This window comes from Mirounga angustirostris, unplaced genomic scaffold (assembly GCF_029215605.1).
Source record: "Mirounga angustirostris isolate CCGP_5_RB_7025 unplaced genomic scaffold, mMirAng1.0.hap1 SCAF_4, whole genome shotgun sequence".
NCBI lineage: Eukaryota > Metazoa > Chordata > Mammalia > Carnivora > Phocidae > Mirounga > Mirounga angustirostris.
In genome coordinates, this window is record NW_026991712.1 from 153,379,792 (window position 1) to 153,451,880 (window position 72,089).

At 41.9% G+C, this 72,089-nt stretch overlaps 3 protein-coding genes and 1 pseudogene across 3 annotated transcripts in view; 3 read left to right on the forward strand and 1 right to left on the reverse strand.

The window, feature by feature from the left end:
- Positions 1–3,013: 3,013 nt before the first annotated feature.
- On the reverse strand, positions 3,014–44,338 carry LOC123860380 (cytochrome P450 4X1). Its single transcript, XM_064589197.1, is given in 12 exon segments — positions 3,014–3,292; positions 4,089–4,171; positions 6,736–6,800; positions 8,087–8,220; positions 11,213–11,403; positions 11,970–12,076; positions 25,261–25,415; positions 25,500–25,627; positions 28,277–28,404; positions 29,788–29,832; positions 36,170–36,311; positions 44,162–44,338. Coding segments are annotated over 12 exon segments (1,524 nt in total). The 3' UTR covers positions 3,014–3,123.
- LOC123859641 (cytochrome c oxidase subunit NDUFA4-like) lies at positions 13,931–14,176 on the forward strand (annotated as a pseudogene).
- A 7,296-nt stretch (positions 44,339–51,634) lies between the features above and the next one.
- Positions 51,635–59,902, forward strand: LOC135364043 (cytochrome P450 4A11-like). The gene is made up of 11 exons (XM_064587546.1): positions 51,635–51,866; positions 52,757–52,801; positions 53,249–53,376; positions 54,380–54,504; positions 54,857–55,011; positions 55,455–55,561; positions 55,652–55,842; positions 55,939–56,072; positions 56,950–57,014; positions 57,160–57,236; positions 59,724–59,902. The coding sequence occupies exons 1-11, from the start codon at positions 51,635–51,637 to the stop codon at positions 59,890–59,892; spliced, it is 1,428 nt and encodes a 475-aa protein (XP_064443616.1). The 3' UTR covers positions 59,893–59,902.
- An 8,002-nt stretch (positions 59,903–67,904) lies between these two features.
- The window catches only part of LOC135364184 (cytochrome P450 4A11-like), an 11,990-nt gene continuing 7,805 nt past the window's right edge, over positions 67,905–72,089 (forward strand). Inside the window, 3 exon segments of the mRNA XM_064589196.1 lie at positions 67,905–68,101; positions 70,820–70,961; positions 71,800–71,844. Coding sequence (XP_064445266.1) covers positions 67,907–68,101; positions 70,820–70,961; positions 71,800–71,844 — 382 coding nt within the window. The 5' untranslated portion in view covers positions 67,905–67,906.

Here is a 72,089-nt window from a genome sequence, read left to right on the forward strand (position 1 = left end):
AAAGAATTGCCAAAGCTCCAGAGTTCTAGGTCTGCTACTTATTGACTGAGAGACCTTGGATATGCCACCTGATCTTGCTGGACCTCCTTTTCCTCATTGGGAAAATGAATATGATAAAATTCCATGCATATGTCACAAAGGAGGTGGTATAGATCTAATTACATAATGGTGGTAAACGGACTCTGAAAACTATAAATTGATAAAGAAATTTTGAGCTGTATCTATGGGTGAAAGTTATAAGAGGGAAGGTTTTGGTTCAGTATTCTGAAACACTATTGTCAGAGATAGTTGCCTAGGGTTGCAATGACTTGCCTCCTGAACTACTGGGAACCTCCATGACTAGACACAGCCATCTGCTAAGGTCCTTAAGGATATGAAGGCAGAGGAAGGGCTATCAACTGGGTCCAGGCATGGGCTCGTGGAGTCCACCGACGTCATGAAATCACAGACAAGCTCTGTTGGTGCTTGGGGTACATACGCATTTCTGGAGAAGACCCACAATTTTCTTTAGATTTGTAAAAAGGCCAATGATTCACAAAAGGTAAAGAATAAAAACATGATACTTGATATTACTTACAACTCTGTTGAGTGTACTATCCTTTCTAGACTTGAAACTGAGCACATTTTTTTTTTCTTATGTGCTAGCTTCCAGTTGAGGGGAAGAGAAGAGGAAGTCAGAGTATTTTGTCCAGGACTATGTGGCTCCTTCAAGATACTGACCCACCCCATCCATTTCTGGCTTGGGACTGAGTATTTATAAATTTACCTGTATGGCCTGTTTGAATGCTGGCTCTCGATTACTATCCTCTGAATGCCATGACACCTTCCTGGTCAGTACTATCCCTGATACTATTTCTATTTTAAAAGACCTGTTCCAGTCCATGCTTAAATGATAGACTGTTGGTGGCAGAGGTGACTCGGTGTCCCTTCAGCGTCTTTTCTCCACTCCTACAGAAATAGAAGATCTGGCTGACCACATGATTGCCAGCTAAAGACCACATTTCCCAGTTTCCCGTTCAGCTATAAGAGGGACTGGGTTTTCCGCAGATCTGTGAGCAGAGCGCTGAGTACAACTTCCGCCTAATAGCTTAAAAAGGAAAGGCACCTGCCTTCCCATTCCCTTTCATCTCTTCCCACTTGCTTGAAGGTCGATGTGGTGGTAGGAGCTATAGCAACTTAGCTTTGATCATTCATTGATCATTCATTGACAGCTGTTTGTTGAAGACAGAGAACAAGATACACAGAGCCTAGCTATCTGATGACCTTGTAGAGCAAACTACCCTACTAGTTCTGCACCATCTACCTCCTTAAGACTTTTATATGAGAGAAAAAGACATTGTTATCTTGTTTAAGCTCCTCTATTTGGGGATTTTTTTGTTATAGTAAGCTGTTACAGATGCGACCAGGACTTTATTTTCTTTTCTTATCCATCCAGATAGTCAAGATCAGTTTGCTTTTACTTGGCAAGGACAATATACTTCTACTATTTGTTTCAGGCCTATCAAAAACAAATTTTTTTTGAGTATAGCTGATACACAAGTTTACATTAGTTTCAGGTGTACAACATAGTGATTCGACTTCTCTCCAGGTTATGCTATGCTCACCACAGGTGTAATTACCACCTGTCACCAGACTATGCTGTGCCTTTTATTCCCATGATTTATTCATTCTATAACTCAAAGTGTTTCAGGGCTATTTAAATTGTCCAGCGAATTGCCATAATTTTGCCTCTAGGGGGCATCTGAGAAAGAGAAGGTGTAGCTTCTCTCCTTTGAGGTCTCAACTTACATATCCTTTTCTTAAAGAGGATTTTCTAGACGACCCAATCTAAAGTAAGTTCCCCTTCATTACTGTCTGGCTCAGCCCATTCACTTCCTTCACGGCACTTAGTGAAATTTGTAATTATTTGTCTGTTATCCATCTTCCACTTTAGGATACAAGCTCCATGAGGGCAGGGGTCATGTCTGTTTATTCACTGAATGCTTATCACAATATCTGACATGTAGCGGACACATAAACATCAAATGAGTGATGAATCTGGAAATAATGATAATTATTATTCCTAATATTTGGAAATTATTAAAAAATTCCTGCTTAGGCTTCACAAGCATTGTTAGCACCAGGAAATTATGTAGACTATCTAGATAATATTCCAAACGGAGGTTTTCTTATCCAAGATTAAAACCCAGAAACCATAAAGAAAAGTTTATTTATCTTATTTCATGAAAATTTAGAAGCTCTGTATGCCAGCAGCCACCATAAAGTTTTATAAAAGTAAAAGAATGGGGAAAATATAAAGAAAAGTTACAATCAAGGACTGTTATCCACAATATTAAAAAACTCATATAGAACTCCATAGGAAAAGAAGCATAAATGATGTATGAGTCACAAACAACAAAATAAACACAAATGGCCAAGAAGCAAACATTTTAAATATCCAATAATAAGAAAATAGTTCAATAAATTATAATACATCCATATTATAGAACATTATGAATCCATGATTAGGAATAAGATATATTTTTTATTAAGTGAAAAAAAGCAGGAATAATATGGATATGATCCCATCTGTAAGAATACAAACATACATACCAACATATGTATATATAACATGTATAGGAAAAGTTCTGAAAGAATGAACACCAAACCATTCTGTTTTTCGGAAAATGAGTAGGATTGGTCAGGGCAGAGAGGTGTACGGTCTTTGAAGTGGGATTTTTACTTTTTACTCTACGTGCCTTTCGAATGTTGATATGTTTTGCTGTGAGCATACACGCACCTATTACTTGTGTAATTCCAAAAACTATTTTAAAAAGCAACAAAAATATATGGAAGTCACCTAACAAAATTCTTGGTATATAGCATTAATAGCAACAAGAATCAAACAGAAATGATTGGAAAATCTCCCCAAATCATACAGAAACAGATCTAGGTGACACAGGATATCACCTAGAAATGGTTTTAGATAATGTGCAGTTACACAGAGACCCCCATCCCACCTACCCCTACCCCTCCCACCATATTTTGATTCCTCTTCATTTTCTTGGCCCAGTAGCTGTAATTTAACTTTAAAACTATATATATAGTATGGATGGAAGGATTGCTGTACCATGAGCTATAACGTTAGGAGAGTTTCTTTAGGTGCAAGTGGACCCCGTTCTTGGCTTTGAGGACAATCTGGTACAAGAAGACGAGAGGTCTGGTGGGGTCTGGAGCCACCTTGAAGCGGAGTAGAATCAAGGCAATGGCCACCTTTAGCTCAATCATGGCAAAATGCTGCCCGATACAGTTCCTGCAGACACCAAGGGAAAGAAAGAGATACCTGAGGAAATGGAGCTGTTGTTGACTCTTTCGTTAAGATGCTAGAATAATGAATCTACTATTCACGGTAAAGCAGCATTTTCACAGTAAATGCCGTGGAAACTTTTGAACTTCTATTATTCCCTGCAGGAACATGAACTGAGAGGCTGTAAGGTGATGCCGTCCCTAAAGAAGGTGGCACTTGAAGTTGCTTATAGAATTGTTTCTCCTGTGAGGATGTAGTGTAAGACATGGTGACTATAGTTGGTAACACTGCATTGTGCAACTGAAATTTGCTAATAAAGTAGAACTTAAATGTCCTCAGGCATACACAAAGAGAGAAAATGGTGAGGTGGAGGATGTGGTAATTAACTAGAGAGGGAAAAACCCTTTCACAATGTATGCAGATAGCGAATCACCATGATGTATGTTTTAAATATCTTACAATTGCATATGTCAACTGTACCTCAATAAATCTGAAACTAAGGGAAAAAAAAAAAGAATCATTTCTCCTGCATTGGGAGTGGGCTGCATGGCTTACGAGCAAGTTTTCATCGTAGGATAACTTTTTGAGGCATGGCTGTATAGGATGTGACAGAGAAGGACTTTGTCCTTTGCGAAACTAACTGGTCTTTTAGGGGGCTCAAATAGGTACCAATATCTACCTCATAATCTGGTGAGATGATGGGGCTCCATGGAAGAATATATAGAGCTGAGTTACCAAAGGGAGAGTGCTGTTTCCAAGTAAACATTTCTGTGCATTTTCAACAACTTCAAATTGTCCTTACCTTGGTCCAGCTGAGAATGGTAAGAAGGAGTAGGGGTGTCTCTGATCAGAATTCTCCTGGGAGAACCTCAAGGGGTCAAACACCTAAAATGACAGGGCAATCCCACCACCATCCCCAAAACACCATTAGCACATTTCTTAAGCCTACTTAGCACTAGTCAATGGATATATACAATGAGCCACATATGTAATTTCAACATTCTGGTAGCCACATTTTTGTTATTTTATTTTATTTATTTGTCAGAGAGAGAGAGAGAGAGCACAAGCAGGGGCAAGCAGCAGGCAGAGGGAGAAGCAGGCTCCTCGCTGAGCAAGGGAGTCTGATGCAGGACTGGATCCCAGCACCCTGACACTTAACTGACTGAGCCACCTTGGCATCCCAGGCAGTCACATTTTTAAAACGTGAAAGTAATTTTAATAATAGAATTTATTTTGCAGAAAATATTATCATTCCAACATGTACTCAATATAAATAATTATTAAGGAAATATTTCACATTTTTGTACTATGTCCTCAAATTCCAGTGTGTATTTTACATTTCCAGCACGTCTCATTTCCGACTAGCCACATTTTAAGTGCTCAATAACCACTTGTGACGGATAGCTACCACACTGGACGGGGCAATTCTAGATCTGCAGCCCTTGTTTGGCCTCCCAATGGACTAGTATGCTACCCAGACTAAGTATGGAGAAAGCAGAAATGCTAGGGCCAGTGATATTATTTTCACTTTGGAGGTAAGAACGCACCCACTTAATTTATCCAAAGAGAACGAAAACACTAATTTGAAAAGATATATGTATCCCTATGTTTATTGCAGCATTTACTTATAATAACTAAGATATGGAAGCAACCTAAGTGTCCATCAATAAATGAATGGATAAGGAAAATGTGGTGGATAAAATGGAATATTACACAGCCATAAAGAAGTTGAGATCATGCCATTTGAGAAAACATGGATCACCTAGAGGGTATTATGCTAAGTGAAATAAGTTAGACTGAAAAGGACAAATACTCTACGATTCCAATCATAAGTCAAATCTAAAAAAAAACAAACAAGCAAACCAAGTGCATAAACAAACAAGAAGCAGAATTAGACCTATAAATACCGAGAACAAACTGATGGTTGTGGGGGGTTGGACAAAGTGGGTGAAGGGGAGAGGGAGATACAGGCTTCCAGTTATGGAATGAATAAGTCACAGAAGTAAAAGGCACAGCATAAGGAATATAGTCAATAATACTGTTATAGTGATGTAACAGACAGATGGTAGCTACACTTGTGGTGAGCATAGCATCAGGTATCAACTTGTCAGATCACCAAGTTGATCCTGAAACTAATGGAACATTGCGTGTCAACTATACTCAAATAAAATTAATTTTAACATTAAAAAAAAAGAATTCACCCACTTAGAAGTCTAGCCAAAGTGATCATGTGATTAATTGTTGCTGAGATATGCAGTCCACCTCCCGTTATACATAAGAGATCTTAAACCTTAGCCACTTAGGTGAAAGGAAATATCTATGGGTGTTGTGAGTGTTTAGAGTTTAAGAACATTGAATCAAGCACTATGGTTAGCTATGTGTCTTCTTTTGCCTCTCCAGATCCTCTGTCCTCCCTTTCCTGCTCTGCTCTAGGCTCCAAGAAGTGGATCCATGTAGTTAAAAGATACTGATTGGTGGACATTTGTCAACAGTTTGTTCTCTGTATTTATAGATCTAATTCTGCTTTTTGTTTGTTTATGCACTTGGTTTGTTTGTTTGTTTTTTAGATTCAGCTTATGAGTGGAATCATATAGTATTATTTGTCTTTTTCAGTCTAACTTATTTCATTTAGCATAATACCCTCTAGGTCCATCCATGTTATCTCAAATGGCATGATCTCATCCTTTTTATGGCTGTGTAATATTCCATTCTAGCCACCACATTTTCCCTATCCATTCATTTATTGATGGACACTTAGGTTGTCATTTTATTGATGGACACTGATAAAAGACATTGACTGGTGATCTGGAGGGTGGATGGAGAGAGCTTTTGGGTTATTTATTCCCTGGACCTCACCCTACCAAGCTGCCTCAGGCTGACTGCGCTACTGAAGGCCCAGGACCCTTCCCAGCACAGCAATCTCTTCCAGTCTTTGTAACCCTCTCCCCCACCAGGCCCAGAGGCAGGAAGCCCTTCAACGGTTCTGAGCTCCATGTTGCTTTTCTAAACCCTACCAAATCTTTGTAAATAGTTCCTTTACGAAACTCTCCTCAAAGAGCCCAACTTGAGTGTGCCATTGGTTTTATGCCAGAATTCTGATTGTTCCATCCAGCAGAAGAGAGCTCGAGTTGCCTGCCTGACTACATGGATAGTCTACACTCCTGCAGATGTCTGGGTGAGTGCTTGGTGGAGCTCGCTTAGTAAATGACTGCCGTACAGATTGCAATTTGGAGGAGATTGTGTGGCATTATGTCAATCTGTTCATTCAAAGCAAACATAAAGTAGGAATAGGGGAAAGGGACAGTTTTCCTTTAGGAGAAAAGTTGAACATTTTTGGTCTTTATGTTTATTTTATTTGCTTTGTGTCATTTGCCACTTCCACATTGTGCTAACAAAGTTATTTGCACAGCATTCGTTTCTTGAAGTATTTACATGTAAGACTGTCATACCTCTGGATTTTCTCAGATGGCAGGGTTACGGTGAAGGCCCCAAATACTGAGAACCACAGCAATTCCTGTGACAAGAAAGAAATAAAAGAGATTACAGGAGACAGAGCAAGGTGTGGCTACTGTTACAGCACTTTTCAACAAGAATTTTCTTCTTGAAGGGAGTGATCTAGCTCCTGGCAGAGTTCTGTATGCCGTAGCTGATGTCAGCGGTCAAGGACCCATTGGAAGATGAGGCTTGAGTGACACCTTAGTTTTCAAAGCAATGACTTATTTAATACCTGATTCTATCTTAAGGAGCTGTTGGTATCATGTCAGAATGATATCTGTTAATGGACAATACAGCACCCACCAGAAATAATTTGGGTCCAGAAGAACAGAACCACAATTCCATCATGCAGGTCCAATGACAAGTTTCTATTGGTTCTGTTCATAAGTGGAAGGGAGGAAATTTTGGCAAATATCCACATGGTTTGGGGATTAAAAATAGACGAGGAGAGAGATTTTGAAGATTATTTGATTACCATAAAAAATTCTGGTAAATTAATTCTGGATCTGTCAACAAAGTCACAGTGACAGGCTGTTGGTATTTGCTACAAGCTATCCTGTCAGCTTGTTTCCAAGGGCAAGAGTTAACAGAACACTGAAGCAAACAAGTGAAGTGTCTCTCACGTGACACCCTTCTGCTTCCTACTTGCCCTGCTCAGAGACCTGTGCTCTGAAGAGCACTGGGCTCCAGATGTGGGGCCTCTATGCAAGTTTTAGTTCTGCTCATCTGCACATTGGGGTCTCCAGTGGGTTTTTGGCTACACCACAAGTATTTGAAAGTGCTCTGTAAACTGAGAAGCACCATCTAAGTGTCTGTTAAGATCATATCTCAAGGGCGGGAAAATGAGATAATGTGCTTGAAAGCTCTATGTTAACTATTAAGTGCTGCATACTTACAAGAGTGATATTACGATGATGAAGCCAAAGACCCTACCTTGGGTCTTCTAGATATAGATAATGATGCTCATCTCCCATGAAGTCTCACCTCAGTCTCAAACTAAGCCCAATAAGGATTATTTTAGAAACAATGTCCTGCAAATGAAGAAACCTTGGATTGGGATTCTGGCCACCCAGGTTCTGGGCAGAGCTTCTCTACAAATGGCTACGTGCTTTTGGGAAAGTCTGGAAACCATATCTGATCAAAGAGTTACCCACTGAGTTCTTAATAGGCACCCAACCCTAAGCCAGACTTCCTTAGATTTGTCTTTTGACTCTTCTAAGAGTTGAGAAAAAAGCCAGTCTTTGTCACTGTGGTGGCCAGGATCCCCAGGTCTCTAGGAACTGCTTAAGAAAAGAATGCAAAGACCTGCAGGCAGAGAGCGTCCATCTGGGAAGGTAATGGGCTTGCTGAGCTCTCTGGAAATAGATGGGACTGGAGGCACCAGTCAGAGTGACTCCTTGATGCACATTGTGGTGTATGACATCTCACCCACCTGGTCCCTGTGAGCACAAGGGAAGGAGGGGAGGGAACTCAGTGTCCATATCTAGTTTGTAAATATTGATGTTTTTCCTCTTTGGTGTTTATTCCTGGTAATTATCATCTCTAGGTTAAAGTTATTTTGTAATTGGTGTATGTAACAGAATGTGAGACTCTTTCTGCCTCAGGATCAACTGAGGTTCCAGGGGAAGAGAAACTAAACAAGTGCCAAATATCCTCATTATAAAGTGAACTGCTAATCTACCAGTAAAGGATTTGCTAGGGAGATTTCTGAAACCAGTTTTGCAACTCTTCACTTACCATATAAATCAAGAATGTAGAAGGAATGACTAAGGACTGAAGAGAGAGGGCTTAAGAGTTTTGAGAGGGAAAAAAAAAGATCCTTTAAAGAGAGTTGTTGGAATGCTAGAATGCTGTGGAGAATGGAGGAGGGCCCCCCAACCATGTTAGGCAAAGAGGGGCTTCTTGGGTCACTTAGATGATCTGGCATGTGCCCCCTGGAGTTTGGGGAACGGAGGACTGAGAGGAAAGTCTGTGATTCAGAACAGACAGGGAGTTGGGGGGAGAACCACAGGGACAAGCAAGTCAGGAGTGCTTGAGTGTGCCCTATGGGCCAATGAACTGGCAAGAGGGAGAGCTTCAGAACCAGCTTGAAAGGAATTCTGAGGACAAGAATTCCCTTGCCCCATGAATCACCATGGCAAAACTCCAGTGAGGGAATCTCCAAGAAACTCACAGATGTACCCATTGAGAGTGAAAGGAAGCACAGAATAACCACCACGCTCAGAGAGCAAAATCATCATAGTACCAACCCCTTTCTCCTCCTCGCTTCCTCCTGGGACCACTTATGGAAGGGTCAGAAACAGAAGCTACTGGGTTGGGGAGGAACTGGTCAGTAAAAAGAAGCCAACCACAACCCCCTCACCCACCACTGGCTTCCAGACCCAAAGAAATGTTGAGCTGGGATGGAGGGAGAGGATCCAAGTGGATATGAATTTGCACTTTTTATTATTCCACTGGACCAGACAGTTTCATTACTGAAATGAGACTGCTCTTGTGACTTAAATGGATGGGAACTCTATGAGATTCACTCAAGATTTCACCCCAGAGATGAAAAGAACTTGCCCCATACAAGTGTGAAATATCAGAGGGAGAGGAATAAAGGGTTTTTTTTGCATCCTAGCCAGTCAGCTAGTCACAAAATGACTGCATATATTCAGTCTATTTGCTTTATTGTATTTCTGTTTGCTTTTCTGATTACTTATTTTGAATGCAGGCTCTGGCCATTTGGTAGTGTGAAATTTTCATTTTGTGCTCTTTTCTCCTCAAGCCCAGAATAAAAAGGGTAATTCTGCTTAGCCTGGCACTTTGCATATTTTAGAAACACAATGTTGTCCATCTTAGCCCTGGTGCAAGAAGAAGAGAGGAATTTTAACCCAATGCAGAAATGGCTGACAAGTCAAATGGAGGTGTTGAACAACTTGCCAGTTTTTTCAGAAATTGCTCTTTGCAATGTGGTTTTATTATCTGTCTAAAAGAATTATAAATTTTCAGCATGCTACGTACAAATTTCATTAAATGTGAGTATAAGGCCATATGATGGAATAAAAACATATTTTATTTTTTATAAAATTATTTTCATTTCTCTCATTAAAATAAATGGTAGTTAACAGATCCTTTGGACTTTGTTTTCTCACCTGGCAAAGATTTCTTTATTGTTTTCACATTTCACATAAGCCAGACAAGAATGAGAAAGGCCAATATTGGGATTGTATATATATATCCACCCTAAACAGGTTAAAATATTCAATTAATGTTGATGAATGAATAAAAAATGACTAAGCAACACTGTATTTTGTGCTATATAAATTAAACCTTTAATTTATGGTAAGAAATAACTATTATTTCCTTATAAAAAGTAGGAGCTCTACCATACCTATACAAATCCAAATTTTCCCTTACAAATGTTCTAACTGAGCTGACCTTTGCATTTGAAATATGGTGCATTCCCCTTAGTCCTGGGGCTGAGTAGCCCTTAGCATTTCTATCTCTTTGCCCCTTTGGCCAGCAAAACAATGGTAAGTGAAATATCTAGCTAGGGTGAAGAATGTGGTTTAAATCAGAGACATATGTTGGTTTTTCTTTAAGACAGCATGTCTCAGGGGCAAATCCATAACCTGGGCATTGTTGAATAACCAGATAAGCTCGAAATCTTGCAAAATGGTGTTGACATTTTCCACCTGGCTAACCCAACCTGTAAGAGGCAGCTTGGGTGTCAGATCTCCCAAGAAGTCCTCTTGAGCCCCTGTACCAGGTTAGGTGCCTGTCTTCTGAGTTTCTATAGTAGTTAGCACATCTCTTTCTCGCTACCCTTACCAGGTTATATGGCAATTATCCATACGGAGGCCTGTCTCCTGTCCCAGGGTGTGAGCTCATTGAGGGCAGGATCCACACCAAATCTTGCACATTTCTTAAGTGCCTCAGTACTTAGAATGTTCTCAATCCATAATCGCTAGACTTAACTACAGTGTATATCATATTAGTACTATGTTCAAAGTCTAAGCCAGTTCTGAGGAGTGAACAAGGAGATGGGAGGGAATGACTACAATGGGGGCTTAAATGATATGGCTGCTTGCTGGGGTCTCAGAGAGGAGACCCACTTGAGTCTTACCATTCAAACTCTCAGTGCAAGTCTAGGGATCAAGTCCCCATTTCCAGTGCACTGAGCCAGGTGAAAGAAAGAAAAGGGACATTACATACCACTGATTAAGAAAAACAATGAAGCAGATAACTTGTGGACGAGTGAACTTCTTTTGCAAAGATATAGGGATAATTTTGGTCTGTCTAGAAAAAAAAGCAGAATAGTAGCCTGCCTGTTCTGTTTCTACAGGCACATATCTTGAAGCACAATGGTCACCAAGGTACCAGAGGAGAAAATAAAGCAAAAGCCATGGAGAGGAAGAAAGATGAAATGTTTAAGAATGCAGATCTTACCAGGTGATAGAAGACCTGTCCCCCAGGATGCCCCTGATCTCCTCCCGGCATCTCTCCTGATGCTCAGGGTTCAGAGCCAGGTAGTAGAGGAGCCAGAAAATGCTCCCTGCCATGGTGTCATGCCCTGCCAACATGAATGTGTTCACCTCAGACCTTAGGTCAGTATTTGAGAAGCTGTTGCCATTTTCAGCCTGGAAGGTATAGTAGGGATATGTTTATGCAATGTCAGTTTATAGATGTCTATAGCCCCAGTCAAGATAATGGCTTTAGGGGAAAAAATTAGAGTTTCATATGAGAGTTTTAATTTTAATTCAGTTCAACAAATACATAGTAGGAGCCACACTTTGACCAGAGCATAAAGGAGAACCAACATTAGATAAGGAAAGCAGGACTTGCAAACAGTTCCTTCATTCATCCTGCCAGATTCCTGCAGATTTCCCAGCACCTCCTCCTCCTCCTTTTACCAGCTTACACTATGACCCATTTTCCTGTGCTTCCCTAAACTGCCATGTATCTTTGCAATAATCACCAAATTCTGTCCAATTAGGAAAAAATTTAGTCTTATCTGACTCCCTCTAGTGACAGAATTACAGACTTCTATCTTTACCTCAAACTGTATGGAGCCAACCCATTAATTCAAAAGTATTGTTAAATTTAGTTGATCAATTTTCCTCGTGTCTCCCCTCCTCCTCACTCATCCATTTACCCACACAATTAACTACATATATGAGCAGCCTCAGACATTTGAAAGATTTACCTGGGCAGAAAGGATAATATCCAGAAAATCCTGGTACTTCTGCTTCTGAGTGTTACCATGCTTCTTCTCATCTTTGAGGAATTTCTTTCTATCCTGGATTACCTTTTCTGGGACAGAATAACAATTCCCCATTACCAAAGTGACAGCAAAGTTAATCAAAGTAAAATTATTACAGAGCAAGAACAAAGTAAGTCAAACAGAGAAAGACATCTATCATATGACCTCACTGATATGAGGAATTCTTAATCTCAGGAAACAAACTGAGGATTGCTGGAGTAGGGGGTGGGGTGGGAAGGATGGGGTGACTGCGTGATAGACACTGGGGAGGGTATGTGCTCTGGTAAGCGCTGTGAATTGTGCAAGACTGTTGAATCTCAGATCTGCACCTCTGAAACAAATAATGCAATATATGTCAAGGAAAAAAAAAAAGAAGAAGAAGAAGGTAGCAGGAGGGGAAGAATGAAGGGGGGGGAATCAGAGGGGGAGATGAGCCATGAGAGACGATGGACTCTGAAAAACAAACTGAGGGTTCTAGAGGGGAGGGGGGTGGGAGGATGGGTTAGCCTGGTGATGGATATTGAGGAGGCCACGTTCTGCATGGAGCACTGGGTGTTATGCACAAACAATGAATCATGGAACACTTCATCTAAAACTAATGATGTAATGTATGGGGATTAACATAACAATAAAAAAATTTTTAAAAAAGGAACTAGAAAAAAATAATGATCCTTATGGCCTTTACAAGTAATAAGTAAACTTTTAATTTAAATTAAAAAAAAATTATTACAGAGCAAGCCATGGCCCATGAATAGCTTCAAATCTTACCTAATTTCCTAATCTCAGACTGGGTACATTGTATTTAAATAGATTTAATTTTTGAGGATGTTTGTTCTCCCATCAAATGACAAACTTTGATCAAAGTTCCAAAGAAACACAGTATAGCTAAAATAGACTTTATATAACTAGGGAGGCAATATAATAAAGATGGTTTCAAATGCAGGGGCAAGTGGCCAATCATTCTTTTCTTTCTTAGTCTAATATCTCATTTTCATGGAAAAGTTATCAAACGAAATGGAAGACAGGCAAAGAAACACCAACATCTGTATAACTGATGGGGCTTAAAAAAGAACCCCACAAAAATATGAAACAGAATATCTAAAACTATAATCCAAGAAAACTGTGGAAGTGAGACAAAATTTAAATGTACATATTAAGAGGCCCACCTTATCCCTGGAAAAGTTGGGACAGAATAACCAATACCAAATATACCCTAATAAAACTAGTCAACATTGAAGACAGAGAAAAGAAAATCCTCAGAGACTCCAAACAAAAAGACCAAATGACTTTTAAGGGGACGAAAATTAAGGCAGCATCATACTTCTCAAGAACAATAAAGAAATCAAAACAAGATTAGAGCATTTTCAGGGTGCCTGGGTGGCTCAGTCAGTTAAGCATCAGACTCTCAATTTCAGCTCAGGTCTTGATATCAGGGTCGTGAGTTCAAGCCCTGTGTTGGGCAAAAGATTAGAGCATTTTCAAGAAACTCAAGGAAACAAAGTAGCAGTAAAGTACTTTTATCCTACCTTTATATCCAGGAAATTTGTCATTCAAACAAGTATCAAATCTACCAAAAAACAGGTATAAACTTGCATGAACTCAGAAAATACTACGCTCATGAGCCCATCCTGAGGAATCTGGAGTGGTTGAGCTTCATCCAACTAGGAAAACTTCATTAAAGAACTGAGGTGCACATTTCATAGATGTAATTTTAGATCTCATACTAAAATAAGGATTGGCACATGGGCAGAAGGATATCGCATAAACACTAAAAGTGAAAATAATTCAACTAAAAATAGGAGGAGATGGGAGGGAGAAAGGGGAAAGTAGAATAATCACTAATTGTTGGGAGACTGGCACGTTTGATCTTTTCTCCCTCTGGACCTGAGGCCTCTGCTGCAACCATGTTATGCCAGATCCTCAGTCAGGCCAAGAAGCATCTGAGCTTGATCTTCCTCCTCATATTTGTTGGAGTGGGATGTACTGGAGCAGCACTGTATGTCTTGCACCTGGCATTGCTTAATCCAGATGTCAGTGGGGATAGGAATAATCCAGAATCTTGGAGCAAACTGGGCTCCCATGGTTAATACAAGTTCTGCTCAGTGAATTTAGATTACAGCAAACTGAAGAAAGAAGATCCAGACTTCTAAATGAAATGTTTCAATATAAAGCTGCTCAGAATGAAGGCCTTCCAGACGCCATCCTCACAATTTTCTACTTATCCAGGAAATATGTCCCCTCTAAATGCATGAAATCATGTTGGTGTATTGTGTTGGGGTTTACACTGATTAATAAATATCTGAAGCTTGAAAAAAACAATCATTAATAATTGTATAGGTAATAAATGAAAATCAAAGGATATTATTAAAAACTGACAAACCGTCAAATAACCAGTCACAAAATACAAATACTATAGGATTCCTCATATATGTATATAAGGTACCTAGAATACCTAGTCAAATTTGTAGAGGCAGAAAGTAGAATAGTGGTTTCCAAGAGAAAGGAGTATAAAGAGGAATTATAATTTAATATGTATGGAATTTCAATTTTGCAAGGTGAAATGATTCTGGAGATGGATGGTGGTGGTGATGGCACAATAACATGAATGTAATTAATAGCACTAAGCTGTATACTTTAAAAAGATTAAGATGGCAAATGTTATCTATATTTACTACAGTTAAAATGACAAGCCAGGTAGCAAAAGTTTAAATAAGGGAAAGGGGAGTTAAGGATTTATGGAAGGACTAAACACTATGGTAGCCAGAGAAAAAATATAAACCTTCTTAAATATCAAAAGATATATTTTAAAAGAGCAAAGAAGACATACCACATAGAGAAAGGAACACAGTGTACTGAATTGAATAATGTCCCCCCCAAATTCATGTTCACCCAGAACCAGTGAGTAGTTATTTGTTAGGGAAGCCTTTAGGAAACTAATAAACACAGTAACTATAATACAATACACATAGTAAAGCATAATAATGTGCAGGGTTGAGTCCAAACGTATCAGTCATTTCAACAAATAAGAATGGGAATGACTTGTTTACTAAAATAAAAACATTTTCAAATGGACTCATAAAGCAAAACTGAACTATGTGCTGCATGTAAGAAAAACGCATAAAACAAAGCAATTCAAAATGTCTATAAATAAAGGGATGGACAAGGATGTACGAGACAAATGAAAATAATAAGAAAATTGGGGTTGCAATCCTGATATCAAACAAAGTAGAATTTGAACAAAAACTCATTAAAAGGGCGCCTGGGTGGCTCAGTTGGTTAAGCGACTGCCTTCGGCTCAGGTCATGATCCTGGAGTCCCTGGATCGAGTCCCGCATCGGGCTCCCTGCTCGGCAGGGAGTCTGCTTCTCCCTCTGACCCTCCCCCCTCTCATGTACTCCCTCTCTCTCATTCTCTCTCTCTCAAATAAAAATAAATAAAATCTTAAAAAAAAACTAATTAAAAGCCAGTTTTTATTTTTTATTTATTTATTTATTTTTAAATATTTTATTTATTTATTTGTCAGAGAGAGAGAGAGAGCACAAGCAGGCAGAACGGCAGGCAGAGGGAGAAGCAGGCTCCCCGCTGAGCAAGGAGCCCGATGCAGGACTGGATCCCAGGACCCTGTGACCATGACCTGAGCTGAAGGCAGATGCTTAACTGACTGAGTCACCTAGGCATTCCAAGAAGGTCAGTTTTTAATGTTAAAAGTCAGGATATCACAGGGCACTTGGCTGGCTGGGTTGGTGGAACATGTGACTCTTGATCTCAGGGTTATAAGTTCGAGCCCCACGTTGAGTGTAGAGATTACTTAAAAATAAAATCTTAAAGTCATGATACCACAAGATATAATACTTATGAGCATATACACACACCAAATAACACAGCAGTACCTATTTAAAGCAGAAAACTATAGGAAATGCAAGGAAAGATAGGCAGGATCATACTAATAATAGGAGTCTTCAACATACTACTCCCAGTACAGGACAGGTCAAATGGACAAAAATAAGATATAGAAGATCCAAACAAAATAATAAGGCAGAACATATGGGGGAAACTATCAGACACCATACCTAATAATAGAGAATTTATCTTCTTCATAAGAGTGCATGGAAAATTTATAAAAAGTGATCACATATTAGACCAAAGAAAACATTAGTAAGTTCTGTAAAATGGAAATACTACAAACAATGCTTTCTAATTGCAATACAACAAAATTAGAAATTTTTAAAAATAAAAAAATAAGAAAGCTTTTCACCCAGAAATTTATAAACCTTCTATTAAACACCTTTTGAGTGAAAGGGATATACAAACAGAAATTAAAGCATTTCTGAAAAAATAATGATAATAAAAACATTACTAATCAAAATACATAGGATATATTTAATCAATGAACAAAAAAAAATTCATAACCTTAAAAACACATAGCAATAAGAAATATAAAAATCCATCCTAAAATTCATATGGAATCTCAAGGGACTACAAAGACTCAAAACCATCTTGAAAAAGAACAAAACTGAAGGACTCACACTTCTTCCTAACTTCAAAATTTACTACAAAGCTATGGTAATCAAAAACAGGGTGGTAACAGCATAAAGACAGACATATACCATGTATGAATGGCATACAGAGCGCAGAAATAAACTCTCACATATATGGTCAAAGAATTTTTGACAAGGATACTAAGACCATTCAAGGGGGGAAGGGACAGTCTTTTCAACAAATTGTTGCTGGGAAAACTGGACATCTACATGCAAAAGAGTGAAATTAGACCTTACCTATACCGTATTTGAAAATTAACTCAAAATAGGTCAAGGACCTAATTGTAAGACCTAGAACAATAAAATTCTTGAAAGAAAAATAGGATTAAAAGCCACTGGATTTAGTAAGGATTTCTTGCACTGACACCCAGGTAACACAAGAAAGGCGCAGGTAACACAAGAAAAGGTAGACCAATAAGACTTCATAAAAATTTAAAAACAGTATCCATAGAGTAAAAAGGCAACCCAAAGAATGAGAGAAAATATTTGCAAATCATCTATCTGATAAGGGATTCAGATCCAGAATATATAGAGAACTCCTAAAACACAGTACCAGAAAACAACCTGATTCAAAAATGGGTAAAGATCTTAAGTGGACGTTTTTCTAAAGACGATATATGAATGGACAATTAGCACATGAAAAGAAAAGATGTTCAACATCACTGATCGTTAGGGAAATGCAAATCAAAACTATAATGAGATACCACCTCAGACTTATTAGGATTGCTACTATCAAAAACCCCAGAAAAAACCCTCAGACTTATTAGGATTGCTACTATCTAAAACCCCAGATCCCAGGGTCCTGGGATCTAGTCCTGCATCAGCTATTGGTAAGAATCTGGAGAAATCAGAACCCCTTGTGCACTATGGGTAGGAATGCAAAATGCTACAGCTGCTGTGGAAAACAATATGGCAGCTCCTCAAATAATAAAAAAAATAGAATTATCATATGATCCAGCAATTCCATTTCTGGGGAAACCTTCAAAAGAATTGAAAGCAGAGTCTTGAAGAGATATTTGTACACCCATGTTTCTAACAGCATTATTCACAAAAGCTAAAATATGGAAGCAACCCAAATGTCCATTGATGGATGATTGCATAAACAAAATGTGATGGAATATTTTCAGTCTTAAAAACGTAGGAAATTCTGACATATGCTACAACATGGATAAACCTTGAGGACATGCTAAGTGAAATAAGCCAGTGACAAAAAGATAAATACACATAGTTTCCATTTATAGGGTACTTAGAATAGCCCAAATCATAAAGACAGAAAGTACAATGGTGGTTGCCAGGGACTGAAGGGAGGGGAGAATAGGGAGTTACTGTTTAATAGGTATAGAATTTTAGCTTTACAAGATAAATAGGTTTATGGGGATGGATGGTGATGGCTGCACAACAATGTAAGTGTATTTAATACCACTGAACTGTACATTTAAAATATGGTTGGGGCACCTGAGTGGCTCAGTCAGTTAAACATCTGCCTTTGGCTCAGGTCATGATCCCAGGGTCCTGGGATTGAGCCCACATTGGGCTCTCTGCTTAGTGGGGAGCCAGCTTCTCCTTTTCCCTCTCCCTGCTACTCTGCCTGCTTGTGCTCTCTCTCTGTCTGTCAAATAAATAAATAAAATCTTTACAAAAATAAAAAAATAATTAAAAAAATAAAATATGGTTAAGATGGTAAAGTTTACGTTATGGGTATTTTACCACAATAAAAAAAGAAAAAACCTACTAATACGTGTGCGTGCACGCGTGTGCACACACACACACACAGACCCACAAAGCAAATAGAAATAGGAAAAAGGATGAAAGAATAAAATACAGTAATCCTCTCTTATCTGCAGGGATATGTACCAAGATCACCAATGGATACCTGAAGCCACAGATAGTACCAAGCCCTATATAATCTGTTCTTTTCTTATACACACATACTTATGATAAAGTTTAACTTATAAATTAGGCACAGTAAGAGATTAGCAACAATAATGATATAAAACAATTATAAAAATATGCTGTAATAAAATTTTGTGAATGTGGTCTCTTGCTCTTTCTCAAAATAACTCATTGTACTATACTCTCACCCTGCTTCTTGTGATGATGTGAGATGATAAAATAGCTGTGATGAAATGAAGTGAGAAGAATGACACAAGCTCTGTGACATAGAGTTAGGTTACTACTGACTTTCTGATGATACATCAGAAGGATCATCTGCTTCCAGATCACGATTGCCCATGGGTAACTGAAACCATGGAAAGCAAAACCATGGATGAGGGAGAACTACTATAAATATATTAAATCCTAACTTAAAAACTAGAAAAAGAATAACAAAATAAACCAACACAGAGTATAAAAAAATAAAGAAAATTGCAGAAGTTAGTATGGTAAAGAACAGAAAAACAGTAGACCAAATTAATAAATCAAAAGTTTGGCTCTTTCAGGACGCCTGGGTGCCTCAGTCAGTTGAGCATCTGCCTTTGGCTCAGGGCATGATCCCAGGGTCCTGGGATCTAGTCCTGCATCGGGCTCCCTGCTCAGCGGGGAGCCTGCTTCTCCTTCTGCCTGCCGCTCCTGCCACTTGTGCTCTCTCTCCCCCACTCTCTCTCTCTGACAAATAAATAAATAAAAATCTTTAAAAAAATTTTTTGGCTCTTTCAAAAAAATCCATAACAGACATATATTAGCTAATTTAATCAGGAAAAGAGGGAGAATGCACAACTATATGAAGTAAGAAATGACAAAGGGAAAATAAAAATTAATACAGAGAAATTTTTTTTAATTTAAATTTTTTATTTTATTTTATTTATTTATTTTTTAAGATTTTATTTTTAAGTGATCTCTACACCCAACATCGGGCTTGAACTTCCAACCCTGAGGTCAAGAGTTGCATCCTCTACTGACTGAGCCAGCCAGGAGCCCCCAGAGAAATTTTTTTTTAAAGATCAGAGAAATTTTTTAAAATCATGAGATTACTGCTTCTATCCAAATAAATTTTAAAACCTACATGAAATGGAATATTCAGTGTACCAGAGTTGACTCCAGTAGAGATAGAAAACTTAGACTAATTTCCACAGAAGAAATAGAGAAAGTCATCAAGGAACAATCCCCACCAGAAAAATGAAAAATAAAGGACCAAAGAGAAGAAAAAAAAGAAAGGAACAGAAGAAGTATTTGAAACAATAAACGACTGAGAACTTTCCAAAATTAATGATAGACACCAAACCACAGATACAAGAGATGCAGAGAATACCAAGCAGGAAAACATAAAAAATCTACACCAAAAAGTCAATATGCACATTCTATTCAAACTACAGAAGATCAAAGACAAAAAGAAAATCTTAAAAGAAACCACAGGAAAAAAACACTACCTACAGAACAGCAGTGACAAAAATGACATTGGACTTCTCTTCAGAAGCCAGGCAGAGAAGAGAGTGGAGTAAAATATTTAAAGTGCTAAAAAGAAAAACACACCAACCTTGAATTCTTCCAAATTACCCTTAAAAATGAAAGAGAAATAAAGACTTTCTCAGACAAAGATTGAGGAAATTTGTCACCATTAGAACTGCTTTGCAAGATAGTAAAATCTGTTCTTTAGAAAGAGGGAAAATAATATAGTTCAGAAGCTCAGATTTGCATAAAGAAAGAAAAACATTAAGGAATGAATAAATGAAGTTAAAACAAAACCTTTTGTTTCCTTATTTTTAATTGATCTAACAGATAACAATCTGTTCAAAATAATAAAAACAACAATGTATTCAATTTTATAGCTTAGGGAGAAGTAAAATAAATTATAGCAATGTTATAAGGGAATAGGAGAAAAATTGGGAGTTGGGAATACCCTGTTATAGGGTACTTGCAAGTATTATTTGAAAGTGGGCTTGGATTAGTTCTAAATACATATTACAAACTCAAGGACAACCACTAAACAAGGTAAAAAAGAGTATAATTTATATGCTAAGAGAGGAGAAAAATGGAATCATATAAAATGCTCAATTAAAACCAGATAAGGCAGGAAAAAAGTGGAAGACCAAAAAGAAAAAAAAAAGGCAACAAATAGTAAAAAGTAACAAATATGGTAGCTATTAATCCAAATATATCAATAATCATATTAAGCATCGATGGTTTAAATACACCAATTAAAAGATCCCTGTCAGAGGGATTTAAAAATACCCAAACTATATATTGTCTACAAGAAACCCACTTTAAAATATAAAGATACATATAGATTAAGAGTAAAGGAATAGAGAAAGATATGCCATGCTAACTAACCAAAGGAAAACTGGAATAGCTATATTAACTTCAGATAGAACAGATTTCAAAGCAAGGAAAAATATTAGGGAAAATTTATTAGGGATAAAAAAGGGCATTACATAATTATAAAGGGGTCAATTCTCCAAGAAGACAACAATCTTTAATGTGAAATCACCTGGGCGGCTCAGTCAGTTAAGCATCTGCCTTCAGCTCAGGTCGGGATCCCGGGGTCCTGGGATCGAGCCCCACATCAGTCCTGCATCAGGCTTCCTGCTCCAGGGGGAGCCTTCTGCTCCCTCTGCCTCTGCCTGTCTCTGTCTCTCATGAATAAATAAATGAAACCTTTCTAAAAAATGTGAGTGCACCTAACAACAGAGTGTCAAAATATATAAGGCAAAAAATAATAGGACTCCAAAGAGAAATAGATGAATCTACTCTCACAGTTGGAGACTTCAACACTCCCCTGTCAGTAATGGACAGATGCAGCAGTCAGAAAACCAGCAAGGACATAGTTGAACTGAACAATGTCATCAGTCAACTGGATCTATTTCACGTCTATAGAACACATCATCTAACAACAACAGAATACACTTCCTTTACAAGCTCGCAGAGAACATTCTCCAAGATAGGTCACATTTGGGCCATAAAACACACCCTAAATTTTAAAAGAATATAAATCATATGAAGTATGCTCTCAGACCACAATGGAATAGAAATCCATAACAGAGAGGTAGTTGGAAAACTCCAAAATAGTTGGAGAGTAAAACACACATTTCTAAATAACACATGGGCCAAAGAAATTTCAAGAGAAATTTTTTAAATTTTTTAACTAAATGAAAATTAAAATACAACTAATCAAAATTGTGGGACACAGTGAAGGCAGTACTTAGAGGGAACTTTATAGCATTGAATTAATATATTAGAAAAGAAGAAAGATCTAAAATCAACAATCGAATCTTCTGCCTTAGGAAACTAAAAAGAGAACACATTAAATCCGAAGTAGGTAAAAAAAAGGAAATAATAAAAATTAGAACAGAAAGCAGTGAAACTAAAAATAGGAAATCAAGGAATAAAATCAATGAACCAAAAGTTGGTTCTTTGAAAAGATCGATAAAATTGATAAATCTCTAGCTAAGTTAACTAAGAAAAAAAAGAGAGAAGACACAAATTACTAATATCAGAAATAAAAAGGGGACATCACTACTGATTCTATGGGCATTAAAAAGATAATAAAGGAATATTATGAACAACTGTATGCCCATAAATTTGATAACCTACATGAAATGGACCAAATTCTTAAAAGACATAATCTACCAAAACACAAGAGAAACAGATCATCTAAATAGGCCTATATCCATTAAAGAAATTAAATCAGTAATTAATAACCTTCCCAAAACAGGAAGAACCAGGTCTAGATGACTTCACTGGTTTATTCTGTCAAATATTTAAGAAAGAAATCATACCAATTCTTTACAATTTCTTCCAGAGAATAACAGAGGGAATACTCCCTAATTCATTTTATGAGGCCAGACATTATCCTAATACCAAAACCAGACAAAGACATTACAAGAAAGGAAAGCTACAAACCAATATCTCTCATGAAACAGATGCTAAAATCTTCAATGAAATATTAGCAAATAAAATCCAACAATGCATAAAAGCAACTATACACTATGACCAAGTGGGATTTATTCCAGATATGCAAGTCTGGTTCAACATTCAAAAATCATTTAATGTAATCTATCACATCAATAAGTTAAAGAAGAAAAATCATAGGACCCTATCAAAAGATGAGTGAAAAAGATCTAACACAATCTAACACCCATGCATGATTAAAAAAAAACACCTCTCAGAAAACTAGGAATAGAAGGGGATACATATCATAATGTGTTGGTCAAAACCCATACCGTGTACAATATAAATAGTGAACCCTAAAGTAAACTATGGACTTTAGTTAATAATAATGTATCAATATTGCCCCATCAAATATAACAAAGGTACCACACTAGTGCATGATGTGAATAATAGGGGAAACTGTGTAAGTGGGGGCAGGGGAGGAGGTGAGAAAGTATATAAGAACTCTTTGTATTTTCTGCTTAATTTTTCTGTAAACCTAAAACTCTCTGAAAAATAGTTTGTTAATTTTTAGATTTATTTTAGAAGAGAGACAGAATGAGCACAGGGTGGAGGGGCAGAAGGAGAGGGAAAGAGAATCTTAAGCAGACTCCATGCTAGGTGGAGAGCCCTAAGCAGGGCTCGATCTCACAACCCTGAGATCATGACCTGAGCTAAAACCAAGAGTCGGACACTTAACTGACTGTGCTACCCAGGCATCCCTAGTTCTTATTTAAAAAACAAACAAACAAACAAACAACATACTACAAAATCTCTTTAAATAAATCAATGTGATTCCAATACATGAATAAATAGACAGACCAATGGAATAGAAAAGAAAGTTCAGAAATAAGGTCAAATACATATGTCCATTTAGTATATGATAAAGGTGGTTATCTCAAATCACTGGAAAAGATAGAACTTTTAAATTAAATTAAATTAAATTTTTAATTGAAGTGTAATTAACATACAGTATTATATTAGTTTCAGGTGTACTGTTCTCTGTATTTAAGAGCCTGGTTTTCTGTTTGTCTTTTTCTTTGTTTGTTCATTTGTTTTGTTGCTTAAATCAAAACATCTGAGTGAGATCATATAGTATTTGTCTTTGTCTGACTTGCTTCACTTCCATAATGCCCTCTAGGTATGGATGCATGTTGTTGCAAAGGGCAAGATCTCAATCTTTTTATTGCTGAGTAATATTCCATGGTATATATATATCACAGAAAAGATGGAACTTTTAAATATATGGCAATGGGACAACTGGATAACCACTTAGAAAAGTTAGATCAACACTTCGTACCATACATAAGAATAAACTCTAAATGGATCAGAAATCTAAATGCAAAAAGAACAAAATCACACAAGCACTGGAAGAAAAACATGGATGAATGTCTCTAGTTTGGGTATAAGGCAATGGGTCTCAGCTGCAGATAATTTTCTAAAAGGTTTTATTTTTATTTTTTACTTTTTGAGAGAGACAGAGAGAGAGAGAGTGTAAGCAAGCATGAGCAGGGGTTGGGGGGGGGAGTGGAGGGGTAGAGGGAAAGGGAGAGAATCTTAAGCAGGTTCCACACCCAGCACAGAGCCCAAATCGGGGCTCAGTCTCACGACCTTGAGATCATGACCTGAGCCAAAATCAGGAGTTGGATGCTTAACCAACTGAGCCACACAGGCAGCCCAGCTGCAAATAATTTTGACCCCAGGGGACATTCAGCAATGTCTGGAGACATTTTCAGTTGCCACAACTATCAGAGTCCTACTGGCATCAAGAGGGTAGATGTCAGGGATGCAGGGAGTCTCTTTCTCCCTCTCCCTCTGCTTCTCCCCCTGCTTGTGTTCTCTCTGTCTCTCTCAAATGAATAAATTTTTTTTAAAGATTTTATTTATTTATTTGACAGAGAGAGACACAGCGAGAAAGGGAACACAAGCAGGGGGAGTGGGAGAGGGAGAAGCCGGCTTCCTGCCGAGCAGGGAGTCCGATGCGGGGCTCGATCCCAGGACCCTGGGATCATGACCTGAGCCGAAGGCAGACGCTTAACGACTGAGCCACCCAGGCGCCCCTCAAATGAATAAATCTTAAAAAAAAAAAATAGGCTTACTCTATTTCAACTTTTATTTTTATGTTTTGCCAAAGCTATTTTTGAATGGAGCTTCTTTTTCTTTTAAGATTTTATTTTTGAGTAATCTCTACATCTACATCTACATCCAACATGGGCTCGAACTTACAACTCCGAGATCAAGAGTCACATGCTCTACTGACTAAACTAGCCAGGTGCCCTGGATGGAGCTTCTTTTATTTTTTTTATTGTAATAAGAACTCTTAACCTGAGATCTACCCACTTAACACACCTTTACATACCCAATACAGTACTGTTAACTTACAGATCTCTAGAACGTATTCATCTTGTGTAATTGAAACTTTATACCAGCCAAACAACTCCTAATTTTCCCCTTCTTTTGAATGCATGTCCATGCTCACTCTGCTCCTGTATTCATTCCTATGTTGCATGAATGTTTTTAGTTTGTCATTATTCATTCGTTATTACTGCAAACACTGCACTAGAAGTCATATGCATTGTGTGCTTTGGGATATTAAATGTCCCCTTGTTATATTTGTATTAATAACAATTGTGCATAATGAACATGGTATAGAAAACTTCTGACAGGACTACTACTATGGATCTAGCAAACTCTTCTAAAGCAGCACTGTCCCTATAAAAGCTCCATTAAGAACAAGAATGTTTTCTTCTTTCACACTGAGGCCTATTCTTCTAGACAGATACAACACAGTTATGACAGTGCATGGACTTGGGCCACCCAAATACAAGAAATACCTGTGTACTGTTGTAGAATTTTGATCATCTCTTGTAAGCGTTGGCCCTGAGGGCTGAATTTGAAAATGATGTCATGGTGATGTAAGAAGCTGTGTAAGTGATAAAAGATGATTTTTCTGGCTTCAAACTTTGTTTTAACATAAAGATCATGGGTGCTAGAAGAGAAAGCAGGGACAATATGTTAATGAATGACTTAGATGATGGCGAACAAGTGTCTTCCTTGCTTTCCTGTCACTGACCTGCTTATCTGGCAGTTGGTCTCCTGGCTGAAAGCACGTTTCAGAAGTATGCCCAGGGTCATCAGGTTGATGTGCTCATAGACCTCCACCACTGTGTCCTGAGAGCTGCAAATCTTCTCCCACTTACACTGGCACAGGAGGTCAAGATCAACAACATCATCATCATCAAACTGCCTTTATCTGAAAGCTCCTCCCTGACCCTGCCCTTAGGATGTAAGGTTGACAAACCTGACCTAGGAGGGGCCAGAGGTCATGTAGGTAAATTAAGCAAGTGCTTACTTGGCATGAGGAAGGGAAAACTGCACCCATCTGGGTGAGAAAGGGCAAAGAGCAAACCAGGTCTGGTAAATGACTGAGTTAAGTATCTTTGGCCTTTCAGTTATTACCATAACTGCATTACAGCGGATCAGAATCCCAGTAAAACAGACCTATAATTACAAAGGGTCTCCCCAGGACTTCCTCCATCTTCAATCCCCAAATTGCTAGACACCCCACCCCATCATCACTACTGCCAACCACCATAGCCACACTTAAAATAAACTTAGAACATCGTAAAAAACATTTTCAATTCAGGGGCGCCTGGGTGGCTTAATCGGTTAAGCATCTGATATGATTTCGGCTCAGGTCATGATCTCAGGGTTATGAGATCAAGCCCTGCTTAAGATTCTCTCTCTCCCTCTGCCCCTCCACCCTCTCTTTCTAAAAAACACAACACAACAAAAAAGCCAAACACATTTCTTTTTTTTTCCCCCTTGACTCAAGGTGATTTTATTTTTTTAAATTTTTTATTATGTTCAATTAGCCAACGTATAGTACATCATTAGTTTTTGATGTAATGTTCAGTGATTCATTAGTTATGTATAACACCCAGTGCTCATCACCACACGTACCCTCCTTAATACCCATCACCTGGTTACCCCATCCCTCCACTCCCCTCCCTTCTGTAACCCTCAATTTGTTTCAGGGGTCCAGAGTCTCTCATGGTTTGTCTCCCTCTCTGATTTCTTCCCATTCAGTTTTCCGTCCCTTCCCCTGTGGTCCTCTGCGCTATTCCTTATGTTCCACATATGAGTGAAACCATATGATATTTGTCTTTCTCTGCTTGATTTATTTCACTTAGCATAATCCCCTCCAGTTCCATCCATGTTGATGCAAATGATAGGTATTCATCCCTTCTGATGGCTGAGTAATTTTCCATAGCATACATCTTCTTTATCCATTTTCAATTCAGAAGTGGGAGACAGCGAGAAGCCATGAAAGAAGCAGGTTTGGGGAGTGACTCCCAGTTACGTGCTCCCTCTGTCCACTTTACTTCTCCCCCCAAGTGACCTCCTCACACTACTTGAGATGTTTTGTGACTGAAACGGCCATAAAGTTCCCTGTTGAAAATGTATTTGTCATAATAAGCAATCTTTGTGTAAAACACAAATAAATCTGGTTAGAGTCAGATCAACCGACATTTGTTGAGCACCTATGCCATAGCTCGGGCTGTTATGCATTTGGAAATCTCGGGAAAAAAGACAGATTTTTTTTAAAGCTTTTACCCAAATGTCAATTGTTTATTCAATTGCTTTCATCTTGAATTATGTAAGTTTTACTGAGTAAATAAAGTAAATTTAGAAGAAATGAGAACAAAGGGGAGGCTCAAGGCTAGAGGCACTTGGGCACAGTTCAGCAGAGGATAGGGGTTATGAGCTGGGCCTCAGGCACAGGCGGGATAGAGAAACAAGGAAGACAAAAGCGGTTTTATTGAAACAGAGATAAACCCAGTACCACTACTGGCTAATTTGCAATTGTGCACAAAGCTGCACAGCACCAGAATAGAAGGAGCATGCCCCCCACCCCACGCCCCCTAGCCCGTACCTCTGGTTCTCTACCAAGAGTGAGACATGGGTCTTTATACCCCAACCAGGGCGACTGAGGTTAAGTCCGCTTCTGTGAGAACCCAGCCAATCGGCTGGTAACAGTGGTTCTTTCTTGGCAAAAAGAATGGGTTTGTAAATGAAGGTGGAGGGAAACTTTGGCTTTGTTTGTGGGGTTTGAAGTGTTTCTGATAGAACTTGTATTAATGAATTACTTGTCTGATTTTCAAACAAGTACAAATTTAAAAATTTAAAATATACCATGTACAAGTGGAGTTTTGGAATGGACCTCATTTATAAATCAGAGACCACGCATAGGAATATTCCTCTGCCAACATCCTCTTGCCCCTGTGAAAAGCCCAAGTCAGCTTCTAATGATCCGCCACTATCCACAAGAAGAAACTCAATCTGCGAGTTTAATGTAGACACTTATCCTTTGACAGGGTCTTTGTGACCACCAGGCAAGTTCATTCTAACTTCCACACCTTTGTTCATGCTAACGAGAATTCCCTCACCTGTATTATCCACATAATCAAGTCCAGCTCATATTTCCTGGCAAATCTGAGTCTTCTCTGAATCTGAAGCCAATATAGCTTCAGATGTAGCTGGCCTTGGTTCCCTCACCTATCATTTATAGTACTTACCATCTGAATCTCACTACTCGGTACTTGGTTTACTGCCATAGGGTCTCAAAATATATCTAAGTCAGATGACCAAATCCTCATCATTTTTAATCACCCAAAGAACCAAAGCAAAGGTTTACATAGACAACTCTTGCTCAGCTGGTAATTGCACATTGGGTAATTTTTAGGAGCCATCCCCCTTTGACTTTCACTACCCACTACACATGTCGAATACATTCCCTGTTGGAAGCATTCTGCAACACACCAGAGCACTTTTTGTCCCTTCACTTACCAGCATTGTGTTCACAGAATGGGCCATCACCTCAACATATGATTTCAAAATGTTAACATTGAACGCAGGAGTTAGTAGTTCACGGTGCTGGAACCACTTGGGTCTGTCTAGACTCACCAGTCCTTTTCCTTGAGAAATAAAAGGAACGAAACCTCATGCCATTTTATTAGATGAGATGAGGAAGGAGAGGTGAGGAACACAACATCATGGGGTGACCGTGGCACACAGGTAGTCACAATAGAGTGGAAATCAGAGCAGTGCTCATATATTAAGTTGGAAGTCAGTTTGATGCTTACATCTGGGATGGATGTATTTAATATTGTGAGGAAGACCCCAAGTTTTGCAGCCTGATGAGTGTGCTGATCCTGAAATCACCAGCTACTATCTGTGTAGTAACTGAGTAAGTCACTTAATCTTCCTGAGGCTTGGTTTTCTCAATGATAAAATGTGATAATAAGCATCTACTTCACTGTGTTGCTGTGCAGATTAAATGAAGGTGTATACACGAAGCACCTGGACCAGCCTCTAGCTTGTGGTAGAAACATAACAAATATTCGTCTCCTCTTGACTCTAAACCAATCCATAAACCACGCTGTGAGCACAAAATTTATAAGGAACTAGACCCGAGTATTCACTCTGTCCCCAGATGTCTCCTCCTTGAGCCTTAGCCTGTGCTTTACACCTATAAATGATACGAAATGGAAACACTCATCAAGGTCAATGCTTTACAACCTTCTGTTGCAAGAAAGATCATTAAAGATTTGGCTTTAAAATGACCTTAAAGTTTATTAATATGTGATTTCCATCATTCATTGAGAGCTTACAACATGTCAGGCTTGTGATGCATGGTCCGGCGCTGGTCCAATGCCAGCCATTACACCAAGTGTAGAAAATATGTGCTTCACTTAATCCTCACAATGGCCCAGAGATGTAACACTCATTAGATGTTTTCCCCAAAATCACATTCAAATAGTCAGTGGGAGGCAGTATTCAAATCCAAGTAGCTCTGAACCCCAAACCTACAGTTTCTTTCATTTATTTCCTTCTTTGTCTAATATAAATACCAATTACAGGACTAAAAGTCTTTATTCATCTGCTCATGGAATACTGTCAAACTATATTTCAGAGCGAAACTGCACTGGTTTGCAAATGGAAATAAAGGAACTCCAAAAAGAAAGGGGAAGAACCAAGAAAACAAGAGAGAAGAAAGGATAAAATAAAGGATATAGATGTGAGGCTGCAGTTTTAAAGACAGAGATGGGACTGATTCACACACATGTGCCTTGAGAATGAGACTTTGGGGAGAGAAATGGACAAAGAGGGTTCCTAGGAAGTTGTGCTGTGTTGACTTAGCACTCCCTCTTGATCTTCCCCCTAGATAACTTGCAGTATAGATCTACCATCTTCTTAATGTTTTTGAGCATTCTGATTTGTTTCTTTGGAATACTCTACAATAGCAAGGGGATCTCAAGTGAGAGAGTGAGTCACTCCGCTCTCTTGCACATACATACCAAGACATGGAATCAAGAACTTGTACAGGTACTTGGACTTGGCATCTGCAGAGTCAAGTAGAGGAAACAAACAACAGCATTAGAGGGAAATTACCAAAGTTGGAGAAGGTTCTCTTCATTTGCCTTCACTAAGCATAAATAGCAAAAAGGAGCCCAGGGCTCACCCCTTATACCCTTGGCAGGCTTAGGAAAACCACAAGTCTTGGTTGAGGAACCAGAGAACAACAAACCTAGGAGACAGATAGAACACAAACCCAGATTCTTCCCTTGCTTACACTTTCTCCAACGGAAACAGATTGCCTGAGGGTTACCAAGTTTCCAGAACAGGATTTGGGACAATATATTATATCCTTCTTGGAAAGTAGATTAGTAATTATAGCAGGGGCTGGCAAACCACAGAAAAAGGGGGACAAATGCCTCTTGGGGTTCTTGTAAACTCTAACATGGAGATATTTTATAGCTCTTGTCCTTTAAGAGGTGAGCAAGAAATAAATCAGGGCTGGGGTCATGGGAAACATGGAGACTTTCAGGGAGAGTCTGTTTTCCTTTATTAGGTTTTACTAAAAGTAATGGAGACAGTGGACAGGGAAGAAAGATTAGAATATAAGATTTTAGTTAAAACTAAGTTAGTTAAAACAAAGATGATGGAGCAAACACCAGATATTTTAATTTTGTGCTATGAGATGATCCACCACAAATGCCTTGAAAAAGGCTTGGATGGGGGAGTTAGATGACTTGTACCCCAAAAGGAAACAAAGTTGAGAAATATGCAGAAAACAAAAAACAAAATTGGGACCACAATCAAGAGGTTATACTGGTAAATGAATGATCTAGCATTCAGGTTTATGGACTGAACCAGGAGGGGCAGAGCTACTTCTGAATTCCCCTGAAGACTTATGCTCAAGCAGGGGGTTGAGGGGGTAGGGAGTATTGCTGACACTGAAGTCACAAAACCAAGAGGCAAAGGAAGCCCTTGGTGATCCGGTGATGCCAGCTGGGCTTTAAGATATACCCTCAAGGGCCCATGGGAATCTGAGCTGGACAAGGGACTGGGGGGGGATGTGATAATCCCTTTCAGGGTTGGTCAGAAACCTCTCCCCACTTTCTCCAGGTCTTTTTTAATTCCAGGATAGTGAACACAGTGTTATATTAGTTTCAGGTGTACAATGTAGTGATTCAACAAGTCCATACGTTACCCAGTGCTCATCACAGCAAGTGCACTCCTTAATCCCCATCACCTATTTCACCCATCCCCCCCTCTGGTAGCCATCATTGTGTCTCTAGGTCTCTTAAAGGCCCAATTTTTTTTAATTATGTTATGTTAATCACCATACATTACATCATTAGTTTTTGATGTAGTGTTCCATGATTCATTGTTTGCGTATAACACCTAGTGCTCCATTCAGTACGTGCCCTCTTTAATACCCATCACCAGGCTAACCCATCCCCCCACTCCCTCCCCTCTAGAACCCTCAGTTTCTCAGAGTCCATAGTCTCTCATGATTCATCTCCCCCTTCAAATTCCCCCCCTTCATTTTTCCCTTCCTACGATCTTCTTTTTTTTTTCTTAACATATAATGTATTATTTGTTTCAGAGGTACAGATCTGTGATTCAACAGTCTTACACAATTCACAGCACTCACCACAGCACATACCCTCCCCAATGTCCATCACCCAGCCACCCCATCCCTCCCACCACCCCCACTCCAGCAACCCTCAGTTTGTTTCCTGCGATTAAGAATTCCTCATATCAGTGAGATTATATGATACATGTCTTACTCTGACTGACTTATTTTGCTCAGCATAATACCTTCCAGTTCCATCCACGTCGTTGCAAATGGCAAGATTTCATTCCTTTTGATGGCTGCATAATATTCCATTGTATATATATATACCACATCTTCTTTATCCATTCATCTGTCGATGGACATCTTGGCTCTTTCCACAGTTTGGCTATTGTGGACATTGCTGCTATAAACATCGAGGTGCACATACCCCTTTGGATCACTACATTTGTATCTTTGGGGTAAATACCCAGTAGTGCAATTGCTGGGTCATAGGGTAGCTCTATTTTCAACTTTTTGGGGAACCTCCATACTGTTTTCCAGAGTGGCTGCACCAACTTGCCTTCCCACCAACAGTGTAGGAGGGTTCCCCTTTCTCTGCATCTCTGCCAACATCTGTCGTTTCCTGAGTTGTTAATTTTAGCCATTCTGACTGGTGTGAGGTGGTAACTCATTGAGGTTTTGATTTGGATTTCCCTGATGCCGAGCGATGTTGAGCACTTTTTTATGTGTCTGTTGGCCATTTGGATGTCTCCTTTGGAAAAATGTCTGTTCATGTCTTCTGACCATTTCTTGATTAGATCATTTGTTCTTTGGGTGTTGAGTTTGATAAGTTCTTTATAGATTTTGGATACTAGCCCTTTATCTGATATGTCATTTGCAAATATCTTCTCCCATTCTGTCGGTTGTCTTTTGGTTTTGTTGACTGTTTCTTTTGCTGTGCAAAAGCATTTTTATCTTGATGTAGTCCCAATAGTTCATTTTTGCCCTTGCTTCCTTTGCCTTTGGCGATGTTTCTAGGAAGAAGCTGCTGTGGCTGAGGTCGAAGAGGTTGCTGCCTGTGTTCTCCTTTAGGATTTTGAAGGACTCCTGTCTCGCATTTAGATCTTTCATCCATTTTGAGTCTATTTTTGTGTGTGGTGTAATGAAATGGTCCAGTTTCATTCTTCTACATGTGGCTGTCCAATTTCCCAACACCATTTGTTGAAGAGACTGTTTTTTTTTCCATTGGGCATTCTTTCCTGCTTTGTCGAAGATTAGTTGACCATAGAGTTGAGGGTCCATTTCTGGCCTCTCTATTCTGTTCCATTGATCTATGTGTCTGTTTTGTGCCAGTACCATACTGTCTTGATGATGACAGCTTTGTAATAGAGCTTGAAGTCCAGAATTGTGATGTCACCAGCTTTGCTTTTCTTTTTCAACATTCCTCGGGCTATTCAGGGTCTTTTCTGGTTCCATAGAAATTTTAGGATTATTTGTTCCATTTCTTTGAAAAAAGTGGATGGTATTTTGATAGGGATTGTATTAAATATGTAGATTGCTCTAGGTAGCATTGACATCTTCACAATATTTGTTCTTCCAATCCATGAGCATGGAACGTTTTTCCATTTCTTTGTGTCTTCCTCAGTTTCTTTCATGAGTCTTTTATAGTTTTCTGAGTACAGATTCTTTGCCTCTTTGGTTAGATTTTTTCTAGGTATCTTATGGTTTTGGGTGCAATTGTAAATGGGATTGACTCCTTAATTTCTCTTTCTTCTGTCTTGTTGTTGGTATATAGGAATGCCACTGATTTCTGTGCATTGATTTTATATCCTGCCACTTTACTGAATTCCTGTATGAGTTCTAGCAGTTTTGGGGTGGAGTCTTCTGGGTTTTCCACATAAAGTATCATATCATCTGCAAAGAGTGAGAGTTTGACTTCTTCTTTGCTGATTTGGATGCCTTTTATTTCTTTTTGTTGTCTGATTGCTGTGGCTAGGATTTCTAATACTATGTTGAATAGCAGTGGTGATAATGGACATCCCTGCCGTGTTCCTGACCTTAGGGGGAAAGCTCTCAGTTTTTCCCCATTGAGAATGATATTCGCTGTGGGTTTTTCACAGATGGCTTTTATGATATTGAGGTATGTACCCTCTATCCCTATAGTCTGAAGAGTTTTGATCAAGAAAGGATGCTGTACTTTGTCAAATGCTTTTTCTGCATCTGTTGAGAGGCTCATATGGTTCTTGTTCTTTCTTTTATTAATGTATTGTATCACATTGATTGATTTGCGGATGTTGAACCAACTTTGCAGCCCAGGGATAAATCCCACTTGGTCGTGGTGAATAATCCTTTTAATGTACTGTTGGATCCTATTGACTAGTATTTTGGTGAGAATTTTTGCATCCATGTTCATCAAGGATATTGGTCTGTAATTCTCCTTTTTGATGGGGTCTTTGTCTGGTTTGGGGATCAAGGTAATGGTGGCTTCATAAAACGAGTTTGGAAGTTTTCCTTCCATTTCCATTTTTTGGAACAGTTTCAGAAGAATAGGTATTAATTCTTCTTTAAATGTTTGGTAGAATTCCCCTGGGAAGCCATCTGGCCCTGGGCTCTTCTTTTTTGGGAGATTTTTGATGACTGCTTCAATTTCCTTAGTGGTTATAGGTCTGTTCAGGTTTTCTATTTCTTCCTGGTTCACTTTTGGTAGTTGATACATCTCTAGGAATGCCTCCATTTCTTCCAGATTATCTAATTTGCTGGCATATAGTTTCTCATAATATGTTCTTATAATTGTATTTCTTTGGTGTTGGTTGTGATCTCTCCTCTTTCATTCATGATTTTATTTATTTGGGTCATTTCTCTTTTCTTTTTGATAAGTCTGGCTAGGGGTTTATCAATCTTATTAATTCTTTCAACCAGCTCCTAGTTTCATTGATCTGTTCTACTGTTCTTTTGGTTTCTATTTCATTGATTTCTGCTCTGGTCTTTATTATTTCTCTTCTCCTGCTGGGTTTAGGCTTTATTCGCTGTTCTTTCAACAGCTCCTTTAGGTATAGGGTTAGGTTGTGTATTTGAGACCTTTCTTGTTTCTTGAGAAAGGCTTGTATTGCTATATACTTTCCTCTTAGGACTGCCTTTGCTGCATCCCAAAGATTTTGAACAGTCGTGTTTTCATTTTCATTTGTTTCCATGAATTTTTTTAATTCTTCTTTAATTTCTTGGTTGACCTATTCATTCTTTAGTAGGATGCTCTTTAGCCTCCATGTATTTGAGTTCTTTCTGATTTTCCTCTTGTGATTGAGTTCTAGTTTCAAAGCATTGTGGTCTGAAAATATGCAGGGAATAATCCTAATCTTTTGGTACCAGTTGAGACCTGATTTGTGATCTAGGATGTGATTTATTCTGGAGAACATTCCATGGGCACTAGAGAAGAATGTGTATTCTGTTGCTTTGGGATGGAGTGTTCTGAATATATCTGTAAAGTCCATTTGATCCAGTGTGGCATTTAAAGTCTTTATTTCCTTGTTGATCTTTTGCTTAGATGATCTGTCCATTTCAATGAGGGGGGTGTTAAAGTCCCTTACTATTATTGTATTGTTGTCAATGTGTTTCTTTGCTTTTGTTATTAATTGGCTTATATAATTGGCTGCTCCCATGTTCGGGGCATAGATATTTACAACCGTTAGATCTTCTTGTTGGATAGACCCTTTAAGTATGATATAGTGTCCTTCCTCATCTCTTATTATAGTCTTTGGTTTAAAATCTAATTTGGATATAAGGATATAAGGATTGCCACCCCCACTTTCTTTTGGTGTCCATTAGCATGGTAAATGGTTTTCCACCCCCTCACTTTCAATCTGGGGGTGTCTTTGGGTCTAAAATGAGTCTCTTGCTGACAGACAGCATATCGATGGGTCTTGTTTTTTTATCCAGTCTGATACCCTGTGTCTTTTGATTGGGGCATTTAGCCCATTTACATTCAGGGTAACTATTGAAAGATATGAATTTAGTGCCATTGTATTGCCTGTAAGGTTACTGTTACTGTATATTGTCTGCATTCCTTTCTGGTCTGTTACTTTTAGGCTCTCTCTTTCCTTAGAGCACCCCTTTCAATATTTCTTGTAGGGCTGGTTTCATGTTGCAAATTCCTTTAGTTTTTGTCATCCTGGAAGCTTTTTATCTCTCCTTCTACTTTCAATGACAGCTTAGCTGGATATAGTATTCTTGGCTGCATATTTTTCTCATTTAGTGCTTTGAATATATCATGCCAGTCCTTTCTGGCCTGCCAGGTCTCTGTGGATAAGTCTGTTGCCAATCTAATGTTTCTACTATTGTAGGTTACAGATCTCTTGTCCCGAGCTGCTTTCAGGATCTTCTCTTTTTCTCTGAGACTCATAAGTTTTACTATAAGATGTCAGGGTGTTGACCTATTTTTATTGCTCTGTGCCTCCTGGATTTTGATGCCTATTTCCTTCCCTAATTTAGGGAAGTTCTCTGCTATAATTTGCTCCAATATACCTTCTGCCCCCCTCTCTCTTTCTTCTTCTTCTGGGATCCCAATTATTCTAATATTGTTTTGTCTTATGGTATCACTTATCTCTCGAATTCTGCCCTCGTGATCCAGTAGTTGTTTATCTCTCTTTTTCTTAGCTTCTTTATTTTCCATCATTTGGGCTTTTATATCACTAATTCTCTCTTCTGCCTCATTTATCCTAGCCGCTAGAGTAAAGGCCCGATTTTAATCTTTGCTTCAGGATTTCTTTAGAATCCTGCCTGTGAGTTTTGCATATCTCTCCTAGGAGGATTAGTTTCCTGAGATTCATCCCTTTTCTTACCCGTTCTGCCCAGAAATATCTTTGCGTAGTCTGGGTCATAGATATAGAAAAATGCCTGAAAAGGCCCAACCCAGCAAGGAAAGGTGCAAGGGTATTTTTCGACAAGCTCCTCAAATTTCTCCATTTTACCATCCTGAAGTTACTGCAGTGAAAAAAAGAGTGAAGGAAGTTAGAGGAGCCAAGCAGTCTGGACTCAACCCCTCTTACAGAGGCAACCTGAATGTAGGGCCTGGATAAAGTCCCACAAACATGCTTTACTTGGCATTTCTAAGCTTAGAGTATAATTTTTTTAAGATTTATTTGTTTATTTATTTGAGAGAGAGAGAGAATTGAGGGGAGAGGCAGAGGGAGAAGGAGAAGGAGAGAATCTCAAGCAGACTCCCCACTCAGCGTGGAGCCCAACTCAGAGCTCATTCTCACAACCCTGAGATCATGATCTGAGCTGAAACCAAGAGTCAAACACTTAACTGACTACTGGGCACCACCGAGTGCCCCAGAATATAATTTCCTGATGAAGGTCAGTGTATTTATCTTCTCAATGTAAATGTATGTTGCATCCCCAGAATAAGTCCCTGTCAAATGACATCTTTGGTGAGCTGTTTTCCCAACTGAGAAGGTGAAGAGACTTGAGTCTGCCTCACCTGCCAAGGTCACACATTTTGATTAGGAGTGGAGTCTGGAAGCTGAGAAAGATTTTTTTCTTATGTGGGAAGCTAATTGGTAGTAGATTGAACATGACCCATGATCCAGGTCACTATTTCCTCTCCCTTTGCCTTTCTCTAATTATTGAGGAGTGATTCTTTCTTGTGACTTCAGAGTAAAATCTTCTCCCTAAAAACCTGCCCACTCCATCTATGAAGAAAATCCCATTCTTTTCTCTTACAACAATAGAAGGCTCATTTATACAAGTGCGTGAAGCTTGAAGCAAGTTTAAATAAAAACCTCTCAGCTTCCAACATTTATAAACCAGAGTATAAATACCACCATCAGAGATGAACTTTTTGCCTTAATAAGCAAGTTACTAATGATTCATTTAAATAGTTCCTCTAAATCACTGACAATAAAATTCATTTATATCTACTTCTTGTATAAAGTGAGAGTGTGGGGGGCACCTGTATGTGTGTGTCTGGGTGTACCCAGTGACACATGATCGTGGGGCTCTTGACTTGCAAAGAAACCCTAAGGCTGGCAAGTTCTTCCTTGTATGACCAATCATATAGAGTTTGCCATGTGATTTCTCTTACTCTCAGAAAAGGTGGAAAACTTTGGCTCCCAATTTCTTTTGTTACCAGCTAGCACCTTTATTCCATGAAGTGTTCCCTGGAAAGTTTAGGGCCCCTAGGAGGTTGTGATTCTGGAAATCTAGGTCCTGAAATGGTACAGACTCATTTTTGTTAACATTCCCACAATCAAGCCAGTGACAAGCACCCACTGACAATGCAAATGATGTCTCCCAACAAAGCAAATGTTCCTTCATTAATTCATTTGTAAACAATAGACAAGTGAGCATTTATTAAGTGCCTACTATATATGCCAGGCAATAGAGATGCAGGGAAATATAAGACAGGCAAGGTCTTTGCCCTCAAGGAAATAATAATCTAATATGAGGATTATTTCTTTAAGTTAGAAATTGTCATGGACACCCTCAGCCACAAGCATTTGGTTATACTTTTAGTAATTCCTGTCTGGGCAAAAGGAGAGAAAGCCATTGTGACTCCCATAATACATGAATTTATATTTCTTCATCCACAGCAATATCTTAATACATTTGAAAATATGTCTTATACATATTTAGGAAACATTGTTTAGAAATATTCAGAAAATGCTTAGTCCCCAGACAAATAGTAATAGCTAACACTTACAAAGCACTACTATGAACTAGGTGCTGCCAAGATCATGTTTTCCATGATTTATATTGTTTAATCTTTATACCAGGAACCCTATGAAGCAGATATGATTAGAACCTACATTTTACAGATGAGGAAACTGAACCTTAGGGAGGTTAAGGAAAATAGTTCCAGCTGTTCCTTGTGATCATCTAAGTGATGAATTGTCAAAAGAAACATAAAGGGTAAAAAAAAAAAAAGGTAAATAGGTAGATTTGGTAATATTAGTCAGCTTGACATATTAACTATCTCTCATTTGTAAAACTCTGATAGAGGCCTCTCTAAAACACAAAAAAATAATTTACTGACAGTCAAGAGGGATATGGACTTTAAAACACTATGAATGCAATAAACAATCTGAATGAAAATAAAACCATTCTGTTTACAACAGTATCAGAAAGAATAAAACATTCAGAAACAAATTTAAAAAGATAAATGTAAAATTTATACTCTGAAAACTACAAAACATTATTGAAATAAATTTAAAAAGACTTAAGTAAATGTAAAGATGTCCCATGGTCATGGATCAGAAGACTTAATATTGTTAACATGACAGTATTTCCCAAATTGATCTACAGATTCAATGTAATCCCTATCAGAATCACACCTGGCTTCTTTGTAGACATTGACAAGCTGATCCTAAAACTTATATGGAAACAAGAGGTATCCAGAATAACCTAAATAATCTTGAAAAAGAACAAAAATATGGGTGCCTGGGTGGCTCAGTTGGTTAAGCATCTGCCTTTGGCTCAGGTCGTGATCCCAGGGTCCTGGGATAGTGTCCCTCATCAGGCTCCCAGCTCAGCAGGAAGTCTGTCTCTCTCTCTCCTTCTGCCCCTCCCTCCTGCTCGTGCTTTCTCTCTCACTCGCTTGCTCTCTCTCAAATAAATAAATAAAATCTTTTTTTAAAAAAGAACAAAATAGGAAGACTCATGCTTCCTGATTTCAAAACTTACTACAAAGCAAAAGTAATTAAGACAGTGTGGTATTGGCATAAGGATAGACATATAGATCAATAGAATAGAATTGAGAATCTAGAAATGAACTTCGTGTTTACAGTCAACTGATAGCAGTGTCTTTTGTTCCAATGAGGTGGCTCTTGGGGGCCCTTGGATGGTGGCTGGTCACAGAAAGACCAACCCATAATTAAAAGCTTGGAATTTTCATCCCCACTTCCCATTCTCCAGAGAGGGTGAGGGGCCAGAAATGGGTTCAATCATGCCTACATGATGAAGCCTCTGTAAGAATTCCACAAGTACAGGGTTTGGAGACCTTTTAGTTTGGAGAACATGTGGAGGTGCTGGTAGAGTGATGCATCTGGAGAGGGCATGGAAGCTCTGTGCCCCTTCCCACATACCTTGACCTATGCATCACTTCCAACTGCATGTTCATCTGTATCCTTTATCATATCCATTTATAATAAACTGGTAAACAGGGGCACCTGGGTGGCTCAGTCGGTTAAGTGGCTGCTTTCTGTTCAGGTCATGATCCCAGTGTCCTGGGATCGAGCCCCACATAGGGCTACATGCTCAATGAGAAGCCTGCTTCTCCCTCTCTCACTACCCCTATTTGTGTTCCTTCTCTCACTGTCTCGCTCTCTGTCAAATAAATAAATAAAATCTTTAAAAAAAAAAAACTGGAAAACAGTAAATTAACTGTTTTCCTGAGTTCCGTGAGCTGTTCCAGCATATTAACCAAACCCGAAGAAGAGGTCACAGGAATCTCCAACTTACAGGTGATTGGTCAGAAGCACAGTAAAAACCTGGACTTGCCATTGGCATCTGAAGTGGGGAGGAGTAGTCTTGTGGGCTGAGTTCTTAATCTGTGAGATCTGATGCTATCTCTGGGTAGACAGTGTCAGAATTGCATTAAATTGTAGGACACTCAGCTGATATCAGGTTTGCTTGGTTGCAGGTGGGGGATGGGGGCACTCACCCAACATCTGGTGTCAGAAGTGTTGTGAATATAGTCATAGTGTGAGAATTAAGGGGAAACACAGGAGGAGGACTGGGTTTTTCCTACTCAGGTTCCAAACAATTCAATGGAGGGAAAGAACAGTCTCTTCAACAAATGGTGCTGGGATAACTGGATAGCCACAAAAAATAGAATAAAGTTGGACCCGACCTTACACAATATGCAAAAATTAACTTAATGGATCAAGATCTAAATGAAAGAGCTAAAACTATAAAACTCTTAGAAGAAAACATAAGGAATTAACCTAGATTTGGCAGTCAGTTGCATTTCTACACTAAAATGTAGAAAATCTACATTTTCTACACACAAACCAGTTGCGTTTTTAATAATAAACAATCTGAAAAGAAAATAATGAAAACAAGTCCATTTGCAATAGCATCAAAAAGAATAAAATATTTAGGAGGTGAAACCAAGTATGGGAAAACCAAGTATTCCCAACCAACAAGGTGAAAGACTTGTACAGTGAGAACTAAACATTTCTGAAGAAATTTAAAAAGATGTAAATAAATGGAAACACATTCCATGTTCATGGATTGGAAGATTTATTACTGTTAAGATGTCAATACTACCCAAAGCAATCTACAATTCAGTGTAATCCCTACCAAAATCCCAATGATGCTTTTTGTAGAAACAGGAAAATCCATCTTAAAGTTAACGTGGAATATCAAGGGACCTTGGATAGCCAAAACAGTCTTTAATAAGAAGAACAAAGCTGAAGGACTCACATTTCCTGAATTCAAAACTTACTACAGAGCTACAGTAATCAAAACAGTGTGGTTCTGCCGCAGAGAGACATATAGGTGAATGGAATAAAATAGAAAGTCTAGAAATAAACCCCCAAATATATGGTCAAATGATGTTTGACAAAGGTGCTAGGACCATTTAATGGGAAAAAGACAGTCTTTTCAACAAATGTTGCTGGGAAAACTGGATATCCACATGCCACGGAATAAAGTTGGGCCCTTCTTTACCTAACACCATAGACAAAAATTAACTGAAAATGGTTCAAAGACCTAAATGTAAGACCTAAAACTGTATAACTCATATAAGAAAACACAGGAAAATTCTTCACAACGTTGGACCTGGCAATGATTTCTAGCATATGAGACCAAATGCACTGGAAAAAAGAAAAAATATACAAACTGGACTTTATGAAAATTAAAAATTTTTGTGCATGAAAAGACAGTATAACAGAGTAAAAAGTAAAAAACACGAATGGGAGAAATATTTGCAACTAATATATCTGATAAGTGGTTAATATCCAAAATAAATAGAGATCTCCTAAAACTCAACAACAAAAAACAAACAATCTGATCCAAATACGGGCAAAGGACTTAACTAGACATTTCTCCAAAGAAGACATACAAATGGCATTAAGCACATGAAAAGATGCTTAACATCACTAATCATTAGGGAATACAAATCAAAAGTATAAAATACTACTTCACACCCATTAGGATGACTACCGTCAGAAAAAAAAAAACCAAAAAACCAGAAAATAGCAAGTGTTGGTAAGAATGTAGAGAAATTGGAACCCCTGTGCACTTCTGGTGGAAGTGTAAAATGGTACTGCCACTGTGGAAAACAGTGTGGTTTTTCTTCAGAAAATTAAAAAAGGAATTACCATATGATCCAGCAATTCCATTTCTGAGTACATATCCAAAAGAATTGTAAGTAAGGTATCAAAGAGATTTTTGTACACCCATGTTCACAATAGCTAAAATGCAGAAACAACCCATATATCCCCTGATGGATGAATAGATAAAGAAAATGAGGTATATAGGCACAGTGAAATATTATTCAGTTTTTAAAAGAAAGGAAATTCTGACTTATGCTACAATATGGATGAACACTGAAGACATTACACTAAGTGAAATAAGCTTGTCACACACAAAAAATAATAATAATACACGATTCCACTTAAATGAGATAGTAGTAGTCAAAATTATACAGACCAAAAATAGAATGGTGTTTGCCAGGGGGGTGGGAAGAGAGAGAAAAATGGGGAACTATTGTTTAATGGGTATAGAATTTCAGTTTTACAAGATGAAAAGAGTTATGGAGTTGGATGGAGTTGATGGCTGCACAACATTATGAATGTATTTAACATCACTGAACTGTACACTTTTAAAAATGGTTAAGATGAGGGGCGCCTGGCTGCCTCTGTCGGTTATGCGGCTGCCTTCGGCTCAGGTCATGATCCCAGGGTCCTGGGATCGAGCCCCGCATCAGGCTCCCTGCTCAGCGGGGAGCCTGCTTCTCCCTCTCCCTCTGCCTGCCTCTCTGCCTACTTGTGCTCTCTATCTCTCTGCCAAATAAAGAAAGAAAATCTTTATATAAAAAATGGTTAAGATGGTAAACTTTATGTTATGGGCATTTTACTACAGAAAAGATGTTGGAAAAAAAATCAGAAAGGTATCAGCATTTTCAACAGTCACCCTGAAAGCTAGAAGACAATGGAATGATGCCTTCAAAATTCTGAGAGAAAATTATTTCTAAAGTATAATCCTATACCCAGCCAAACTATCAATCAAGTTATGAATTTTAATAGACATTTTCAGCCATTCAAGAGCTCAAAAAATTCACCTGACATTCCTTCACTCAATCTCAAGAAGCTACCCATAAAAATGATGAAATAAATCAGGAAAAAGAGAAGACATAGTATCCAGGAAATGGAAGATATGACACAGGATAGCACATTATCTGTGCACCAAGCCTAGAGAGCCACCAGTCCAGATTAGAACGGGAGGAGAGGCCTTTGGGAGAAATGCCTCCAGAAAAGAATATAGGCTGGCAGGTTTTTTTATGTTTCAATATTTGGCAATATTGTTGAGATGTGTTTGACAGATCTATTAAAAGCATTTGGGGAAAAAAATAGTGATAGATTTTGAAAAACTAAGCATATGAGAAAAGGAGGAAGGTAATAACACCATGGGAGAAAAAAAGTTCTATGAGAAAAGGAACAAAATCAACCATTAGATCAGTGGTAAGTAAATATTTACATAATCAAAATAATATAAATACTAATTATTCTATTTAACACAAAATACAATGTAACTATATTGGGACAGTAAAAGATGGGGTATAAGTGATTACTCATCATAAGGTAGTTAATGAATGGATATCTACAATTATTAAATTAAAAAATGCAACATAGTAATATTATTTTACGGATTGAAACGAACAGGTAAAACAGTTGAGAGTGGTTCCTTCTGGGCAGAAGGACTAGGAGTGGGGGAGCCAAAGGATCATGCGATAGTTCTGCTGGGGACACCCTCCCCATGCCAACCATCATTTAAAATTCTGCCCAGACTTCTGTAGACTTTTCCTTCCTTCTCTGGGTAGAGACACCTATTTCCCTCCAAGATCCCCTTGTCCCTAGGCCTCTATCAAAGCACTCATTACCCTGTATTTGCATTTTCTCTTTGCGGTCAAAGTATGCATCTGACTTGGGCTTCTGAGGGCTGGTACTGGTCTGCTCTTTGTAATCTCAGCACCCATCACACAATTCCACTCAAAGCTGGTTGAATTCATAAAACAAGGAATCAGGGGTGAGACTGGATTTGGAGCGCAGGAGGACCAAAAGGTAAAGGTCTCCCTCTTAGAAATTTCAATTTGCCATCACATTTGAGTGATTGGCGGGGGCTGCTCTCTACGTCACAAGAACCTTGGATAAAGTTCATTTTCTCTGGTTGTAATTCACTAAGGGTGGCAACTAACTGTGTTCGATTTTGCATATTTTCTGCAGTTAATAAGCATTATTTAGAATAGCATAACTATTTTTTAGCGACCCATGTGGAAGGCTTTTTAAGGTACAGTACATAAATGCAACTAGAGATGAAGCAACTAGAGACCGTCCTGAGTTACAGGACGCTCTTTTTCTGTACTCAGTCTCTACATAGGTCCTCCCAGCCCCCCAAGCTTCCACTCCAGGGGCTCCAGTCTTGTTTCCCTTTCCCTGCAGCACTGTGAGGAAGGAAGCCCAGAGTAATGGAAAGATGCCGAAAGCCACAGGCGGAGCCAGAGAGGTCTGTGCAGGATGCAGCGATGAAAGGAAAGGGAGGAAGCAGCCTACCTCTCCGCCCTCCTGGTATCCTCGGCAGCATCCTTCTCTGTCCCTCCTTTCCCTTACCTTCTGGTGCCCCTAGAACCAGTGGGTGGGGGGCGCAAGGAAAGGGCACAGGTCTCGCAGCAGCCGCAGCCTCCGCAAGTAGAGCTTGATGGCCTGCAGCAGCCCCAGGGCCAGGCAGAACACGAAGGCCAAGTACAAGGGCCGCGCCCAGCGCATCTCGAGCCAGGAGGACTCCATCGCTGTGCGCCCGGCGGATCGCAGGCGGTCTCCCCGGCCCCGGAGTGGGTGGGCTTTCTCTGGGCCGGGCAGCTCCAGGAGAGGATCGCCCAGCCCACCGCGACTCTGTGCCCTCCGACAAGCTCCCTTCTTCCCTGGGGAGGAGGAAGAGCGCTGGGAGGGAGACCTCCAGCTTGGCCAGAGGAGGCAGGCTCGAGTTCTCTGATTTTTTTTTTTTCTTACTAAATTACTGATCAATTTAATGCAATTCCAATACTCAAAAGCATTTTTCATGAAACCTGCCTGACTCTGAAATATACAAAGAAAAATGCACAAGAATATTTGAGACAGTCTTGAAAAATAACATAAAGATTGGTATTTGCCTTCTCAACAAAATACATTGTAGCATTATAGGACCAATGTGATATTGCCCAGGAATAGATAAACAAAGCAATGAAACATGATAATAATGATAAGAATAATACTAGTAATAATAAGCATTTACTGTTATGATATGCTTACAACATGTCAAGCACTCTTCTTAGCATTTTACATTTATCAATTTTTTTTATTATGTTAGTCATCATACTGTACATCACCAGTTTTTGATGTAGTGTTCCATGATTCAATGTTTGTGTATAGCACCCAGTGCTCCCTGCAATACGTGCCCTCCCTAATACCCATCACGGGGCTAACCCATCCCCCACGCCCCTCCCCTCTAAAACCCTCAGTTTGTTTCTTGAAGTCCATAGTCTCTCATGGTTCATCTCCCCCTCCGATTTCCTTCCCTTCATTTTTCCCTTCCTTCTCCTAATGTCCTCTGTGCTATTCCTTATGTTTCACAAATAAGTGAAACCATATGTTAATTGACTTTCTCTGCTTGACTTCTTTCCCTTAGCATAATCTCCTCCAGTCCCATCCATATTGATGTAAAAGTTGGGTATTCATCCTTTCTGATGGCTGAGTAATATTCCATTGTATATATGGACCACATCTTCTTTATCCATTCGTCTGTTGAAGGACATCTCGACTCTTTCCACAGTTTGGTTATTGTGGACATTGCTGCTATGAACATTGGGGTGCGTGTGGCCCTTCTTTTCACTACATCTGTATCTTGGGGTAAATACCCAGTAGTGCAATTGCTGGGCCATAGGGTAGCTCTATTTTTAATTTTTTGAGGAACCCCCTCAGATTTCTTTTTTTTTTTAAGATTTTTATTTATTTATTTATTTGAGACAGAGAGAATGAGAGAGACAGAGAGCACACGAGAGGGGGGGGGTCAAAGGGAGAAGCAGGCTCCCTGCCGAGCAGGGAGCCCGATGCGGGACTCGATCCCGGGACTCCAGGATCATGACCTGAGCTGAAGGTAGTCGCTTAACCAACTGAGCCACCCAGGCGCCCCCCCCCTCAGATTTCTAACCCTTTATCAATTGAGGAGAATCTTCATTCAAGGGTGACTTATTTTATTTTATTTTATTTTATTATGTTATGTTAGTCACCATACATTACATCATTAGTTTTCAATGTTTGTGTATAACACCCAGTGCTCCATGCAATACGTGCCCTTCTTAATACCCATCACCGAGCTAACCCAACCCCCCACGCCTCTCCCCTCTAAAACTCTCAGTTTGTTTCTCAGAGTCCACAGTCTCTCATGGTTCGTCTCCCTCTCCGATTCCCCCCCCCCCGCTTCATTTTTCCCTCCCTGTTATCTTCTTTTTCTTCTTCTTTTTTTTTTTTAACATATAATGTATTATTTGTTTCAGAGGTACAGGTCTGTGATTCATCAGTCTTACACAATTCACGGCGCTCACCATAGCACACATACCCTCCTTAATGTCCATCACCCAGCTACCCCATCCCTCCCACCCCCCTCCACTCCAGCAACCCTCAGTTTGTTCCCTGAGATTAAGAATTTTCATATCAGTGAGATCATATGATACTTGTCTTTCTCTGATTGACTTATTTTGCTCAGCATAATACCCTCTAGTTCATTCAGGGCAACTTCTTAATGCCCTTCTGGATTGTCACACTTCAGCTATGACAGTTTTTAATCATGGGAGGTCAGAATTTAGGTTTTAAAATAATACCAAGGCTGAGGCCATTGTTTATCTTCTTTGCCACAAATAAATGGTAAGCTGCTGTGTTAAAAGAAACCCCAAACCCAAAAACCTTCTTCCCCACTCTGAAATTCTGTCAGAACCCACAGGGATCTGGGAGTTGGGAATGCGCATGTATAATCATTATACTTATATAGTGTGGCTTATCCAGTGATATGTCCGTAAATGTTTTACAATTGGTCTTCACTCGAATTTCTAGTGTTTGCCAATGTCCACCATTCTAGTTAGTTCTTTCAGCAGGGTCAGGGCCTGGGGACTCCTTAGCTGACCCAGTCTTACTTAGGCTCTTGCTGGAGATGTTAATCCCTTCTGAGACCTGGCTGGTCCATCCGCAGTGTTCTATGTCCTTCCTTAGAAAACAAAGAACTTTGGCACTTTTTGCACTATACCCAGGAGCCTAAGAGAGGCTCAAGGATGCTAGCTCAAGTCTTCTCTCTGCTTCACTGCCATCTTCACCCTGGTTCCTCTCCAAAAGGAAGCAAGGCAAAATCTATCCAAATCCCCACTTCCAGAAGTTTAGCCTAGAGGGGAAAAATCAGATGCTTTCCTGACCTCTGGCTTTACCTCTTCTGCTAATTCTTACCCTAGTCCACCAGGCTGGAAGAGGGGGGCTTTTTCACAACTTGCATTCATGTGGTAGAAACCTTCATATGACACAGCTGGTGTCCTCTCTACCCCTGATTGAGACTGAAAATCTACAGCCTACTCCAATAGGACATGCTAATGGGACATACATGAAGTTAGAAAATTATTTATTCTGACCAAAGACTGGCTTTCGGGGCACCTGGGTAGCTCAGTCATTAAGCATCTGCCTTCGGTTCAGGTCATGATCCCAGGGTCCTGGGATCGAGCCTCGCATCGGGCTCCCTGCTCCGCGGGAAGCCTGCTTCTCCCTCTCCCACTCCCCCTGCTTGTGTTCCCTCTCTCGCTGTGTCTCTCTCTGTCAAATAAATAAATAAAATCTTAAAAAAAAAAAATTCACTAAAAAAAAAACTGGCTTTCAATACTTATTGCAACTCGAAAATCCCATCTTGGAGATCAACAGCAGAGCATCTTCCCTTCCTTCTGTTGGCATACCTAAGCAAATGTCCACTGAATTGAATTTGCTTGGCTGTAGGATGGGGGATAGGGACACTGAAAAAGCCCCAGCAACATGGTCAGCCCAGGTAAGGATTTCAGACTTTACAAAAGGTAATAAGAATCCACCGAAGGGATTTAAGATGGAAAGTGACATGGTTAGGTAGTATATTACAGCTATTTGGGAGATAATAGTAAGCAAATATTTATTGTGTGCTTATTAAGTGCCAAGTACTATTTTAAAGTGATTTACATGTAGTAGCTCATTTAATCCTCATAATAGAAATTAGAGGTAGATATTACCATTATCCCCATTGTATATATATGGAAACTGACACACAGAGATATTATGAAGTTTGCCCAGGACATCAGAGGGTGAGAAGGGGGGTTAGGATTTGAATCTAGTCAGTCTCAAGAATCCAGGTCCCAGGATCTTGACATTTATGGGAACAAATGATATGTGTATGGGGTGGGTGAAAAACTGGCACTAGAAGACCAGTTCTGATGCTGTTGCAATATTCAGATAAGATGTGATGGTGGCCTGGTGAGGGGGAGTGCCATGGGACAGAGAGGCAGAGTGAGTGGGAGAAATATTGGAGAGTGTTTTTGATGGAGTTGGTAACTGACTGGATATGGGTCCAGTAGGGAAGAAATCTAGGATGATCTCTGTGTTTCTCTTCATTGAGGTAGAAAAAGCAAGAAGAATCACTCTTTCCCCTTGCTCTACCCTCTGCCCCATCCCATGTGTCTTCTGCTCTTCTTGATCCCGCCCTCAAGACTTACCTCCTCTATGAATGCTTCTCTAACCACCCAGCCCATGGGAATCTATCCTATGAACAACTGAAACACTCATTTTCATACCTTTCATTTGATATTTCATTTATTCATGTTTTCATTTATGACTCATTCCAAAGTCAGCAATTCTATGCAGCTTCATTATGTATCTCTTTTCATGTTCAACTTATCTTCCTAATTAGGTCTGGAAACTCCATGGTAGTGCAAACATTTTTTTTCCCCATCTCTTGGATTCCCTTGGAGCCCAGCTCTGGGCTAGGCCAGAAATAGGCTAGAAATAGTTACTCAATTCACTTGAATTAGGGAGACATATTAGAGGCTTTCAGGAAAGAGCAGGATGAGGAATATAATCCACAAAACAAGAGGACAGTGAAGGAATGGAGACATCCCAGGTCAAGGGGCTTGTCTACTAAGAGAATAAGCATAAAGCAGGGGGTGGGAAGGGAGGTGAGGAGAGGAAGAATAAAGTAAAATGACAACTATTTTCACCATGGGGGAACCTGGGCCTTGTTCCTAAGGGAGATGGTGCTGATAGAGAGGAAGGATGGAAGGTGCTGAGAGAGAGGCAATGAGAGAAAAAACAGGGCCTGGGGGTGAGTGGGGTGCTGAATAGAAGGAATGAGCTGGATGGGATGGGGCACAGAAACTTCATAGATGTCCAGTCCCAGACAGTTTTATGAAAACATTGAGGCTGGGCAGTGATCACTTCAGTCTGCTCTTAACTGACAGCACATTAGTTACAGTTTTGAAGGGGTTCAACTGGGAAGACCAACATGTTAGAGGCATAGGAGGCAGGATAGAGGGGAGGAATGAGTGGATGACATCTCTGATGCCAGATAACCTCATTTTTTTCAGAGGATTCTGAGGCATCTTCTGCCCTGGCAGGGACAGAGAGGATTGAGTGCCTAGCAGGGTGGGGATTCAGAACAGCTGCTACAGTGATGCTGAGGGCATTGGCAAGCAGTTGTTAAGAGACTGAGGAACCAGTGGAATTTACATAGTAGGTTCCATGCAGAGGGCCCAGGGCACATGGCTCCATTACATATTTTTCCCCACAACAGTCTGGAGTAAGAGAATGGAAATGTTCAGAAAGGAGGCATAGAGCCAGTCCTCACCCTCATTGCTGCATCCTGTACACCAGCCAGTGCTGGACAATGCCAGGATAAAAAGATGGATCGAGGGTAGGCCTCTCCCTGGGACAGCTCACAATCTGGGGGAGAGGACAGATAGATACAGTATAATGGATAGCTGCTATGACTGGAAAGACCCCAGTGGATTATCTAGACCTCATCTGGTCTTATGAATAAAGAAATTAAATCAAAAAAATTTAAAAAGTCAGTTTGCCCTGAGCCCCTTCTCTCCAGACCGAGAATTCCAAGGCTTACCCTCCTTTCATCCTTGCTGCCTGTGTGCTATACCAGTTGTGTCCATCTCTCCACTCCTTCGGATTACACAACCGTGAATCAGGAAACTGTTGAATGTGTCTAGCAGTGTTGGTCAGTTACCTTAAGTGATTCCAATATTTAAAAAACTGGGTTGAGAAGTATGAGCTTCCAGAGGAAGAAAATGAGCAAACAGAGAGATTGGAGGGGCACGAGGAGCATGAGGTGTTGTGGGATACAAGGAGACAATGTTGAAACAGTTTAAATGATAAATGGATGTCGAGTGCTCCTGAGACAACAAGGGTCAAGTTTGAAATGTGTTTCTTGGAATTAGTGACATGGAAACCAGCTATAACCATAGGAAGAGTTGTTGAAGTGACGGATATAGAAGCCAAGATGAAGTAGGCTGGGAAGGGAAAATCATGGCAATTAATTTGAAACTATGGAGAAAATATTGTCAACTCTGAAAAGTTTGGCTATGAAAAAGGAGAGAATTAGGATGTGACCAGATGGGGGACAGGGATTCCAGAGTGGAAGGATGGGGAGGACTCTCTCTACCACTTCCTGCCTCCCTCCACCCAGTTCCTAATAGAGGGAGAGGTTAGGATCTATAGCAAAGTTGTTGGCCTTGACCTAGAAGAAAGAAGGAGAAGTTGTGGCAGATGTAGAGCTTCATGTTTTGTGGTGTTTCCAAGCACAACAGGGAATAGACAAAATATAAATTCCATAAAATTCCATTAAAAAATCTCCAGATCATAGACAGTTTTCAATAAATTTAAAATACACTTAGTTTAACAATTTCAAGATCCACTCTCCATCTTCTTTTCTTCATGTAAATGTACCACTCAAACAGTTGAATTCAAGAGTACATAAAAGTCATCTGGTAAAAGTATACTTGCATAATATCAAGTTAAATAGATCACAGTTCTCAATAGTCAGTTAAATGCCTTCAGCCAACCCTCGCATTTGCTTGATTGGGGGCCATTCAAAAATAATAACTTCTAAGCATCACATATTACTTATTACTGATAAGGCAAAATAGGCTCTGCCATGCTAGACTCTCGTTGGGAATGATAGTAATTTTAAAATAATATTGAACCTCCTTCCTGTCTCAGGCAGACCACAGGCCAGCACAGCCCACAGAACCTGAAGATTGATTGCCTGTGCTGCCCCTTTATTTTCTGTCCACTGTCTGTCCTAGTATCTCACTCTGGGGACATTTTTTGTGGCCCCAGTCCCCAGGAGGAGCCAGGTGAGAACAGCTATAGTGGAGCACTGCCTGCATGAGTGGCCACAGCCTGAAAGCCAGGAGACACCGAGTATCAGCCTGTAGGGCTACTGCCCCTGCCACCATGGGCACCAACTCCTCTACAAGAGTGTCAACTGGCCCTGGCCAGACCTGTTCAGGGAGAGATGGCAGTCCCAAGCGGTTGTCTGGAAGACTGACGGACCAGTGGGTGTCAGAGTGACCCAGAGAGAGGAAGAGCCGGGCAGAGCACCATCTAGCTCCTTGGGGCTCCCCAGAGGAACTACTGACACTACCCAGGAGCAGGAGTTTCTGGAAGCTGACTGGCTTGGGGAGCAAGCAATCAAACAGGGGGCATGCAACGCTGCTGAAACAGGATCCCCCGGGGGCCCTTGCTGCACAGGTTTGAGGGGATCCTGGGGGATGAGGTAACAGATTCATGGTGAGAGGCTCCCCCTACACAGTCCCTGCACTGGATCCAAGGAGAAGGGCGGCCCCAGTGATGGACATGACCTGGGAGCTCAGAGTAGCCTCCTTAAGTCACTGGACAACACTTCTCAGTGTAGGGCCTGATTAACTTCCCCACCTCCACTCCCACTAGAACTGAAGTACCATGAATCTGGAATCCCAATCAGAGTCCAGCTCATCGGAAACTGTGCCAAACTCCTAATCAATGCTGATATCCCAAACTATCTCCATGTGGCCATCCTACCCTCCACCACCACTCCAAGCAGTGGACCTAAAGAGGAAGCAAGGTTTTATTGATTTGTCTTTCCCTTGGTTACAGCTCCAAAATGGTCAGGAGCTACAAGAGCTTCAGAAAAGGGCAGAGAAATATCCATGTGCCAGTCCTCGCTGGCTATGGGGAAGCAAGGTTAGCCTCATAGTCTACGACCCGGACTACATGAAGGTGATCCTGGGGCGATCAGGTGAGAACAAACCTACTTGTCCGTTGGAGTGGCTTTACCCACTTGGATACATTCCTGGGGGACTGTGACATTCCAGAAGAGACTGCTGGCTCAGTCATCAATATCTGACCCTCTACCTGCCATCCTCCCAGCCCAAGAGCCAGCAGAAGCCCAAATACAAGTTACTGTTTGAATGCTTAAACACCTGTGAGGGATTACCTCTTTCTCTCCTTTCTCTCCTTTCTCTCTCTTTCTTCCTTTCTTTCTCTTCCTTTCTTTTCTCTCTGTCTTCCTTTCTTTCTCTCTTTCCTTCCTTCCTTCCTTCCGTCCTTCCTTCCTTCCTTCCTTCCTTCCTTCCTTCCTTCCTTCCTTCCTTCCCTCCATTCCAACTTGCCACCTTTTCTTCTTTCCACCTTTCATTCTTTCCTTCTTTCTTTCTAACTTTCTTCACCACAGTGGTGTGACCCCAGAACTCAAGACAATCTCCTATCCATGATGGCTTGGGTGGAACCCCGACCTGTTGCCTGTGCTGGGACATGGGATGACTGACCAACCACAAAAAAAGGGAAAACAACAAACAAACACAAAACAAAACAAAACAAAAAGCACCAGACAAGCTATAGTCTTTTCCCTGCCACTGAGGACAGAAGCTGTATTTCTTGCTGATTCAACTTCCCACTCCATAAGGCTCTGCTGTGGGACACTAAGTCTGCCTTCCCGAGCCCACAGTAACTATCAAGAAAGAAAGAGAGTCCGGGTTGGAAGGCAAGTGGAGGTGGATTGACACAAACTGCCAGCTGACAATCATCAGGAAGGGATGGGGACAATGGTCTGGACCACAGCTACTTCCTGAGGGCAGCCTGTCTTCGTGGGTCACCTCCAGTTTCCTGTAACGCCCTTCTTACTTTCAGACCCAAAGTCTGATGGTTCCTACAGATTCATGGCTCCCTGGATAGGTAAGTACATTGAACTAGGAATATGGTTCGCCTCCTGCTTAGGTTTGCCAACATCTATCCATCTGGCCCAGATTAAATAAGAGGTGACTGGTACCACAGTCTCTCCACTCAACTCTGAATTGAGCCCCCTTTCCCTTCTTCTGATAAAAACCTCACACCTTCCTTATGGTAGGGGAGCCCTCCTGAAGGTCAGCTTCTCCCCCATCATTTCTGAGTCCTCGCCAATGATCTCAGCCTAACTTTTCACTGAAGTCCTCCGTTGACCCAACCCTGCTCTGTTTCAACCTCAACCTCACGGCTGTGCACCAGGCATTGGGAAGTCCCCTTCCTGACATGCACTAGCCTTGTCCAGGATGCCCTTCTTTCGACACCCTGGGTTCCTCCCCAGTTGTCCCCAGGCAACTCTTGGGAGGTTCCTTCCCCACACATACATCCATTGTGGTCCAGTGTATGGTTTGCTCATGTTGAATGGGCAGGCGTGGTTCCAGCATAGGCGGATGCTGACCCCAGCCTTCCACTATGACATCCTGAAGCCCTACGTGGGACTCATGGCCGATTCTGTCCGAGTGATGCTGGTGAGTTCAACCCCTCCTCACCTGCACACTCACACCCACAGCACAGTCCACAAAGTCCACTCTCAGACAGCTGTGTCCCTCAGACATCCATTAGACTTGGCCCTTGGAATCACCCACTTATACCATACTATGAGACAGGGCTTCCTGGGGATGGATGGAACAAGAAAGCACCCAGGCACCCACTTTCATCCACTCTTTGCTCATTGCCCACAGGAGAGACAGTCATGGCAGATAAAGGGTCCCTTCTCCTCCCGCTTCCATGCCTTTGGCTTGCACAGGAAGAGTAGTCAATGCCCCTGGACAACAGGACAAGCTGCCCCTGGCTGGCCTGGGCAGTAGCAGCTTCAGTGGTAGGGTGGACATCCCAGGATGTCACTCAGGTGGACTCTGGCCTGGGGCTGAAGGCTTCTGGTGGATTTTAGCCACTCCATGGAGGGAAATGGAGATCAGGTCTCTACCTCCAGGGCTGGGTCCTGCCATAACATCACCTCTGAGCATGACCCTATTTCTCACTCACTGTGCTCAACTGACATTTGCTGAATAAGAGGAATTGAGGTCTCTGATATCCCCTCCTTAGGAACCCCAGTACTGGCCCCTTGACCTTTCCTTTGCCTTGACTCTTGCTCCCTAAATTGGGACTTCACTGGTTTCTCATGTGTAGATCAACCGCAGGACAGAAAAGATTCCCCTTAGTCCCCTGAGAAACAATGTTTTCTGGTCTGCTAAAAGGAGGTTATCACCAAACTTATTCCTAAGTCAGACTATAAGAGATCATGATTAATTAAAAAACAATTAAATAACAACTTCCTCAGAGTATATTCTGAGAAAATACTCACCATATTACAAATACTTGGCTATACGGTCCTAAATTGATGAAACACAACCGCTTTAGAAAGTGAGGGCATCTCATCAGAATATGAGGAGAGGCAGAGAGAGAGTCTAGCCTTGTCAACATGGGCCTTCTGGAGGAGTAGAGAAGGACCAATGTGTCCCTCTACCACAGGACAAATGGGAGGAGCTCCTCAGCCAGAACTCAGCTCTGGAGATCTTTGGACACATCTCCTCGATGACGTTGGACACCATTATGAAGTGTGCCTTCAGCTACCAGGGCAACCACCAGGCAGACAGGTCAGTGAAATCCTTAGCTGCCGGCTTCTATTTCTTACCAACTAGTGTGGACTTATCTGAGAGGCAGTTAGGGCAGCTGGGATGTTTACCAGCCCAAAGAGCTACATTCTGCAGAGAGCTCCAGGCCACAGTCAAATTCAGCGCACACCAAGCCTTCATCCCTGCCACAGGGAGAAGCCTGGCTGCCCACATCCCTCATAAGGGGCTGAGAGTCTCGAGGGTGTAAGAATAACATGACAAATGCCTAGGGTTACCTGTCCCATTGACTGAGGAACGCTCCACCCACTGGCCCACTCCACTCCAGGTCAGATGCCTCCCTCCATCCAGTCCCTTCTGCATCCTCCCCTTTCAGGTACTTCCAATCCTACCTTCAGGCCATTCGGGACCTGAACAACCTGGTGCTTTCCCGGATAAGGAATGCTTTCTACCAGAAAGACTTCATCTACAGGCTGACCCCTGAGGGCCGCCGGAACCACCGGGCCTGCCAGCTTGCCCATCAACACACAGGTTGGGACTCTGCCCCCTGGGCCCCTCCCCTCCTTCATCAGGCACATCCCAAAGGGACTGACCCTGCCCCCTCAGGCAGAGTCCTGCCCCTCGCTGCCCCTCCAGGACCTGGGAAACACCCACCCCAGGCACTCCCCTGGTGCAGCTGTTAGGGTGCCAGGTGCTATGCAGGAAGCTGCATGTGTCACCACACGGGTGAAGGTTGAAGGAGAGCCCCTGCCAGCAGCATTCAAGCAGAGCCTCCTTGGGCTGCGCTGTTGAGGGGAGTGAGGACCGGCAAGCGCCTGGCGCTAGAGCTCTCCCCCGGAGAAGCACACCCATTCCCACGCTCCGGATCCACCTGGCAGGCTGACTGGGGCACAGGGGGCAGGTGGGCTACTGTGGGTGGCTGTGTCTGGGCACCCAGAGCTCTCAGCTCTGCCTGGGAACACTGTTCTGGACAGACCAAGTGATCAAGCTGAGGAAGGCTCAGCTGCAGGAGGAGGGAGAGCTCGAGAAGGTCAGGAGCAAGAGGCACTTGGACTTTCTGGACATCCTCCTCTTTGCCCAAGTGAGTGTGGCAGGGGAGGCCTGAGGCTTTGCAGACAAGTGTGGAGGAGGGGGGCAAACTCAAACCCTGCCCTCCTTCCCTGTCTCCCAGAGGGAGAACGGGAACAGCTTGTCTGACAAGGACCTCCATGCGGAAGTGGACACCTTCATGTTTGAGGGCCATGACACCACAGCCAGCGGCATCTCCTGGATCCTCTATGCTCTGGCCACACACCCCGAGCATCAGCAGAGGTGCCGGGAGGAGATCCAGAGCCTCCTGGGGGACAGCGCCTCCATCACCTGGTGAGTACTCATGAGATGGGAGGGCCCTGCCCCCTCAACTAGAGAATTCCCTGGTTGTCAGGGCCTTGCCGGCCCTTCAGGATAGCTTTGTTTTAGGGACCACCTGGACCAGATGCCCTACACCACCATGTGCATCAAGGAGGCACTGCGACTCTATCCGCCAGTTCCAGGTGTCGGCAGAGAGCTCAGCAAGCCCATCACCTTCCCTGATGGACGCTCCTTACCCAAAGGTGTGAGCCTCACCACTCTCACCCCATAAGTACTCTGCAGGAATGCGTGGGAGGTCAGAAATCCGCAAGTTCTGGGGCAGTTTGTGCATGTCTTTGAGACTCATTTCCCCCTCAAGTAAATCAAACATTACTTTGTTTGGATGAGGTTATGGTGTGCTTCCACCGAGCTTAAATCGGCCCAAAGATCAAGAAATAAATACATGACAGCCTCTGAATGGGGCTGTGTGAGTTGCCCTAATATTCTAATGTCCTGAGTTATGAGTGCTTGAGAGATAATCAGATGGGGCAGGGGTAGATGTGGTCTTTCCTTATAGGGTCTTGGCTAACGAGCGAGATTAGAGTATTCACTGTGAAATGTCAGATGGTCCAGTCTCCGGGGAACCCTCAGGTTGATGGCCCGATCTGAGATCCCTGCTATGACTGGAGGCCACCTTTCAGCTCCCCTCTGCTCCGAATCCCAGCCCTGCCACGGCTTGGCTGGGTGGTCATAGGCAAGTTGGTCAGCCTCTCCGTGCTCAGGTGCCTCATGGGACCAATGGAGATGTGAGCCTTCATTGGAGGGTTGTTGTGAGGATGGAGGAGTTCATGCATATTCCCCAAGGGCTCATGGATGGTACTGATAAATGTGAGTTGTCCCTTGAGTTGCTCCAAAAAACAAGCCTCCAGCTCTTTCCTGCTTCTCAGCCTGGTCATGGTTATCTACTAATCTGTGCACACGTGCACACATTCTGTGCCATGTCTGCCCCACGTCTCCTGCAACGCTATCATTCCATTCACAGAGATGAAAAGTGGCTCTCACTGTGGCTGCCAAGCTTGTGTGGGTGCACCTGGGCCCCACAGGCATGTATGATCAGTCTTCTCTGTTCTGCCCCCACAGGATTCTCAGTCTTGCTCTCCTTTTATGCCCTTCACCACAACCCCAAAGTGTGGCCAAACCCAGAGGTATGACGGCCTTGGGAGGAGGGCGTGGGATGACCTCTCCAAACCAACCTCCTTCTCCTGTCCCACCTCTGGGTCTGCTGTCCCTTGGATGATTGGAAGGAGGGGCCTGATTATGCCTGTCCTGACCCTGGTGCTCCTTCTGCAGGTGTTTGACCCTTCCCGGTTTGCACCAGATTCCTCTCGACACAGTCATGCTTTCCTGCCCCTCTCAGGAGGAGCAAGGTGAGGCACTTGTACCAGGAGGGGGGAGGGGCTGTTTCCTGGGTACATACCTGATGTTTGTGACCTCCTACATTTGTGTGGGTGTCTTTAGATATGCCCTGGCATGTTGGCGTGCTGGGAAAGAGGTGTGTGTCTCTATGACAAAGAAAGTTGGTAATCACTCCACGCCATGGACACTTGGACCCATTGCTCTTACCCAGTCTCCAGCCACAATTCAGTGTCAGTGGGTGTTCAAAAGCTCAGGGTATTCTTGTGAGTTCTTCATTTTATGAGTATGACTTTATAGAATTAGATTTTCTCACATGTTCTTTTCAAGTGTTGTCGATGTCAAAGTCAGGATGGAATCAAAAGATGTCTTTTGCACACATCCTCAAACCAGCCTTTACCACTCAGCTCCCCATTCCGCCCCACACTGCACCATTGACTACATTGCATGTGTTTCCATCCTCAGCTGCCCGCATGTCTCAAATACTTAAGCCATACACAGGAAAGTTTCCTGCAGTCTCCTAAGGCCTTCATAAAGTACTCGACTAATCTGTGTTGCCACTATATTTTCATCTATCCAGATGAATTTTTGATTCCACGGTAATGGTCATGTACACTTGACAATGTTCCCAGTTGTCCAATCATTACATATGATCTGGGCTCTACATACCTTAATGTTACACTTAGAGTCCAATCATCCAAATGGGCAAACATATAAAAATGAGGACATTAAATTGCTTTTGAGAGAAAATCTACTCTGTTGTATGTATATGACACACGGAGTTTGAACATTACCTGGTGTGTCAAACGTAAAGCACACTTGAAACGGCTGTTCAGTGGGATGACTATTCTCCAGAGTGGCCTCTGTGAAATCCTCTAGTGCTGCTGAAAGTGTCCTATAAATAGAAACTACAGTAAACTTTGTAAGTAGTTACTAGAAAAATGGTTTTTTCCAAATACAGAAATCTGTCAATGCTTCACATACGGAGGGAATCCACTTTCACACACCATCTTAAGCAAATTATTCTTCAGATACTGGCTCCAGGATTTGTTTCTCCCTGGGATTGAGTCCTTCCTCCTAGACATTGGTGCAAGTCATGTAGCTGCCAGTAGAGACAGGAGAGGGGTAGGCAGCTCAATTCCTAGCTCAGAACTAATGGTTACTCATATTTTATTCCATTCAGGGTTTTTTCTTTTCAGTTCAATAAACATCGTTCAATTATATCACTGCCTATCCTCTGCTATGAGATGGCATACTGACCTTGCCTCCAGGAGTTCACAGTCAAGAAATAAATGCTTCCACTCAAAAGAGACATCATTCGTCTTTCTTTCTTTCTTTCTTTCTTTCTTTCTTTCTTTCTTTCTTTCTTTCTTTCTTTCTTTCTTTCTTTCTTTCTTTCCTTTCTTTCTTTCTTTCCTTTCTTTCTTTCTTTCTTTTCTTTTTTCACTCATTTACTAATTGAGCCCACTGTAGGAAGCTCCATGTTCCTGGCACTTTCCTGTTCTGGAAAGTGATGTGTCTTTGAGTAAAATACATGGTGATTTCAGTGTTCAGGAATGAAGAGGCACAGCCAGCAGGGGTGGGGGGTGAGGGCAGGCTGGCATTGCCCTTAGCCTTGAGCATGTGGCAGGCAGAGGTGGAGGGAGGGCATTCTCTGGGATCTCTTCAGCAGGAGCTGAGCTGGGAGGAGGAGCTGGACAGGTGACAGGTGAGTGAGCCAACAACCCAGAGAGGACTTTGATGCCATCTGAGGCATGTGGACATGTCCTACCTGTGATGGAGAGCATGGGAGGCTCTGATCTGGGCTGGGGCTTCAGGAGAGGGAACAGAGGCAGGAGACTGAAAAGTCCGGATGAGGAGGTTGAGGGATGGCAGGCAGGACCATTGCTGCTGTAGAACTGGAAGGCTATAGCAGCTGGTTGACTGAGGGGCTGAGGGGGAGACAGGAGTCTGGACCCAACCTGGAAGGAAGTTGGTGCAACAGGCAGAGCGTCAAGGCTCTGCCCCTGCAGAAAGCTTCCCTGTTGTCATTCTGACTTCCTGACCCAACCCTGTCTCGTCCTTTCTGAGGATCTGGATCCCTGTGTGCCCCAGATGGTTAGGGCCTGAAGTGTGGCCCAGCCCACCCCCTATGGTGCCCTGGCCTGGTCTCCACATTGTGAAACCAGAAATTGCTTGTGCAGAGAGCAAACAACTTAATAATTCACTGTTTTAGTGATCACTTGACTTGGCCCCGAGGCTCAAGATGCTGACCCTCTTGTAACAGGATTTCAGGACTACTGAGACCAGAGGTAGAGTAGGAGCTAATCCTGGAAGAGTGTAGGCTTTGTCAAAGGTCAAGGGGAGAGTGTGAAACAAGCAAGACTGCGTAGGCGTAGAGATGTGTTTGTGTCCTGAGGAAAGGGGATCTGGGCTGGGCCCATGCAGGAGGGCCCTGAATGTGCTGTTCCTAGCAGGGGGTTTGAGGCCACTCCTCATTTCCGTTTCCCTCCCTGACCCAGGAACTGCATCGGGAAGCAGTTTGCCATGAACGAGCTGAAGGTGGCGGTGGCCCTGACCCTGCTCCGCTTTGAGCTGGCACCAGATCCTCTCAAGGTCCCTGTTCCCACTCCAAGAATTGTGTTGATGTCCAAGAATGGGATCCACCTGCATCTCAGGAAGCTCCTCTAACACTTGTGGGGACAAGGACAAGCCCCAAGGGCCTCCTGCCTGCCATCCTATCTTCCTGTTAGTCTCTCCTGTCTGCTGTGCCTAAGGACACAGGTTGCCCTGTTACAACCTTCAAAGACTCCTTGGTTGGAGTGTCTGGATAGCAGATGAATGGGAAAGATATTGAATGGTTAATAAACATTGACCATGCCAGCACAACTGACTAACACTCGAGCTCATACTCTACAGACAGTTCTGCATTCTGCTTTCATCACTTTATTATAAGCTCTACTCGCATAAAAAATTCTCCATGAGCATCATTTTCAATGACTGCTACATCTAGCCACGTGGTGTACTCTACATTTGCTCACAGAAACTGCCCTGCATAGTGAGACTTGGCCATTTGTGCCAATATGTCAGCTTGATACCTGAAACACACTCTTGCTCCTGGGAAAGGCTGGATCAAATAGAGCAAACACGAAATGTCCCCTGTAAAGTTTGGGAGATATCACATGTGGGCTGGAGGGTGGTTTTCAGCAAATGGTTCACAGCAGAGTCTCTGGGGCCACACTGCCTGGGCATGAATGCTGGCTCCACCTCTTACCAGTAGGGTGACCCTGAGCAGGCAGCTAAGCTCTTTGTGCCTTCTTTTTTCACTTAGACTACAGGAATATTTTTTAATTAATTAATTGATTGATTTAAATTCAAGTTAGTTAACACATAGTATATATTGTTTTCAGGAGTAAAATTTAGTGATTTAACACTTACATATAACACCTAGTCCTCATCACAACAAATACCTTCCTTAATGCCCATCACCTATTTAGCCCTCCCCCCACCCCACATCCCCTCCAGCAACCCTCAGTTTGTTCTCTACAGTTAAGAGCCTCTTATGGTTTGCCTCCGTCTCTGTTTCTATCTTGTTTTATTTTTCTTTCCCTTCCCCTGTGTTCATCCTTTTTGTTTCTTAAATTCCACGTATGAGTGAAATCATACCATATTTGTCTTTCTCTGACGGACTTATTTTGCTTAGCATAATACCCTCTAGTTCCACCCACATCCTTGCAAGTGGCAAGACTTCATTCTTTTGGATGGCTGAGTCATATTCCATCATATATATATAATGCCACTTCTTCTATATCCATTCACCCGTCGATGGACATCTGGGCTCTTTCCACATTTTGGTTATTTTGGACATTGCTGCTGTAAACGCTGGGGTGCATGTGCCCCTTCGAATCACCATGTGTATCCTTTGGATAAATACCCAGGAGTGCAATTGCTAGGTTGTAGGATAGCTCTATTTGTAACTTTTTGAGGAACCTCCATACTGCTTTCCACAGTAGCTGCACCAGTTTGTATTCCCACCAACAGTGCAAGAGGGTTCTTCTCTCTCTGCATCCTCTGCAACATCTGTTGTTTCCTGAGTTGTTAATTTTAGCCATTCTGACTAGTGTGAGGTGGTATCTCACTGTGGTTTCTGTTTAAGAGACTGTCTTTTTCCCGGTCGATAGTCTTTCCTGCTTTGTTGAAGATTATTTGGCCATATAGTTGTGGGTCCATTTCTGGGGTTTCTATTCTGTTCCATTGATCTCTGTGTCTGTTTTTGTGCCAGTACCATACTGTCTTGAGGATGACAGCTTTGTAATACAGCTTGAAGTCTGGGATTGGGATGCTTCCCTCTTTGCTTTTCTTTTTAAACATTACTTTGGCTATTTGGGGTCTTTTCTGGTTCCATACAAATTTTAGGATCATTTCTTCTGGCTCTGGAAAAAATGCTGATGGTATTTTGGTATAGATTGTATTCCATTTCTTTGTGGCTTCCACAATTTTTTTCCTAAGTGTTCTATAGTTTTCAGCTTCAGATCTCTTACCTCTTTGGTTAGGTTTATTCCTAGGTATCCTGTGGGTTTTGATGCAATTGTAAATGAGATCGATTCCTTGATTTCTCTTTCTGCTGCTTCATTATTGCTGTATAGATGCAGCAGATTTCTGTACGTTGATTTTATATGCTGTGACTTTGTGGAATTCATGTACCAGTTCTTGCCATTTTTTGGTGGAGTCTTTCGAGTTTTCTACGTAGAGTATGATGTCGTCTGCAAAGACTCAAAGTTTGACTTCTTCCTTGCCGATTCGGATGCCTTTTATTTCTTTTTGTTGTCTGATTGCCGAGGCTCGGACTTCCAGTACTATGTTGAACAACAGTGGTGAGAGTAGACATCCCTGTCGTGTTCCTGACCTTAGGGGAAAAGCTCTCAGTTTTTCCCCATTGTGGATGATATTAGTTCCGTGTCTTTCACATATGGCCTTTATGATGTTGAGGTATTTCCTTCTACCCTTACTTTCTTGAGGGTTTTTATCAAGAAAGATGCTGTATTTTGTCAAATGCTTTTTCTGCGTCTATTGAGAGGATCATATGTTTCTTATCCTTTCTTTTATTAATGTGGTGTAACACGTTGATTGATACGCACCCCTGCAGTCCAGGAATAAATCCCAGTCGATCGTGTGAATAATTCTTTAATGGACTGCTGAAGTCGATTTGCTAGTAACTTGTTGAGAAATTTTGTACCTGTGTTTGTCAGGGATATTGGTCAGTAATCCTCCTTTTTAGCTGGGTCTTTGTCTGGTTTTGGAATCAAGGTAATGCTTACCTCATAGAATGAGTTTGGAAGTTTTCCTTTCATGTCTGGTTTTTGGAACAGTTTCAGAAGGATAGGTATTAACTCTTCTTTAAATGTTGGTAGAATTCCCCTGGGAAGCTATCCAGCCCTGCGCTCTGGTTTGTTGGAAGGTTTTTGATTACTGATTCAATTTCTTCACTGGTTATGGGTGTGTTCAGATTTTCTATTTCTTCCTGTTACAGTTTTGGTAGTGTATATGTTTCTAGGAATTTATCCATTTCTTCCACATTGCCCAATTTGTTGGCATATGGTTGCTCATAATCATCTTACAGTTGTTTGTATTTCTGTGGTGTTGGTTGTGATCACTCCTCTTTCATCTGTGATTTTATTTATTTGGGTTCTTTCTCTTTTTGATAGGTCTGGGTAGGGGATTATCAATTTTGTTAATTCTTTCAAAGAACCAGCTCCTAGTTTCATTGATCTGTTCTACTGTGTGGTTTTTTTTATTTCTATATCATTTGTTTCTGTTCTAATCTTTATTATTTCCCTTCTTCTGCTATTTTATGGTTTGCTGTTTTTTTCCCCCAACTCCATTTGGTGTAAGGTTAGGTTGTATATTTGAGAGTTTCTTGGTTTTTGAGGAAGGCCTGGATTGCTATATGCTTCCCTCTAATGACCACCTTTGCTGTGTCCCAAAGTTTTGGACTGTCATGTTTTCATTTTCATTTGCTTCATGTATATCTTTTATTTCTTCTTTAATTTCCTGCTTAACCCATTCATTCTTAAGTAGGCTATTCGTAACCTCCATGTATCTGTGGTCCTTCCAATTTTTTTCTCATGGTTGACTTCAAGTTTTATAGCATTGTGGTCAGAAAATATGCATGGTATGACCTCACTCTTTTTGTACTGGTTGAGGCCTGATTTGTGACCCAGGATGTCATCTATTCTGGACAATGTTCCATGTGCACTCGAAAAGAATGTTTTTCTTTAGGATGAAAAGCTCTGAATATAACTGTTAAGTCCATCTGGCCCCGTGTGTCATTCAAAGCCTTGTTGCCTTGTTGATTTTCTGCTTTGATGATCTGTCCATTGCTGTGAGTAGGGTGTTAAAGTCCCCTACTCTTATTGTATTATTATCAATGAGTTTCTTTAAGCTTGTTACTAATTGATCTATATATTTGGCTGCTCCCAAGTCGGGGGATAAATATTTATAATCATGAGAACTTCTTGTTGGATAGACCCGTTTATTGTGATATAGTGCCCTTGTTCATCTCTTATAACCTTCTTTGGTTTAAAATCTAGATGGTCTGATATAAGTGTGGCCACTCCAGCTTTCATTTGATGTCCATTAGCATGATAAATGGTTCTCCATCCCCTCACCTTCAATCTGGAGGTGTCTTTGGGTCTAAAATGAGTCTCTTGTAAGCAGCATATCGATTTTTTTTTTTTTTTAAGATTTTCTTTATTTATTTGACAGAGACAGAGATAGTGAGAGCAAGAACACAAGCAGCGGGACTGGGCAAGGGAGAAGCAAGCTTCCCCCCGAGGAGGGAGCCCATTGTCGGACTCGATCCCAGGAGCCTGGGATCATGACCTGAGCCGAAGGCAGATGCTTAACGACTAAGCTACCCAGGCGCCCAGGTCTTTTTTTTTTTTTTAATCCATTCTGATACCCTATGTCTTTTGATTGGAGCATTTAGTCCAATTACTTACCAGTGATTACTGGTAAGTATGAACTTAGTGCCATTGTATTACCTCTAAAGTCGCTGTTCCTGTAGATTGCCTCTATTCCTTCTAGGTGTTGTTGTAGGTTTTTTGTTTGTTTGTTTTGCTTTTGGTGTCTCCTTCCCTCTCGAAGGGTCCTCCTTCATATGTCTTGCAGGGCTGGTTTAGTGTTTATGACTCCTTTTGTTTTTGCTTGTCTTGGAAACTCTTTATCTTTCCTTCTATTCTGAATGAGAGCCTTGATGCATAAAGTATTCTTGGTTGCATATTTTTCCACTTTGGCACATTGACTATATCATGCCTCTCTCTTCTAGCCCGCCAGATTTTTGTGGGCAGGTCTGCTGCTAACCTTACGTGTCTACCTTGTAGGTTAAGTACCTTTTGTCACTAGCTGCTTTCAAAATTCTCTATCGTGTATTTTCAAGTTTCACACTGATATGTCTCGGTGTTGACCTGTTTTGGTTGATTTTGAAGGTAGTTCTTTGTGCTTCTTGGACTTGGAAGCCTGTTTCTTTCCCCAGATTAGGGAAGTTCTCAGGTATAATTTGTTCAAATTTGCCTTCTGCCCCTTTTTCCTGCTCCTCTCTTCTGGGATTCCTCTGATATGGATATTATTGTGCTTTGTGGACTTCCTGAGTTCCATAAGTCTACCTTCAAGATCTAATGGTTTTCTTTCCCTCTTCTTTCCAGCTTCATTACTTTCCATAATTTTATCTTCTATCTCATTATTCATTCGTCTGCTCCTTCCATCTTTGTTGTGATTACGTACAGTGGGTTTTGCATCTCACTTATAGCATGTTTTAATTTCAGCCTCACTAGGTTTTAGGTCTTCTATCTCTGTAGCAAGGCTTCCTCTGTTGTCTTCTATGCTTCTTTCAAGCCCAGCTAGTATTCTTATGACACTTGTTCCAAATTCTTATTCAGATATATTGCTTATGTCTGTTTTGAGAAAATCGCTGGCTGTGATTTCTTCTTGACCTTTGTTTTGGAGAGAATTCCTCTGCCTTGTCATTTTGTATGTTTCCTGTTCCCGAGAGTAATGCTATTTTAAGAGGCGTCATACACTGTCCAGGGCCTGGCGCTTCAGGAAGTGCTTCTGGTGTAAGCTGTGTGCATGCTGCTACTGCGTTTTGGCCGCTCTTTCCCACAGGTCAGTCCTCTGCAGAGTTGCACCTTGCTTGCAGGGGGGAGTGTTTGGACCTTAACTAGGTGTTCTTTGATTTGTTTGTTAAAGTAAGCCTGGAAAAAAAGAAAGGACAAAAAAAGAGAGAGAGAGGAAAGGAAAAGGAATGAAAATGAACAAACAAAAACCTATAAGCCTGTTTTGAAAGTAAAAGAAAGGAAAAAGAAAAAGAATAAAAAACCCTGATCCACAGAAAGAGAAAATGAAAAGAAAAAAGAAACAAACAGTGTAAGTCTGTTTTGAAAGGGGAATTAAAAGAAATAAGAGAAAATGAAAACAATGGAAAGAAAGGAAGCCTGGTCCTATTTCCACCAGAACTGAGCTGATGCTTTGGAGCACTCTATGGTCAGTGACCTTGGTACATGCAATGGGCCTGTGTTGGTCTTCTGAGGGAGGGACCCACTATACTGCTCACAGTCAGACTTGCCCTGGTAAAGATGCCCCAGACAGGTGCAGGGTGGCAAGGTTTGGTGTAAGCAGCTCCCATCTCCATGGGAGGCACGTGTTTTTCTCTGAAGTCTGACCACACTGGTGGGCTGGGGGTGGGGGTGATATTGATGCCACCCCACTGTCTTGTCCGTGGAAGGGGATCTCCCACCTGTCCCTTTTCAGGAAGCTCTGAGAGAAAAATGAATAATCTCCCATCCTGTGTCCCAAGCCTCCATCAGATCCCTGCCCTCACCCCTTCTGTGCCTGGGCCGTCAACACACTCACTGCCATACTTCTCCATTTTATCTCTGGCACATGGCTGGGATTCAAACCTCCAAATGTTAAAGGACCTGGTGCAGGCTGGACCCACTCCCTTCTCCCAGAGAGGAGCCTCCCCATGCTGAGACTTGAGAATTTTTTTAAAAAATCTTTTTTTTTTAGGATTGTTTTGGGGAAAAAGCATAAAGTTCCTTGCTCAGTGTCTAGAATATAGTAAGCACTCAGTAAATGCTAGCTATTTCCAAGCATTATGCACACAATTCTATAGAGGAAACCGAGGACTCAGGGAAGCAAACACGGAGTTACACCCAGAATTGCAACGCAATTCCTAGGCTGTCCCAATTCCAAACTCTCTCCACAACTGCCCCTCATGTGCTAGGTGCAAAGCTGGTACTGATCCAAGCGAGGGAAGGAGTCAGGCTCCAGAGTCCCTGGGCCTGGGCCAGTGAGGGGCGGAAAGTAACCATAGAACTGGAGGAAAGTTGAGAGGCATGGGTAACATGGTTACACACCCCTGGGTTTGGACAGGAGCCCAGGATTTGGGGGGAAAGGTGAGACCTGTGGACCCATGGGTTGTGTAATGAATCTCCTGTCACAAGGTCGGCCACAGGAGGAGGGCATAGGAGTAACAGGTAGATGGTGAGGAACAAGGGCAAGAGGAAAAGCTGCCTTCCAAAGAACTCTTCATGAAAACACCTTGTTCTCCTTTCTGAATTATGGGCTTGGAGTCGATTTGGGAGAAGAGACTCAGGAACAAAGTGAGGCCGAGAGACTAACTTGTCCTCCTCAGATGTGCTTTCATATGATCTCCGTGAGTCTTTAGTGCCCATCCCTCTCCCTAGCACTCTTCACCTGGTGAATTTCTATTCACCCTTCAGGGTCCCATTCTTGTTTTTAGTTGTCTCCTTCCTGGGTGGGCCCAGCCCACTATTCACTCTTTCAGTACAGGCCTTATCATGTTTTCCTGGATTGCGTTACTTTTCTGCCTTTACCTCCTAGACTGTGAGCTCAGGGAAACATTTGCTGAGTGCATGAGTGACTGACTGAATGAGCATTCCTGGGAGGACCTTGGGAAAGGGACAATTACCCCCCCCCCCCACCTTACAGAAGGAGAAACTGAAGTGCAGAGAATATGGTTGGCCAGCTTCATATGGCATGAGCAAGCCCTGGGCTGGGCCTCCTGAGTGTGAGCCCAGTGCTCTGCCTATCGGCACAGTCAGCCCAGGACATCACTGAATGGTGGACTGGGACAAGCGTGGGGAACAATGCTGAGGCAGCTGAGGCAGTCTGGAGACCCCCGATTCTAATCCCAGCTGGCACTCTCATTGGTGGTTTTCCTCTGGCCACATCGCTTTAGCTCCCTGTAAGTGTTTTCCCCTCAGAAATGGGATAATAATCAAACCAAGCACATCTCCTTAACACTTGGTAAACTAGACTGAATTTTTTGCGGTCTGGATTCATGTCTGTTTTGCTGACAGCTCTGTCCAGGCACAAAGCACACTGCCTGGCACAGAGTAGGTGCTCCTGAAATATTTGATGAATAACAGGGAGCAGAGCAAGTGGGAATGTGCCTGGCCATTACCACTGTCTGCTGAGAACGCTTTCCTCCCACAGTTTCCCAAGGTGGCTCCTCACAGTTAATGAACTCTAGAAGTCCAATCTAAGCTCTGCCCTCACCCTTCACCCTCCCTCCAGGTGGGCAGGGCAATCCTCCCCTGACTGACTGGGCTGGGATGCTCAGGGGAGCTCAGCACAGTCAGGGACAGTCAGGCAGAGTCAGCGATCCAGCAGCCCCTGCACCATGAGTGTCTCTGTGCTGAGCATCACCGGACCCCTGGGCGGTATCTCTGGGCTCCTGCAAGGGGCCTCCCTGCTAGGGCTGGCTCTGCTGCTGCTCAAGGCAGCACAGCTCTACCTGCGCAGGCAGTGGCTGCTCAAAGCAGTCCAGGAGTTCCCATCCCCTCCCTCCCACTGGCTCTTCGGGCACAAGCTGGAGGTAGGAAGGGGCTGGAGGGGAATGGGAGGGCTGGGCATCCAGGGCTCTTGGAGCATCATCCCGGGCAGCAGATCCATCGCACATAGGCTTCTTGTGTGACCAGCACATGGGCCTTGGGAAACACCCAGCTTACCTCTCAGATCTTGGCTCCTCATTCAGTCCCGGGAGTTCCCCGCTTGAAGGAAGGCTGTGCTGGTGCCCTCAGGCCGGTCTGACCCTCCTTCCTTGGGGAGATCTGCAGGCTGTGGTGCAGTCCTGCACTTTGAGGACAATGACTGTTCTCTCCTGGGTCTTTCCCATCCTGGCTGAGCAGCCCAGCTCCTCTCTCAGAACATGCTTCCTGATGCTTCCCTGCCCCAGCCACTCAATCCCATCCTCTCAGCCTGGCCCTGATTGCTTGGGAACACAGACAGTAGTGGGGTTCACAGCTTATGGAGACCGTAGACAGGAATCAGGTGTCAGGTCACAGGAAAATAGGCTCACCTGCTAAACTGGGGGTGATGTCAAATGCAGAGAACCAACCAGCTTGGTTTTTCCAAGACTATGAGATGTTCCAGACTGGTGATTTCAGTGCTAAAACCCCGGCAAGTCATTGGCACTCATGAGAGAGATTTCCAGGGTGGGGCAGATAAAGAGTGTTGACATTGAGCTGTACCATTAAAAGAATCTGTTTACCTCCCAGTTCTCCCTCCCCAACCCCAGTACTGTGAGCTGCTTGGGCTGAGGATGTCACCCCTTTCCAGTACCCCAGTGACCAGCACAGAGCTGACCCCAAGGGATGCCTGATCAGGTTGTGGAATGACAGAGGAAGGAGCAGCTTGCAGCTGGGTTGGAGACAGTGCTTACTCTCTAGCTCTGGCAGTACTGGTCCTTGCGGGGGAACCAGCAAGGTGGAGACATGTGAGGAGGGGCTGTCCAGTGGTGTGTGGATTGAACAAGACTAGCAGGGGGGTGTTGCTGAGGAGGCCAGGCAATTTCAACTGAGTGGAACCAAAGACTGAAACTTCACGTCAGCCACAAGAAGACAGCCATAGGCCAGTTTCTTCATGCAAATTGTTGCACTAATGACTTCCAGATTGCTTGTCCATTTGGAGAAATTGTGACCTTTTGTTAGATGCAGTTGTCACCTTTCTGAGCTAGGATTTGACCTAAGCAACCACTAAAACTTCCTCCACTGACTCTCATTACACAGACGGTATGGAGACTCCGTAAGCACACAAGTTTTACTTACATAACTCCTATTACTTCTGGTGCTCAATCAGCTCTCAGCTTCTGCTGGCCCAACAGCTATTGCAATCAGATTTTTCTTGCTCTTACAAATCTGAGACTTTATTCAGTACCTCTGTTATTGGCTAAGTCAGGAATTAGATTGCCACATGCAGTAAGTTAAAGCTAATCTTTCAGGCCAAGTGACAAGTGACAAGTGGGACAGGGAAGCGTTTGGGCTCTGAGCCAAGCTACCTGGATTCTATCCTAGCTCTGTCACATACTTCAAATGCTTGCTCTATCCCTCTGTTTCCTCGTCTGTAAACTGAGGATGATGATGATTATTATAGTCTCATGTGAGTTATACTAATCTCCGAATGTCACCTGGCACAGACCAAAGGTCACAGTTACACTCTAATTATAAAAACTGAAGATAATGGTAATGCCTATGAAGGACAAGCATGTTTATAGGTTACCAAACTTGCTGCACTACATAGGGCTGAAATCAGTCAGGAACTATGAAAGGGGAACTCTTGTGTGGAAATCCACGACAGATCAGCCTCATCTTTTCCCAGATCCTCCCTCCTGTCTCAGGCAGACCACAGGCCAGCACAGCCCACAGAACCTGAAGATTGATTGCCTGTGCTGCCCCTTTATTTTCTGTCCACTGTCTGTCCTAGTATCTCACTCTGGGGACATTTTTTGTGGCCCCAGTCCCCAGGAGGAGCCAGGTGAGAACAGCTATAGTGGAGCACTGCCTGCATGAGTGGCCACAGCCTGAAAGCCAGGAGACACCGAGTATCAGCCTGTAGGGCTACTGCCCCTGCCACCACGGGCACCAACTCCTCTACAAGAGTGTCAACTGGCCCTGGCCAGACCTGTTCAGGGAGAGATGGCAGTCCCAAGCGGTTGTCTGGAAGACTGACGGACCAGTGGGTGTCAGAGTGACCCAGAGAGAGGAAGAGCCGGGCAGAGCACCATCTAGCTCCTTGGGGCTCCCCAGAGGAACTACTGACACTACCCAGGAGCAGGAGTTTCTGGAAGCTGACTGGCTTGGGGAGCAAGCAATCAAACAGGGGGCATGCAACGCTGCTGAAACAGGATCCCCCGGGGGCCCTTGCTGCACAGGTTTGAGGGGATCCTGGGGGATGAGGTAACAGATTCATGGTGAGAGGCTCCCCCTACACAGTCCCTGCACTGGATCCAAGGAGAAGGGCGGCCCCAGTGATGGACATGACCTGGGAGCTCAGAGTAGCCTCCTTAAGTCACTGGACAACACTTCTCAGTGTAGGGCCTGATTAACTTCCCCACCTCCACTCCCACTAGAACTGAAGTACCATGAATCTGGAATCCCAATCAGAGTCCAGCTCATCGGAAACTGTGCCAAACTCCTAATCAATGCTGATATCCCAAACTATCTCCATGTGGCCATCCTACCCTCCACCACCACTCCAAGCAGTGGACCTAAAGAGGAAGCAAGGTTTTATTGATTTGTCTTTCCCTTGGTTACAGCTCCAAAATGGTCAGGAGCTACAAGAGCTTCAGAAAAGGGCAGAGAAATATCCATGTGCCAGTCCTCGCTGGCTATGGGGAAGCAAGGTTAGCCTCATAGTCTACGACCCGGACTACATGAAGGTGATCCTGGGGCGATCAGGTGAGAACAAACCTACTTGTCCGTTGGAGTGGCTTTACCCACTTGGATACATTCCTGGGGGACTGTGACATTCCAGAAGAGACTGCTGGCTCAGTCATCAATATCTGACCCTCTACCTGCCATCCTCCCAGCCCAAGAGCCAGCAGAAGCCCAAATACAAGTTACTGTTTGAATGCTTAAACACCTGTGAGGGATTACCTCTTTCTCTCCTTTCTCTCTCTCCTCTTTCTCTCTCTTTCTTCCTTTCTTTCTCTTCTCTCTGTCTTTCTTTCTTTCTCTCTTTCCTTCCTTCCTTCCCTCACTCCTTCCTTCCTTCCTTCCCTCCATTCCAACTTGCCACCTTTCATTCTTTCCTTCTTTCTTTCTAACCTTCTTCACCACAGTGGTGTGACCCCAGAACTCAAGACAATCTCCTATCCATGATGGCTTGGGTGGAACCCCGACCTGTTGCCTGTGCTGGGACATGGGATGAGTGACCAACCACAAAAAAAGGGAAAACAACAAACAAACACAAAACAAAACAAAACAAAAAGCACCAGACAAGCTACAGTCTTTTCCCTGCCACTGAGGACAGAAGCTGTATTTCTTGCTGATTCAACTTCCTACTCCATAAGGCTCAGCTGTGGGACACTAAGTCTGCCTTCCCGAGCCCACAGTAACTATCAAGAAAGAAAGAGAGTCTGGGTTGGAAGGCAAGTGGAGGTGGATTGACACAAACTGCCAGCTGACAATCATCAGGAAGGGATGGGGACAATGGTCTGGACCACAGCTACTTCCTGAGGGCAGCCTGTCTTCGTGGGTCACCTCCAGTTTCCTGTAACGCCCTTCTTACTTTCAGACCCAAAGTCTGATGGTTCCTACAGATTCATGGCTCCCTGGATAGGTAAGTACATTGAACTAGGAATATGGTTCGCCTCCTGCTTAGGTTTGCCAACATCTATCCATCTGGCCCAGATTAAATAAGAGGTGACTGGTACCACAGTCTCTCCACTCAACTCTGAATTGAGCCCCCTTTCCCTTCTTCTGATAAAAACCTCACACCTTCCTTATGGTAGGGGAGCCCTCCTGCAGGTCAGCTTCTCCCCCATCACTTCTGAGTCCTCGCCAATGATCTCAGCCTAACTTTTC

What these genes read in the sequence shown, in the direction of transcription:
- LOC135364043 (XM_064587546.1), top strand. Translation starts at nt 51,635, where the DNA reads ATGTGGCCATCCTACCCTCCACCACCACTCCAAGCAGTGGACCTAAAG. An exon ending in ATTCATGGCTCCCTGGATAG is followed by an intron (nt 52,802 to 53,248) that starts GTAAGTACATTG and finishes ATTGTGGTCCAG; the next exon opens with TGTATGGTTTGCTCATGTTG. An exon ending in GACAGCGCCTCCATCACCTG is followed by an intron (nt 55,843 to 55,938) that starts GTGAGTACTCAT and finishes GCTTTGTTTTAG; the next exon opens with GGACCACCTGGACCAGATGC.